Genomic DNA, 72089 nt, shown 5'->3' with positions numbered 1-72089 from the left:
ATTGCGAAAGGACATATTTCAGACAGCCAATTTACACTTGCAAAACACTGTTTAGCCTTGTTAATGACTTTTAAAGCTGCCCCCACCCCCATATGCAGCCTGACTCAACAGGATATACTGATGAAAAACTGAGCAGCAAACCACATATAGAAAATGCCTTGCTAGAATTGAACACCCCCCGCAAAGACTTTGCAAGATAATAATAGGCATGAGGAACTATTCACAAAAAAGGTCAGCATGTGGGGAAACGTTATAAAACACATCTTCCTAGCTTAAAAAAACTTGTATCTATATAATTGATGAATAGCTGTCCTGCTCATTAAGGTACAGTATTGGCCCTTCAGCTGGCAAAGCTGACCTTTTCATAAACTATTAAATATTCAGATCCTGCATTGCTCTCAAAACTTGACAGCTTACGACAGCATTGAACACATCAAAACACTACAGCAAGGGCAAGAGTAATGGGAAATTAAGTCATATCTGTTCTACAGATGTCTACATATCTACTATACCTATCCTATAGAACTCCACATGGGGCATCTCCAGCAATCATGCCACAGGAGGCTATGCCTTCATATCTGGTACTCCTGCCTAGACACTGAGAGACCAGTATTTAGCACTTCTTAGCCAGATAAGTAGGTATTTATACATCTAAGTGGCAGCTGCTGAATATCTGGCTATGTTCAGTGGCTACCACGTCACCTGATAAGTATTCTAAGTAGGCAGCTATCTTGGGGGTGGGCTCAGGTGGGGTACTTATCTGGTTACCTTAACCAGATAAATCCCAATATTCATACTTATCTGGATAAGTTAACTGAATAAGTTAAACCAGCTCAATAACATCTAAAATTAGCCATAATATATAAATTATTTGGGTAAGCAGAACTTATCCAGATATATTCAGCAGCATAGCTGTGCTATTGACTATCCCTTCTAAGTTATATCCAGCTAACTTAAATATCCTGATATCTTTGAACATTGGAGTCATAGGGATGTGCATTTGTTTGAAACAAATGGGCAAAACATAACAACACATACTGTGTTTGAGTGTGCGTGTGTGACACAGTTCCCCATACGGTGAGTGGTACTGTGAGTGGGAATTCAGTTACGGTATCAATATATTCATTTGTAATATCCAAACCCTCAGCAGGCAGAACACTACAGCAAATTCTATCATATCAGGAAAAAAAAGAGGCGTGGATTTTGGTAGGACTGGCAAATTTGGTAGGTGCAAAAATAGGAAAGGCTGTCTAGTACCTAAATTAAAAAGAAACATTTTTAGGTCTAGAATGGCAGGAGAGAGAGGCAGCTCAATGTAGAATAAACTGAAATGTGCAGAGCATGTGCCACTGCTGTATGTTCCTCTCCCTCTTGTTTTAGTGCAGAGGGAAAAGATGGGACACTAGTCATCCAAGAGTGGCATTAGCAGGGCAGGGGAAGCAGAAGTGCAATTCCCAAATCCAGCAGTGCACTCCAGTTTGGTTCCTGCTTTTGAGGTAGTGAAGAAAGTATTTGCACTAAATGATTCATAGGAAGAACCTTATTTGAGATTTTTCTGAATCAGGAGATACTGAAGAGCTGGTAGGCACAGAGAAATTGAGAAGTTTAGGCAGTAGGAAAAAAGATTCTGTAATCCAGACAAGCCTATTATACTATAACATAGAAATTGGTTTCTATGTTCCTTTTATGTTTTTAAGTATGCTTTGATTATTATGAACATTGTTATTGCAAACCACATAAAACTTTGGATATGTTGGTATATAAGCATCCCAAATTAATAAATAAACAAATAAATACATATATAAATAAATAAAACTTGCATCTTAGCCTCCAGTTCAGTGACATGGGGAGAGAGATGATACTGATGATGTTGAGATCAACCCCCAGGAAAAGCAGGTGGTGCAGGTAAAGAACATAAGCAATGCCTCTGGAATTCTTCTTCAGGGTCCACCCTCTACCTCAACTCCGGTGCAAGTATCAGCCTCCAAGGATGTAGAGAAGGGATCAGGGATGAAATCCCTGATCTGGAGGCAATTTAAAGTGAGGTAGGAACCACTTTTTCCTCTGTTTATTCCCTGCAGGAATGATATCAGTTGAAGGGAACAAGTGAGGCATCTCATAAATGCTAAAATGCAGCATCACTTGCAGATGTAGCATCCACTAGCACTGGCATCAGGGGAGGATGGCAATACTAGCCTGGGGATTCCTTTGCCACTCCAAATAAAAGCCAGAGGAAAGGGGTTGAAAAAGGGAAGACCTTTCCCCAGGCTGATTCCATGTTCCTTTTCAGCAGTTAGGTAGCAGGCCAGCAGTCCCCATCCATGTATCTGAAGTGGCAACCCACCTTAGTGAATATGGGGTGGTGTTGCATAGCAATGTCCTGGGCCAAAAGGCAGACAGCAACTAAAAATAGCAATGAAGAGCATCAAGGAAATGATTAAACTTGAAGACCAGTCCCTGTAGGTAGTGGAGAACATAGATTTTAAACATCATCTGTATGTCTTAGCTTCCAATTACATAGTGCTCTCCAGGACTTCATTTAGTAGGCAGGTAATCCCAATCCTGTACAAGCAGTGCAATAGTCGCATGCAGGTGCAGCGAACTAAGGCAGAGGGGAGTACTGTGCTTTTCATCAGTGATATCTGGACCAGCATGAATGCTGTGCATTCTTATCTCTCCCTGATGGCAGACTAGCGGGACCTGACTGAGGTAGGGGCTAGCAGTAGCTCTAGTGGGGATGGAACATCAGTGTGCAGGTGGTCTTTGCTGCACACCCAGTTAATGCATAGCCCCCATACCTCATGCAATATTCTATTAGTACTAAAAAAGATACTAGTGGATTGGCAGGTAAGCCTGGAGAGGCTGGAGTTTTCGGACAAGTTACTTTGTGATAGACTATGATGCAAATATTGTAAAGTTAATAGAAGATGGGGGCTTTCAGGGTTCTATTTCTTAGCACACTTGCTGCTCCTGGCATTGGGGGCTCCAACGATGACAGGAACCATTTCCTGAAGAACCTGATAAAACATGCTGGAAAATAGCAGGGCATTTCCATAGACATGTGAAGGCTGGGCAGCTTCACCTTGAGAAGCAGGAATAATTCAGGATGCCTCAGAAGCATCTGATTCAAGGTATTGGCGCCTCTTGAATTCTACCTAAATGATGCTGCGAGGATAGTGGAACAGCAGGCACCCCATTTATGATCAGTCTCTGAAACAGAGATAGGTGGGCACTGCCCATTGTGGCATCATAATTGGGTAGTGATGATGCATCTGGTAATAATCCTGAAGCCCTTCAAGGATGCCACAGAGGATTTGAGTTCCAGAGGTGCCAACATGGATAGGGTCATCAATACAGTAAATATTCTCTAGGAAACGTTAGAGGGTTTCCTTGAGCAATAGAGAACGAAAGCAGTGTGTTGCAGTTTTTGGACTCCTTGCAGGAGCAGGTGCAAGAGAGACTGAAACTTCTCACACAAAACAAAACATACATGCTTGCCACATTTTGTAATCTTCAGATGAAAAGTGTTACGAGCGCGGAGGCGCGGTCGCTTCTGATGGGAGATGTGAGCCCTTGGAAGAAGACCAGCAACGCAATGTTGGTCAATGAACAGTCCTCCGACTGTTCCAAGCCCTTTCGGATCTGCCACTGGGTAACGGCAATAGGTGGCATGCCGAACAGAGGAAGAGGGCAGACGGAGGCCTTGGAACATAGAAGACTCTTGGACGAAGACATAGGTGAAGACTCAGGCAAAAAAGTTTGGATGAAGGTTCTGGAGCAAGGTACTGCAGACAAAAGTATACAGGAGCAAAATCAAGTACTGGGTTGAGACTGCGACGCAGCGCACCTTACATAGCCCACCCACGGGGCTGGTCACAGACCACACTGGGCTCAAAGCAGGCTCTAGATGAGGTGTGGAGTAGCTGAGACTGGAACATGGCAAAGATCCTGAAGAGGCCTGCACTGGGGCGTGACCTACACAGCCGCCTGAGGCTGGTCGCAGACCACACTGAAGCGGAGCTGGTTCAAACAGGGTCTTAGACATGGACGGCCACAAATACAAGGGACTGTGAAGACAGGAACAGGATACAAGCTCAGGATTCAAGATACAGGATACTCAACCAACTCGGGGTTCAAGACTTAGGATACAAGCAGAAGTCTTCAGGAGGCTTGCACTGTGGAGGAGAAGATGGCCTTGTACCTTGAGGTGCCCTACTCCAGCCCATGGGCTGGTCATGGATCATGACAATGGCACGCCAAGAAAGTGGACATCAAGGGACCAAGGACCTGGAGGCAGAGGTGAAGACAAAGGCATCAGGAAGGAACATCGAATATCAGGAACATGAAGACAACTGGAGGTATGGACGAAGGACATCAGGAACACAGAGACGGAACCGTCAAAGCAAGAGAAGACCAAGGAGGACCTGAACCGAAAAGAAGGACACAGACAACTGTGGAACCCGATCCGAAAGCACTGAATGAAGGCAGGCAGGGCCCTTTTATAGGGCTGAAGCAGAACAGACAGATGACATCACTTCCATGGGCCGCGGGACTTTTACCGCCGCTGGCCCTTTAAATATTGATGAGGGGCGCGCACCCACGCCTATGGTGAAGCAGGAGAGAAGACAGCGGCTGAAGCAGAGAGGCTGTTGACATCCCTGCCACATGGAGGGCCCAAGATGGAGCTGCTCCCAACCGCAAAGATATAGGAAGAAGTTGACAACGGTAAAGACAGCTCCCTTGCCATCTAAGGACCCCGGCAGCATCTGGAGCTGAACAGGAGCGGCAGGAACAGCTAGGACCACGGGGGGGGCCAGGAGCAACGTGGCTAGGCCTGCTGTGGGAGAACAATGGCAGCAGAGTGGCTTGCTGCGTTCCAGAGAGGCAGAAGGTAAGAAGACTGCTCGCATGCCGTGGGCAGACTCACAACAAAAAGGAGTCTTGTCCTCTAGTCCCAGCATCTCACATTCATGAAGGACATGCTAGTAACTATGTTGTGTTACAGGAGTATTTACAAAGAAAACCACATCATTTGTAATCATTGTCCCACAATATTTTATAAAACATATAACATAAAATGATAAAATATTAAATATTGTGGGACTATGATTACAAATGAAGTGGGTTTCTCTGTAAACACTCAGGGGCGGATTTTAAAAGAACCGCGTGCGTAAATCCGGAAGGATTTACGCGCGCAGGGTCCTCGCGCGCCGGCGCGCCTATTTTGCATAGGCCGCCGGCGCGAGTAAAGCCCCGGGACGCGCGTAAGTCCCGGGGCTTTCGAAAAGAGGCGGGAGGGGCGTTTCGGGGGCGTTTCGGGGGCGTGGTGCCGGCCCAGGGGCGTGGTCGAGGCCTCCGGACCAGCCCCCGGGACTGGAGGACAGAGCGGGGCTGCCGGCGACGCGCGCAAAGTTACGCCTGCTTTCAGCAGGCGTAACTTTGCCAACAATGGTAAGGGGGGTTTAGATAGGGCCAGGGGGGTGGGTTAGGTAGGGGAAGGGAGGGGAAGGTGGGGGGAGGGCGAAGAAAAGTTCCCTCCGAGGCCGCTCCGAAATTGGAGCGGCCTCGGAGGGAACAGGCAGCGCGCGCTGGGCTCGGCGCACGCAGGTTGCACAAATGTGCACCCCCTTGCGCGCGCCAACCCCGGATTTTATAAGATACGCACGGCTACGCGCTTATCTCATAAAATCCAGCACAATTTTGTTTGCGCCTGCTGCACGAACAAAAGTACGCACTCGCGTATTTTTTAAAAATCTGCCCCTCAGAGTTTTTCCATGTAAGATGTCCCTTCATGTACACATTAATATAAACAATTAATTACACAATTAAAAATTGTTGCCCATCAAGTCTTTTGGTACTAGTTCTTTATCATTTTTAATATATTATTACTAGCTGGTTGGATTTTGTTTTTTGTTGAGGAATGCAAAGGCTGAGGCACAGTAGGGATGTAGTACAGGAAAGAGTGGCCACCTCATAGATTAGTGCAAGCAGGAATAGTACCTTGTTAGCTACCACTTTCTTCCCTACCTGATATTCCAAAGCCACATTGCTTGAAAAAAGCCATCTCATGTGACACAGACCCTAGCTAAAACAGCTAGCAAGAGAGATCCCCGGCCCACCCCAGGAAAGGAGACCCCAGAACATTTTGTTTGACACACTATATTACATAGCCCAAAGAGGACATGAACACAGATGTGCTGGCATACTGGGAACACAAGCTGGAAGTCTGGCCAGACTTAACCAAGGTGGCTTAGCGCTATATTTTCTCTCCACCAACTAGCATGCCCAGTGAATGCATCTTCTCACTCACAGGGAACATTGTGACCTCTCATCGCTGAATGCTGGCACCAGAGTTGATGGAAAAGCTAGTCTTTTTGAAAATAAATCTCTCTTTGCTTGCATTTCCAGAATTTTCATGAAAGATGACTGAAGCACCTTGAAGACCTTGCTGCCACTCTAACTACCTGCCATGCCCCAGATATACCACTTTAGGGTTCTTTCTGCTGTACTCTGTCTATATGACATGCTGTAGATGTACAAATTTACAAGTCTTGCTGCCACTTACATACCAGCCATGCTGTTTTTATACAAACTCTCCACATAAGAACATAAGAAATTGCTATGCTGGGTCAGACCAAGGGTCCATCAAGCCCAGCATCCTGTTTCCAACAGAGGCCAAACAAGGCCACAAGAACCTGGCAATTACCCAAACACTAAGAAGATCCCATGCTACTGATGCAATTAAATAGCAGTGGCTAACTATTCCCCAACTAAACTTGATTAATAGCCGTTAATGGACTTCTCCTCCAAGAACTTATCCAAACCTTTTTTGAACCCAGCTACACTAACTGCGCTAACCACATCCTCTGGCAAAAAATTCCAGAGCTTTATTGTGCGTTGAGTGAAAAAGAATTTTCTCCGATTAGTCTTAAATGTGCTACTTGCTAACTTCATGGAATGCCCCCTAGTCCTTCTATGATTCTAAAGTGTAAATAACCGATTCACATCTACTCGTTCAAGACCTCTCATGATCTTAAAGACCTCTATCATATCTCCCCTCAGCTGTCTCTTCTCCAAGCTGAACAGCCCTAACCTCTTCAGCCTTTCCTCATAGGGGAGCTGTTCCACCCTCTTTATCATTTTGGTTGCCCTTCTCTGTTCCTTCTCCATCGCAACTATATCTTTTTTGAGATGCGGCGACCAGAATTGTACACAGTAATCCAGGTGCGGTCTCATCATGGAGCGATATAGAGGCATTATCACATTTTCCGTTTTATTAACCATTCCCTTCCTAATATTCCTAACATTCTGTTTGCTTTTTTGACTGCTGCAGCACACTGAGCCGACGATTTTAAAGTATTATCCACTATGATGCCTAGATCTTTTTCCTAGTTGGTAGCTCCTAATATGGAACCTAACATGGTGTAACTACAGCAAGGGTTATTTTTCCCTTTATGCAACAACTTGCACTTGTCCACATTAAATTTCATCTGCCATTTGGATGCCCAATCTTCCAGTCTTGCAAGGTCCTCCTATAATGTATCACAATCAGCTTGTGATTTAACTACTCTGAATAATTTTGTATCATCTGCAAATTTGATAACCTCACTCGTTGTATTCCTTTCCAGATCATTTATATATATATTGAAAAGCACCGGTCCAAGTACAGATCCCTGAGGCACTCCACTGTTTACCCTTTTCCACTGAGAAAATTGACCATTTAATCCTACTCTCTGTTTCCTGACTTTTAACCAGTTTGTAATCCACGAAAGGACATCACCTCCTATCCCATGACTTTTTAGTTTTCTTAGAAGCCTTTCATGCGGGACTTTGTCAAACACCTTCTGAAAATCCAAATACACTACATCTACCAGTTCACCTTTATCCACATGTTTATTAACCTCTTAAAAAAAAATGAAGCAGATTTGTTAGGCAAGACTTCCCTTGGGTAAATCCATGTTGACTGTGTTCCATTAAACCATGTCTTTTTATATGATCTATGATTTTGATCTTGAGAATAGTTTCCACTATTTTTCCCAGCACTGAAGTCAGGCTCCAAAACTCCTCTTTCATCTTCCTTCTTGAGTCAGCACACTATTGCACATTTCTTACTGGGAATCCCTGCTCACCCCCACCTGAGACTCCACCCCTAAGGCCCTCATCTTTTCAGTTATCAACACCATCCTCTATATGTATTAAGCATTCTGGTAATTATAGTTCTTTTTGGCGGTATTTTTTCCTCCCTTGAGTATCACCTTCTCCATCACATATGGCCTTCCTTTTTCCCAGTGTTGCTAGGCATTCTCTATGCTCCTCCCCCCATTTCCATGATAGGAAGTCTGTATTCTAGTGTCTTTTCCCTGCCCTATGGAGGACTAAAATTTTGCAATTGTAGCATCAAATACCATCCGCCAAGGCTTTTGTTAGATTTCTTCATTGAATGCAGCCATTTCAATGTAACATGGTCTGTTATTAGTATAAATTATTTTCCTATCAGGTAATACATTAAGGTTTCTACCATCCATTCAATTGCCAGACACTTCTTTTTGGTGACCAATTAGTTTTTTCTCTCTAGAAAACAATGTTCTACTCATATTCAGTACCAGAAGTTCCTCCCCTTGTACCCCCTGTAATACCACTGCTCCTAACTCCAGTTCTGAAAAATCAGCTTGAATAATGAATTTTTTACCTAAGTCCAACTGCTGCAGCAACGATTCCTTGCCCAATGCTTCCTTCAGGTTCTTAAAGTCCCTTTTGCAGGCTTCCAACCACTGTACTGGATTTGGGGAGGCTTTCCTAGTTAGTTCATTCAGAGCAGGGTTGCCAACCGGCTCCAGATTTTCAGGACAGAATGATCGAGTCCTGGTTTTATTCCCCTGCATGCAGGTACTTAACAGTCTTGATTTTCTGAGGAAATGCAATAGGTAAATCAGAATAAGTCCCAGCATGCAATGGGGTAAAACAGGGTCTGGATCAACATGTCCTGGAAATCCGGTTGCCAACCTTAAGTCAGAGGCACTGCTACTTCAGTGAACCAGGGTATAAACTTCCAGTAGTACCCTGGAAGTCCCAAAAAGATGTATACCTGTTTCTTTTTGTTCAGCTTAGGAAGCCTTTTAATAGCTTCCGCCTTTGATACTAGGGGAAACACTTTTCCTTCCCCCACCTTGTAGCCTAAATATTGAGTCTTCCTCGTTACTGGTTCGGCTGGATCAATATCTGATGCAGGGTCTGTTTTATGCTTTCCTGCAGTTTCTAGCAGTGGTCTGTGGTCTATTTCAGAATCACCTCCTAGGCCATAGAGATTCCTGGAAAGAAAAACACAAACACAATGCTGATTGCTAGGCAAGAGGACCTCCTTTAGTAATGTCAGATATTCCCTTCTCCTGCCTTTTTTAGGATCTATGTCCTGCTCAGTTATTATTATATACCAACATTTGATCTCAATTGAGATATCACACCTGTTTACATTCAGGTACTGTAGGTATTTCCCTATCCCCAGAGAGCTTACAATCTAAGTCTTTGTACCTGAGGCAATGGAGGGTAAAGTGACTTGCCCAAGGTCACAAGGAGTGACAGCAGGACTTGAATACTGGTCTCCTGGTTCATAGTCCACTGCTCTAACCACTAGGCTATTCCTCCTCCCTCAAGTTATCCTTACTAGCTGTTAGTTTTTCCAAACCTTAACTCCCTGCAGTGGATGGCAGCTCTAGCTGCTGAATTTTCCTCCATTATCCATTCCTTCAGGCCTCCGTATCCTTTACATTAGGCAAACATAAAACTCACGTTGCCACGAGTCAGCTCTTTCACCACCATCTGCACTCTGGATCCATGTGTAGTCCTTCAAGATTCATTCTCCCATCATCCTCATTGACCTGTCTCTTTCTAATAAAGAGGCTGTGCTTTCTCTGCTATGTTTTCTCAGTCAGTATCAGTGATGTCTCGTCATCTACACTGGCCCGTCTGTTTTTTCTCCCTTCACCATGTTTTCTCTCTCTCATCAGAATCAGTAGAAAATAGGACAGGTAATGAGTAATCGGTTCATTGGGCCCTGCCCCCCATGGTTTTCAACTCACAGCAAAAGTAAACAATGTATCCCCTCCCCCTCCCCTAAAAGTACAGTTTATTCTGGACCTCTCTTTTTCTGTCGCTCCAGCTGCAATAAAAAAAGACAGCTGCCAACAGATCCTCTAGCAGCCAGAAGAATAGGACGTACCCATTGCCACCAGATTCAAAGTTCTCTCCATATCCAAAGAGACAAATGGCACTGCTCCCCAAGGTTGTTTCTCTAGGAGTCTGCGATGCTACTGAGGTCACATGGGTAACAAACCGATTCATCTGCCTGGCTGTGGAAAGGTTCCCCAGACAGAGGGCAAAACACAGGCCCATATCCTTCTCTTTACAATCCGGAAAATGAGCAAGGACAGGAAAAGAAGAAAATATTCCAGACCAACAAGCAGCCCACACATCAAACAACAGCTTGGAGTGCGTGCCGCCTGTCTGTCAGCTTGGATCCCCCTCAGTAACTTTTTTTTTTTTTTTTGCAGAGAATATGATTATTTTCATCTATCAAAGTCATACAATATTTTTCTGCTACCAATTTTTCCCAAGTCCCAGATTTCAGTAAATTGAGCTGAAAGTGTTTTGCTCCACCTGAAACATTTACAAACCTGTTCTATTTGTTCAAAAGGAGAGCCTGGACAAATAATACTAACTAAACCAGCCCTTCCTTAAATATAGATTTTATGTCATGCCTCGCAGTGTACATCAACCATGAGACCTGAACTGATTCTTAATTGATTGGATGCCTCTGCTTAACTGATTTAAGTTGAAATAACTGTTTCTGCCTCCAGTGCACATTGTTATACATCATATTTCGCTCCATACAACCTTAGAAAATGGTTATGGATATATGCCAGTTAGTAAATGAATTTATCATGAGTAGGCATTAGAGAGGGAAAATATGGGTCTCTGGCTTCTGATATAAATGCTATATTGCTATGGAGAGAGAACAAATCTATCAGGTTTATCTTGCTAACGTTCTACTGCACTTGCTCAGAAGTCTTCACAATTTGCAGAGCACATTCAACTTTGCCACAAATTAGTCTTGGAGGCAGTAACAAAGGGAATTGGAAAGTCACAAATTTGCGATTTGAGCTCTTGCTGCTCTGAATTTTATTGCTTTTATTTTCCCATGCAGATGTTCGGAGAATCAGAAACCTATAAGAAAGGTGGCTGCATGAAAACAAAGAATTTTTTTTCTTCCTTTATAGTTAGTATTCTTCAACAGAAAAAGGCTGGTCGCTGGGCGATCATTTGCTTTAAGGCTTAGGAAAAACTACAGCGAATAACAATTACTAGCAAGGGCATTAAAAACCAGCATCTATAGTACAGTTTGACAAAGAAATCATCTGCCACAAACATCATTAGAGACTATTAAAAACTTTATCAACTTTAACGTCTTCTTCTACTGCTAATATCATATCATGGTATATGCTATATGAATGCCATATTAAACACTGGGACATGTAAAGTTTGAATGCCACCAGTTTATTATTATTATTATTATTATTATTATTATTATCATTCATCAAGTCAGTGAGCAGAAAACTTAACCAATAAATGAATCAAAAAATTAAATTGGACATAGGCACATAGGTCTGCCACTGAATATTTCCAGACATAATTAAGTGCATGATTTTATCCGGCTAACTTTAGGACAACTATTTTTTCCAACCAAACTGATGCACAACAACCAGAGCTGAATATTAGCGCTATGGACATAACTGTGCCCTGGGAATGGTTCTAGCCCTGCTGTTTTTTCCTGCGGGAAACATTTTGGACAGATGAACAGGGGAAAAATGTATTTATTTATTTTTCACATTATTTTTTATTTGATTACATATATATTCTACTTTTCAGTCACTTCAAAGCAAATCATATGAGAAGTTGCTGTACTGGGTCAGACCAAGGGTCCATCAAGCCCAGCATCCTGTTTCCAACAGTGGCCAATCCAGGTTACAAATACCTGGCAAGTACCCAAATATTAAGTAGATCCCATGCTATTAATACCAGTAATAGCAGTGGCTATTTTCTAAGTCAACTTGATTAATAGCAGTTAATGGACTTCTACTCCAGGAACTTATCCAAACCTTTTTTAAACCCAGCTACACTAAGAGCCTCATTTTCTAAAGTATCGCAGGCCTGTGATACTTTAGAAGATGAGGGGCGGAAGGCCGAAACGGGGGGAGGGCCTGCGCTAGCCAGCAGCGATCGCTGCCGGTTTCGCACACAATAGCGCCACCATAGGAGGTGTAGCTATTGGGAGCGAAAGCTGCCGCGAAAAGGCACTTACCTTTTCACTGTCCGCGGCGTCGGCACAGAGTTGGCCCCGGTGACGCCCCGACTTCTCCTCTTTCGGGGCCGACTCCATCCCGACTTTGCCCCCATCCTGGTATCGCACGTGATAAGGGACTTTTCGCGTGTGAAAGGTCCCTTATCGATTGCGAGCGGCGTGGAAAATGAGGCCCTAACTGTCCAAACTACATCCTCTGTTAACAAATGCCAGAGCTTAATTATGCATTGAGTGAAACAAGAATATTCTCTGATTTGTTTTAAATGTGCTGCTTGCTAACTTTATGGCATGCCCACTAGTCCTAATATCTGAAAGAGTAAATAAATGATTCACATTTACCCATTCTAGACCTCTCATTATTTTATAATCCTCTATCATATCCCCCCTCAACCATCTCTTCTCCTAGCTGAACAGCCCTAACCTCTTTAACCTTCCTCATAGGGGAGCTGTTCCATCCCCTTTATTATTTTGGTCACCCTTCTCTGTACCTTCTCCAGTGCAACTATATTGTTTTTGAGATGCAGCGACCAGAATTGCACACAGTACTCAAAGTGCAGTTTCACCATAGAGCGATACAGAGGCATTATGGCATTTTCCATTTTATACACCTTTCCCTTCCTAATAATTGCTAATATTCTGTTTTCTTTTTTGACTGCCAAAGCAAACTAAGCTGATGATTCCAATGTATTATCCACTATAATGCCTAAATCATTTTCCTGAGTGGTAACCATTGCGAATCTGAAGGTGGACCCTTTGTCCGAAGTAGAGTTGGCACTACCTGAGAGAGTAATCCCTCTTAGGACCCTACCAATGGAAGGTGAGGCCAGATAAAGCAGGAGCCAACAGGTACTTCACCCCTGGAAGCCCGCGATCCCCCCTGGTGGAGCCCATAGGGACCCGGGCCGCTTGGACTTAGGTGGGCCCCTGAGGTCAGGAGAAAAGTCTGGACGCAGGCGCCTCCTGCAGGTCGTGGAATCCAGAAATCTGGAGCTTCCAGCAGGTCATAAGCCAGTCCACAGGTCGAGGCCAGAAGAAGGGTTGGAAGCTGGTCCAGGGGTTGAAGCCAGAAGAATGGTCAGAAGCCAGTCCAGGGATCAAAGCCAGAAGAATTGTTGGAAGCCGGTCCAGGGGTCAAAGCCAGAAGAATGGTCAGAAGCTGGTCCAGGGGATGAAGCCAGAAGAATCTGTACCACGAGGAAAGACGCAGAAGCTGGGATCGGAAGAAAAGACAGCGGAACACAGGAACAGGAACTTCAGAGCACAGGAACTACTCAGGACCAGGAGCCAAGAAACCAAGGCAAGGTCTGAGGAGCAAACCTTGCCTTAAATAGTATACCGGCTGGGGAAGTTCCCCGGAAGGAGCTGCTGCAATATCCTGTCGTGGCCCCTTTAAGAAGAATGCTTAGCCGTGCATGCGGCTCTAGGCAGGCCCAGTGGGGGAGGAGTCAGCGTGGTGGAGGAAGTCGGCAGAAGACTCGGCTAAGCTTAGCAGCGGCCACGGCGGCGAAGAGAGCATTGGAGTCAGCTGTCTGGTCCTACGGGTGCCTCAGGAGTGTCCCAATGCCGCAGGTGAGTGGCTGGCCCCGGTTGTGGACCGCCGCAGCTGGCAGCCATAACAGTACCCCATCCTTTAGGCCTCCCCCTAGAAGGCTTGGGTTTCCCTGGGTGATCAGTGTGAAAGTTTTTGATAAGATCCTTGTCCAGAATGGTCTTAGCAGGCTTCCAAGAATTCTCCTCAGGACCAAATCCCTCCCAGGCTAGGAGGTATTCCCATTTGCTGCCTCATTTTCGGACATTGAGAACATCACAAACTTGGTATATGGTTTCTTCCTCTGCCCTGGGCTGCAGAACTTTAGGAACCCTCCGAGTAGGTCAGGTGAGGACCAAGGGCTTTAAAAGGGATATGTAATAAATAAATAAATAAAAATAAATAAATATGTGGAAGGAATTATGAATTCTTAATGTGGCAGGCAGACGAAGTTGATAGGTCACAGGACCTAGTTGCCACAGCATCGTGAAGGACCCAATGAAGCAGGGGGCCAGTCGCATAGATGGGACTCTCAAATGGATGTGCCTGGTGCTAAGCCACACCTTATCCCCTGGATGGAACCAGGGAACTAGTCTTCGATGCTTATCGGCAAATTTCTTCACGATGCGAGCTGCCTTAATTAGCATCTGCTGGGTATGAACCCAGAGTCTTTTCAACTATGCTGCAGTTAGCTGGGCTGCCGGTGAGGGAACAGGCAGAGGCAGAGGTAAGGGCGGCCTGGGTTGTCGCCCAAAAACAATTTGAAATGGTGAGGCTCCGATTGAGGTACAAGTATGTAAGTTGTGGGAGAACTCGGCCCAGGGGAGAAGTGCTGACCAGTCGTCCTGACGGGTGTTGACGTATAAACGTAGAAATTGTTTTAAGGTACAATTAGTCCGTTCTGCTTGACCGTTGGCTTGAGGGTGAAATGCAGTGGTAAAGTCCAGGGAAATACAAAATTTCTTACAGAGATTGAGCCAATATCAGGCCGTGAATTGAGGTCCGCGATCCGATGCAATGTGCTGTGGTATTCCATGGAGACAGAAGATATGTAACATGAACAGTTGGGCCAGATGAGGAGCAGATGGGAGGGAGGGTAGCGTGGTGAATTGTGCCATTTTAGAGAACCGATCCACTACTACCCATATCACTGTTTGCCCTCAGAGGGTGGAAGATCCACGATGAAGTCTGTGGAAATGTGTGTCCATGGCGTTGTGGGAGTGGGAAGCGGTTGTAATAGGCCCCAAGTTTTTCCTGCTGGAATCTTGTGCTGAGCACAGATTGGGCATGAATCGACAAATGCTCATATATCCTTGCGCATCTCAGGCCACCAATAATATTGCTGGAGAAGGTTTAGAGTCCGGTCTCATCCCGGATGTCTAGCCAACTGGGAGTCAAAAGCCCAGGCTAGCACCTCGCTATGAAGCCTCTTCGGCACTACCATTTTACCAAGTGGTACAGTAAGTGTAGTAGAGAAAATGAAATGAGCTGGGACTATGATATGCTGAATGGGCTCATCCGAGTCTTCAGCAGAGAAGGAGCGGGACAAGGCATCTGCCTTAATGTTCTTACTAGCTGGTTGATAGCGGAGTTCAAAGTTGAAGTGTGTGAAGAAGAGCACCCAGCAAGCTTGGCGTGGGTTCAGATGCTGGGCTTCTTGGAGATACACCAAATTTTTATGGTCAGTGTAGATGGGTATACGATGATGAGCTCCCTCCAGCCATTGTCGCCACTCTTTGAACGCAAGCTTAATGGCTAGGAGCTCCTTGTCACCGATTAAATAGTTACAGTCTGCCGGAGAAAATTTCCTTGAGAAGAAAGAGCAGGGATGAGAGGTTCCAGATGTGTTGTTTTGGCTAAGGACAGCTCCTACTCCTTCAGCGGAGGTATCTACCTACACCGTAAACGGGCATCTAGGATCCGGATGCCGAAGGCAAGGTTTCTGTAGGAAGGACTTCTTAAGAACCCAGAAGGCTTCTTCTGCCTCCAAAGACAAGGCCTTGATATTCGTCCCCTTATGAGTTAGAGCAGTGAGAGGTGCAGCCAGTTTAGAAAAGTTCTGGATAAAACTATGATAGTAGTTAGCAAAACCAAGGAAGCACTGGAGCGCACATAGCCCACTAGGCTGAGGCCATTCTTGGATTAATTTCAACTTGGATGGATCCATTTGAAAGCCCATATTGGAGATAATGTACCCCAGAAAGGGTAGATTCTTTTTCAAAGATGCACTTTTCAATCTTGGCATAGAGTCAATTCACTCTTAAGAGTTGCAGAACCTGGATAACATGTTGTTGCTGCATCTGTAGTCCCGGGAAAAAATCAGGATGTCGTCTAAGTAGACTACTACGCAGACATAGAGCAAGTCTCAAAATATTTCGTTAATGAAGTGCTGGAAGATGGCAGGAGCGTTGGTTAATCTGAAAGGCATAACGAGATATTCATAATGTCCGTCCCTGGTGTTAAAAGCCATCTTCCACTCTTCACCCCCTCGAATCCCTGATCAAATTATAGGCTTCTCACAAGTCCAATTTCGAGAACACCCTGGCTCCCTGTAAATGGTCAAACAGTTCAGCTATTAGCGGCAACGGGTATTGGTCCTTGATGGTAATAACATTAAGCCCATGGAAATTGATACAGGGACGCAGAGTCCCATCCTTTTTTCCGACAAAGAAGAAGCCGGCCCTGGCTGGGGACGTGGACCGTCGGAAAAAACCCCTTCTGATGATTGTCCTGAATATATTCAGCTATGGCATGAGTCTCTGGGGCGGACAACGGATAGACTTTTCCATGAGGCGGAGTGGCTCCAGGGACCAGATTAATAGTACAATCAAATTCTCGATACGGGGGTAATGTGTCTGCGATTTCTTGGAGAATATGTCAGCAAACTGATTGTTCTGAGCAGGCAAGCCCTCTAGGAGAGAGGTACAGAGGTAGCTACAGGAGGGGGTTGCTCCATTAAGGCAGGCTTAGTGACATGCTGGACCCCAATGAGTTAATTTTAAAGATGTCCAGTCGAACTGTGGATTGCGACGTTGTAGCCAAGGGATACCAAGAACAACCAGACGTATGGCTTTCTGGATGACATAGAGAGTGATCTGTTCCATGTGGTTCGGAGCGATGTGGCAATCCAGAGAAACTGTGTGGTGCGTAATTCTCCCTGGCAGGGGGTCTCCGTGGATGGAGGAGATAATCAATGGCCTTGGGCATGGATGAGTGGGAATATGCAGTTGCTCCACAACATCTTGCAGGATAAAGTTTCCTCCGGCCCCAGAATCTACCAGAGCCAGCATGGAGAACTTGTGACCTCCGAGAAACAGAGTGACAGGCAAGGTGAGTGGGGGAGCCAGTGAAGTGATGCCTAGGGTTACTCCCCCAGTGGAGCCTAGGCTTTGAAGTTTCCCGGACATGTTGGGCAACAATATGATGGCCTGACCCCCACAATATAGGCAGAGACCTGCCTTTTGGTGCCTTTGTCGTTCTTCTGGAGAGAGAGGACCTCGTCCTAACTGCATCAGTTCCTCGATGGTCCCCTCGGTGGCGGACAAAGTTTGGGAGGTGGAAGAAGATGGATGTGGAGGAAAAGGAACATGCATTTCCTTGAGCCCAGACTTTCATGAGCCCTTTCCTGCAGATGTCAGTCAATCCTGGTTGCCAGTTCAATGAAGGAATTCAGTGAAGATGGGAGTTCCCGAGCTGCCAGCTCATTCTTGATCCTAGCTGACAGCCCCTCCAGAAACATGGTCCGGAAAACGCTGTCCTCCCAATTGAGTTCTGTTGCTAGGGTTCTGAATTCTATCATATAGCCTGTGAGCAAACATTCTCCTTGATGGAGATGCAGAAGGTTGGAACCAGCTGCTGCTTGTTTTCCCGGTTCTTCAAACACAGTTTGAAACAGTTTCAAGAAGCGAAGGAAATCTTGTAAGATGGAGTCAGAACATTGTCATAAAGGGGAGGCCCAGGCCAGGGCCTTGCCCTCTAACAAGGATAGAATATAAGTCGACTTTGTTAAGTCATCCGGAAAGAGGGTAGCTTGAAGATGGAAATGCATGCCACACTGGTCGAGGAACCCCAGGCATAGATGAGGTTCACCGGAGTAGCGTGGAGGAGCTGGCAGTAGAATTATTGGGCGAGGGTAACCTTGTATTACCGACGCCATCAGCACTGGTGGAGGAATCGCCAGTGGAGAAATAGCATGAGCCGCTACCACTGCATCTAGGCTGGCATTGAGTCGATCCATAGAAGACACCAAGGACCCCAATATCCTCTGTTGCTCCAGGATCTTCTGGGCCAAGCCTAGAATGGCTTGCAGGGCAGAAGCCTCTGCCGGATCCATGGCCTTGGTTTACTGTTGCAGATCTGAAGGTGGACCCTTTGTCCGAGGTAGAGTTGGCACTACCTGAGAGAGTAATCCCTCTTAGGTCCCTACCATCGGAAGGTGAGGCCAGATAAAGCAGGAGTAAACAGGCACTTCACCACTGGAAGCTCGCGATCCCCCGGGTGGAGCCCGTAGGGACCCGTGCAGCTTGGACTTAGGTGGGCCCCTGAGGACAGGAGAAAAGTCTGGATGCAGGTGCCACCTGCAGGTCATTGAATCCAGACAGTTGGGGCCTCCAGCAGGTCGTAAGCCAGTCTAGGGATCGAGGCCAGAAGAAGGGTTGGAAGCTGGTCCAGGGGTAGAAGCCAGAACAATGGTCGGAAGCCGGTCCAGGGGTCGAAGCCAGAAGAATGGTCGGAAGCCAGTCCAGGGGTTGAAGCCAGAAGAATCCGTACCACGAGGAAAGAAGCAGAAGCTGGGACTGGAAGAACAGACAGAGGAACACAGGAATAGGAACTTCAGAGCACAGGAACTACTCAGGACCAAGAGCCAAGAAACCAAGGCAAAGTCTGAGGAGCAGACCTTGCCTTAAATAGTATACTGGCAGGGGAAGTTCCCTGGAAGGAGCTGCTGAAATATCCTGTCGTGGCTCCTTTAAGAAGAATGCCTAGCTGCGCGCATGGCTCTAGGCAGGCCCGGCAGGGGAGGAGTCGGTTCCCCGGAACAGGGCCTAATGGCCGCTGTCTCAGTCTGCCCCCACCCCTCCCCTCCTTGCCCAGATTCTGCCCCCTGGCCTGCCCCTTTTTGCTGGCTCAGCACTTCTGTGCAAACCAGGAGATTTGCGTGTGGCTGGGCCATTTCTAAAATGTGCTTGGTACGCACACAACCTGGCTTTGCACGTATCCCCCAGATTTTATGCACGAAGGCCATCAATCTTATGTCTCTTTTATGATCTTTATCCTGCTGGATTCTATGCCCTCCTGGACATAAAGCACCATACCCCCATCAAGTTGATTATCCCTATCATTGCAATATATTTTGTACTTTGATATACAGTTCCATTGGTTATCCTCCTTCCACCAGGTCTCTGAGATGCTAATTATGTCTTTCTCATTATTCACTGCTATAAGCTCTAATTCTCCCATCTTACTTCTTAGACTTCTGGCACTACATTGGCTGCCGATTGATGCAAGAGTCAAATATAAAAAACTGTTTCATTCATAAAGCAATTTATGCTGAACAAATTGACTGGCTGAATGCAATGTTGTGGATACCCACCCCCCCCCGCCAACGTAATTTACATTCCGCTAATAAAGGATTTCTTGTTGTTCCTTCCGTGGCAAGTACCAAACTAACTACTGTCAGAGAAAGAGCTGTCTCGTTGGCGGGCCCAAAACTGTGGAACTCCATGCCACCTGAATTGAGGCTACAAAGAGATATGAAACTGTTTAGAAAGGCACTAAAAACGTGGCTTTTTAATCAAGCATTTGATCTAGAACTGAGCAAATGATTTTATCTTTATTTTAATTATTTTAAATTTCATTTTAATCCATTTATTGTAAGTGTTTTTATTTATGAACTAATTAATGTTTATTTCAGTTTTATTTTAAGACCAAATTGTATTTTAATTTGTGTAATTTGATTTAAGTATCATGTCTGTTCTTTTTTAAATTTTTACAGTGTAAACCGTTGTGAAGGTTGAAAAACTATACATCCGTATATAAAACCAAATAAATAAAATAAATAAATAAATTGGCATACAGACATTTCAAATTGTGTTTTTTATTTGCATTAACAACCTACTTTTCAGTTGATAGGGTACTGTTGCTATTTCAACCTCAAAGACAACTCTTTTGAATATCGATTTCATTTCTTCTACTCAGGGGCAGATTGCTCTATCGGGGGATTGGGCATTCCCCGGTGGGCCGGTCGCTCTAGTCACATGGTCTGCCAAGCGTGGCTGTGACAGAGCCGCGCTCGGCAGACCACGTGGTATCTCCTGGGCCGGCCTGGGCGGCGAATCCCCGGGTTTGTCATCAGCGGGAATCCGCCCCTGCTTCTATTGTTTATTTTTTATTATTTAATTTAATTTCTGTAGTTGACTTTGAATACGCTGCTATCCAAATAAGAAATAGTAATACAGGGATGAATTTTCTAGGTGGCATATAATTTAAGGAGTTATGCAAGTAGATTGGCTTTATCTACAGATGAGGATATTCAACCATCTGAAAGTATATGCATTAAGTTTAAGTTTAATTCATTTTGATAATACAGCCTTTAATAAAATCAAGGTAGTTTTACACTTTCACAATGCACATACGTCTGACCACAATAAAAGAGGTACTCAGGGAATTTGTTCTGGGGGCCATTTCAGAGATGTATTTATAAAATACGCACACAGATATCAGTTAAAAAAATATGGGCGTGTTCTTTATTTTGAGGTCCATATTCAAAGCCATTTAACCAGATAACTCACAAGTTATCTGGCAAATGGCCTTATTTTCCAAACGTATCGCACGCGGTAAGGGATGTTTTGCACGCGAAATGTCCCTTTCGCGTGTGATACCAAAATGGGGGCGGAGTCGGTGCCTTTTCGCTGCCTATTTCACTCCCAATAGCTACACCTCCTATGGTGGCGCTATTGGGTGCGAAACCGGCAGCAATCGCACCGCGACGGTGCGATCGCTGCCGGCTAGCGCAGGCCGACCCCCCATTTCAGCCCCCCGCCCCTCATCTTCTAAAATATTGCAGGCCTGCGATACTTTAGAAAATGAGGCCCTAAATGGCAACTGTTTGAATTTTGGCCCATTTATCTGGCTAAATTATAGAGGATAAGTCATTATTATCCTGCTGTAATTTATTCAGATAAAAAAGAGGCATTCTGGGGTGGGAAAATGTTATCTGGCTAACTTAGCCAATTTTTGGTTGCAGCTGACCTAAGTTAACCAGATAATTGTATATCTTCTCTAGAGCAAGCCTATAGTTATCCCATCTTATGTGGCCAGATAATCTGCCACTTAACCAAATATTTTCAAAGTGACACTGTTAGAAACATTTTTTTAAATGCCCCTAGTGGACCTGTGGCCCAATTCCCACCCCCTCCCCAATATATCATAACTGATCCTGACGGGCTGAGCAGCCCCCCTTCCAAGCCCCCACAGAAGACTTTAAAAACAATATTGTTGGGTTGCAGATCGCCTGCCACCCCCTCCTTCCCCATTTTTATTTTTAAAGGCACCATCCCATCCCCCTCCCCACCCTCTAGCCACCCACAACTTCAAGAGCTTGAACCCATCCCCTCCCACCCTGAAAACCCTGCCGGGAGTAAGCTATTTCGTACCTGCTCCCAGCGGGCGTTTCCAAAGCTGCTCTGACAGAAGAAGCACTGAAAGCCTAAACTATCCACAGCTTGCACTTCCAGAGCTGCTCGAAAAGTGCCAGAAATGGGTAAGAAGTATTTTATTCTCGGCAGGGGTTAACAAGTTCCAAGGGGTAGGGATTCACGTCCCTGAGGTTGCGGGTGGGTATTAGGTGGTGAGGGGGTGGGGGGGGGGGGAGTCTCTAAAAGCTATAGAAACAGAGGGGAGTGAGGACCAATCTGCAGTCACGGAATTTACTTTCAAAATCTTTGGTGGGGGGTTTTGAGGATGAAGGCTGCTCGGCCTGTCAGGGCCAATTATGACTTATTGGGAAGAGGGGTGGTAATTGGGCATCAGACCCAATTATTTGTGTATTGATTTATTTATTTGACAGTTTCCATTTAACTGGATTTCTTTGGAACATATTAACTTTAATCAAGGATATTCATCAGTTCATTTATTCCACTGAATATTCAAGACAAGTCAGAGAACTTTACCCTGGTGTAGCAGGAAATGATCCTGTAGCAAGGGCCTGTTCTCCAAGTGATGCATTATCCTCTTGTACTTAGGATGAGTCTCCAAGAGCTAGTGCCTAGGAGGGAAGGGTTAGGTTGACCATCATAACTGAAGATTTGATAATTAGGAATGTAGATAGCTTGGTGGCTGGTGGACATGAGGATCACTTAGTAACTTGCCTGCCTGGTGCAAAGCTGATGAATCTCACTCATCAACTTGATAACTTTTTAAATAGTGCTAGGCAGGAGCCAGCTATTGAGGTGCTTGTGGCCATCAGCAAAAGAAGCTATGGGAGAGAGGTTCTGGAAGCCAAATTTAGGCTCCTAAATAGAAAGTTTAAATCTAGAACCTCCAGGATAGCATTCTCTGAAAGTCTTTCCGTTCCATGCACAGGACTCCAGAGGCAGGAAGAGCTCTGGAGTCTCAGTCCATGGATGAGATGGTGCAGAGAAGAGGGCTTTTAGTTTTATTAGGAATTGGGCATCATTCTGGGGAAGGGGGAACCTATTCCAAAGGGATGGATTCCATCTTAACCAGAATGGATCCAAGCTCTTGGAACTAATCTTCAAAAAGGAGAAAGAGCAGGTTTTAAACTAGAACATGGGGAAAAGCCAACAGTTGCTCAACAGTGCATGGTTCAGAATGAGGTATCTTCAAAGGACATTAAAATAGTAGAGGAGTTAGGGTATCCTGATAAAAAGGTTCCAATAAAAGCAATCGCAGCCCACATGCCTATAAGATAAGAACTAACTGAGTTAAAATATTCCAAAATACCCCTCTCAAGTGATAAGCAAATTGTTAATACAAACAAAAAAACATACTTTGAAATGTCTGCATGCTAATACCAGAAGTATAGAATGTAGGATGGAAGAGTTAGAATGTATATCACTGAATGAAGGAGGTAGACATAAATGACATCTCATAGACCTGGTGGAAGGAGGATAATCAATGTGACACTGCTATAACAGGGTACAAATTATATTGCAATGATAGGGAAGATCAATCTGGTGGGGGGAGGGTTACTTTTAGTTAGGGATGGCATAGAGTCCAACAGGATAAAGATCCTATAGGAGATTAAATGCACACTAGAATCTTTATGGGGAAGATTCCATGTTTGATGAGGAAGAGGGTAATGGTGGAGGTATTCTACCATCCACCTGGCCAAAATGTACAGACAAATGATTAAATACTAACAGACAGGGGAGGCTCAAGGCAATCTGCTGCCTGAGGTGAGGGATGAGATGGTGCCCTATCCCTATCCCCACCCCCTGCCCCACCCCCTGCTCTCTCTCATCCCCGCCCACCCCTCCCCCCTCTCACCCCACCACTCCCTGCCCCCTCACACATACACTGTCACATACTCTGTCACATACACACACATACCTTTATTTATTTATTTATTTATTTATTTTTATTTCTATACCGGTATTTGGTGGAACCGTCATATTGGTTTACATAGTTACATACACTTATACACAGCAACAACCTCTCTCAAATACACTGATACTCTCTGAGGCTCTATGACCCCTTCTCTCCCCCACCCCCATACACAAGCTCTTATTCCCCAGATTGTCTCATACATACACACGCTCTTACTCTCACTGGCTCTCTCACTGGCTCTCTCACATACACACACACACACACACACCCCCCCAGGCAAACTCCCATTCATTTTCACACTGCTCCCCCCATCCTCTAGTCATGCACACATTCATTCATTCATTCACACACACACACACACATTCTCACACAGACACCCATTCTCACACAGACAGACCCTAGGAAGGTATCCATTCACTCACCCACCCTCACCCAAGCAGTTACACATACACACCCACACACTGGCACTCACCCCCCACCACCACCACAATCAGATTCTCACCCTCCCACTGACACACACACACATTCAAGGTCTCCCACACCCACACAGCCTCTCACCTACACACAGAGGCTCTCACACCCCTCCAACACACACACAAGCAGTGACACATCTACCCAGGAAGACAGTCACCCACCCGCATACACACACAGGCATACATATATGCACACACACAGACTGTCACCAAAACCTAGACTGTTTTTTCAGCCACTGTGTCCTCCTCCTTTCTTAAGTTACCAGGCTTGCGGCAACAGAGATGACAGTCGCATTTCTCCAGACATCATCTCCTGCTGCAAGCCCAGCCCAGATGTATTCCATGCATTAAAAAAAAGTGGAAGGAAGGCCAAACACCTGCTGGTGTGGTTAAAAGGTGAGATGAAAGAGGCTATTTTAGTCAAAAGAACTTCTTTCAAAAATTGGAAAATGGATTCATCTAAGGAAAATAGGAAAAAGCATAAGCAACTTAGATGTAAAACATTGATAAGGCAGGCTAAAAGAATTTGAAAAGAAGTTGACCTTAGAAGAAAAAACTCATAATAAAAATGTTTAAAAATATATCCACAGCAGGAATCCTGTGAGGGATTCTGTTGGACCATTAGATGATTGAGAGATAAACTGGGCACTTAGGAAATTTAAGGCACTCATGGAAAGCCTAAGGGACTGATGCAATAAGACACCCGCTGATATTTTGATGTACTAACTGCTTTATATTAATGTATTTTACTGATGTATTAGATTTTTGATATGTTGATATATGTTTATGGTGCTAATTATTCTTTATAAACCACTTTGGGATGTACTGTGCTACATCTCTCCCCTATATGTGTAAAAGTCCACTCACAGAGTGTTCATATGCATAATTTTAGATGCAAATCAATCTCACAATTTTTTTTAAATGGGCCATTTCTGCAGGCATGGCACTATTTTTCCTACAGAAGTCCCTCGGAAAACATGCCTCTTAAATGTGAGAGTTAGGATCTGCACATGAAATGATCATTATTATGAAGAACTAAGAAGAGCAAATGCATGGGTATACCTGCAAAGTAAAAAAAAAAGCAAGCAAGTAGCAGAGAGTTAGAAAACCCAAAGAAGGCAAAGAGAGGAATTTATGTAGATGAGGAGGTGAGTCTTGTAATACTCTCATCTCTATGTGTAAACTTAATGTATAAATAACTTAGGGTGTTTCAAAAGTTTAACTGTATATGCCGTAGATTTCTGTTGACTCATTTGTTTCCTCATGTTCTGTATGTACAAATTATGTATTTATTTATTTATTTATTTCAGAGCTTTTATATACCGAGGTTTAGCAAATAGCCTTCACCCCGGTTTACAATAGAACAATCTGTTACATAGAACAGTACATGGAACATAGAATGGTATAGGTTACATCAAACTTTTAGGAGATTGACTTAGAACTAATCTTAAACGCTTGAACAAGGTCGCGTCAAATTTAATTTAAAAACTTTAACAGCAATAAGGAACTGAGAAACGAGTTAGTAAGAACAAGACAATATGGCAATGAGATATGCAAGAGGTTAGGGTGGGAGGACGGAGGGGGAAAGAAAGGGGGTGGGATAGGGAGGGGAGGGGAAAAAAGAAAGGACGGTGGGAGCGGTAAGAGGTGAGGGGTGTAGGGGAGGGGGAGAGCATTAGGAACTCTTAGTGCGCTCGTCTTGCATGGGTGATGTTGATGATGGGGTTATGAAGTTTAGTTTAGAAATTAGTGTGCAGTGTCTATATTACTATAATAATTTTTTAATATTGATTTTCTGTCTTCTACCTGTCTTTGCAAAGGCTGACACAAAAAGCAATATGCAGGTGATTTTACCTTAGCTCACTCTCCAGCAATCTTAGGAACAGATTTATGTACAACTAAGCGACAAAAATATGTGCCCCTTTTGTAAACTAATTCCTTGCCTCTTTTTTGTATTTGCTGAAGACTCTGAGGTCCATATTCAATAGACTAGTGAGCAGCAAGTTTATCTGGGAAAAATTAAATTTTAATTGAACGTGGGGAGGAGTCAAGATGGCGATGGGCGTTTAGCGGCAGAACAGAGCTGACCGTTTTCTATCTCTGTGCTTTGGATTCCTAAAATTAGATAGAATGCCTCCAAAAAGAAAAGGCAGAGTCAGGGTATATCCCTCGATGCCCTCGATATTGCCTGGTCAGAAAATGATCCCCGAACTGACTGCAATTTACCCCATTGGCGGAATGAGCTCCGTTGATGAAACGCCGGTGGGAGCAGCAATTGTATCTGGGGATACTTCTCTTAGCCCACCAGTTCTGAGGACTCCGGTAGCACCAGGACTACACCATCTCCCTGAGCTGATGTCGAGTGAAGCGGAACCAAAGAGTAACAGTGGTAGCGAGAGTGTCGACTGATCCCAGGAGTGGTAGTGAGCCAATCCCAATCGGGGAAGTGGCGAGTGGGATATTGTCGGAAGATCACATTGAGCTACAGATGCCCCTGGAGATGGAAGACTTCGCCAAACCGGCATCGGTAACTCTAGACTCCTTGTGGGAGTTGCATGCTTCATATGGCCCTATGTTTAAGGGCTATTCTAAACAATTGACTTTGTTATCAGGAAAAATGGACAGGCTGTCGCAGGAACAAGATAACCATTTTCAACAGTATACAGACAAGATCTCTTGTTAGGACTGTGGACCATTGGGCTGTCTGAGACGGGCAGTGTTGCACTGTGGGGAACCCACAGTGGATGTCGCAGCCGGGAGGCAGCGATGGGGAGGTATTCCAGAGAGGACTTCACCACTGAAACCCGAGACCCCCCAAGGAGGAGCCCGTAAGGATCCAGGCCTTTGAACTTAGGCGGATCCTCTGTGACTGAGAATCAGAAGAGACTTCGCCCTTGGAAGCTTGCGGTCCCCCTGGGAGGAGCCCATGAGGACCCGAGCCGCTGGGACTTAGGAGAAAGTTCCAGGCGAGTGAAGTGCAGGATACTTGAAGAGGAAGAAAGGACTGAAGCCGGAGTCCAGGGACGACCCAAGGTCGGAAGCCAGAAGTCAGATGCCGAAGTCAAAGCCAGGAGCGGAAGCTGAAGCCGGAGTCAGTGGACAAAGCAGGGTCGGAAGCCAGAAGTCAGAAGACAGTCAGGAACCAGGGACAGCAACTAGAGACTCTTACCAAGAGTGAACCTTGTTGCAAGGCGAGGTTTAGGCCAAGCTGCAGGGTTTAAATACCCTGCAGCATCTGACATCATCCGGGGGCTGTCCTTCCCTTTCCCCACGCTGCCCCCTTTAAAGTTCAAGTTCCTGCGTGCGCACGCCTAGGGGGCGGGGCCAAGTTTGTCGGGTCGGCGGCAGCTCCCTTGCAAAGGGAGAGCCGCGGCAGGAGTCTGGTCGGGCCTAGACGGCCGAAGAGGAGTTTGTGCAGGCCGGGCCGGCCCCGAGATAGATGGAGGGACCGGGGAACGTCCCGGGACCATAACATCTCTGCACTAGAAGAAACAGCAAAGTCAACACAGAATGTTTGTGCAAAGCTAATTCAGGACAAACTGTGAATAGGAAATTATAAATTATGGAGAATAAATTGAGAAGATTAAACCTAAGAATTTTGAACTTCCCAAGAGTTATTGGGGAACTACCTTGTGTAAGATTTAAAAAGTATCTACTAGAGATATTAAAAATACCTAGTGAGAGTTTACCATTGTTTAACAACGTATATTTTTTACCATATAAGAGAGGGGGGGGTGGGGAGTTATTCAGCCACAACTAGAGATTCGTAACTTGACAGAGTTCTTAGAGTCCTCATTTGAAATAACTGAAAGAGCGACTTCACTTGTATCCTTGATTATTGAAAGTGATGGAAGTCTGATTATGAGATATTATTTTCAACATTTGGGTAAAAGTTTTCTGGGACAACGTGTCCAAATATTTCATGATTTAGCAAAGATAACACAGGAGAGGAGAAAAGCCTTTTTATTGATGAGACAGGAGTTCTTATACAATCGGGGCTAAGTTTCTTTTTAAGATACCCGTGTAAATGCGTGGTAACATATAATAAAGATGTTTTCATTTTTTTTGCCGCAGAGCAATTGAGAATGTTCCTGGATTCAAGAAAAAGAGGCATGTTAACATCTTCTCTAGAGAAAGCCCTTTGAATGCCTCAGACAATAGTAAAGAAGGGTAAATAATTGTTACGCCCGTCAAAACTAATCACTGTTATTTGATAGTTTTCTTTTTTTTCTCCCTTAAAATTCTTATCCTCCCTCTCAAACAACAGATTGTGATTACATTTTATTTACATTTGTGTTTACTTCTTTGAAGTAAGATGTAATAATGGCAAGATTGCTGAGTTTCTGTGCAAAGGTTTTCTGCTTTGTAATTTGTTAAAAAATTAATAAAGAGATAAAAAAAAAACCCAAAACTTTAGTTGAATGTTCAGTGGAAGAGAACTACCATTGAATGTTCTCATACAAGATCCAAAACAAAACAGCACAGCCATCACATAATTTCAATGGTCAAAATGAAGAGCCCCTACAAGACTCTTCTACATATCTGAGCTGCCTCTAAGGAAACAAGATAAGGAATTAAACTTACTGTAAAACCTTCTTATACTTCACCATTCATTTCATCATGTTTGGGTATAGCACCCTCAATGTAAATAATGATGTTTACAGTATCATCAGTGCAGAAAAGAAAAACACCCTGCATCAAGGCTTTTCTTTATTATGACAGTTGAAATTATGTGATGGCTGAGCTGTTTGTTTTTGTTTTGGATCCTGTGTAGCGACAAGAACGCTCTTAGCTTCACTGAGCATTGTCAAGCACATGCTACCAGGTTGCATTAAATATCTGTGAAATAAGAAATAATCAAACTGCCCATATTTCAGCAAACCTCATGGGTAGCTCTTACCTGTAGGGGATTGTCGAAATAATCAACATAATTTTGCTCTTATCATTAAGAACATAAGAACATGCCATACTGGGTCAGACCAAGGGTCCATCAAGCCCAGCATCCTGTTTCCAACAGTGGCCAATCCAGGCCATAAGAACCTGGCAACTTGGCAAGTACCCAAAAACTAAGTCTATTCCATGTTACTGTTGCTAGTAATAGCAGTGGCTATTTTCTAAGTCAACTTAATTAATAGCTGCCATACGTGGTCATTTTTACTTATGCATAGCATGGAAAATAATCATTAAGAAGACCCATTTATGAGAATAACAGAGCACTTTATCTGTGGAAATGGCTTTAACTATTGCCCTCTAAAGGGGACATTTTACAATTGTTTGGGGGAAGGGTAATGCCTGCAGGTGCTTTTGACCGACACATTTTATGTTGCGATCCTACTAGCGGCAGGATTGCGAGCAGGCTCTCACCCTTCTTCAGGCCAGTCGGCCCGACCTCCGACGTCATTCTACCGGCATGGCAGGAGCTGCACCGGGGCTCTCTCCTGCGGCTAGGAGGCTGCCGACGTGTCTTACTCATGGCAGAAGCTGTGCTACTTCCTCCTGAGCGGCCCAGAGGCCGCCACCCCACTCCTCACATGGCTGGAGCCGCGTCGCCACTGACAGCATTCCCATGTGGACCTGAGGCCACTGACCTTACCTGAGCCCCTGTGGGAGAGGGTCTGCATCCCTGACCTTTCCTGGGGCAAGGAGCCACCCTCAGTTCTTCCTGTGCAGCAGGGAAGCCGCCTCCCATGTCAGGGCCTGCACGGCCCAGCTTCAGCTCCTCCTCAGTGTCAGCGTCTGCAGGGCCGCTGTACAGGGTCCTGCAGACTTTCTCTTCCTGCCTTTCCTTAGGCGCGGGGCTACCTCTCTCTGCCCTTCTTGTAGCACCAGTGAGGGAGTGGGCCCTGGACGATGTCACTTCCTGGTTCCGCCTCTTCAGTCTACAAAAGGATCTTCAGGACATTCCTTCATCGCCTTCGCAAGTAGTAAATCCTCCTTGGGACTCCACGTCTGCTTCTCATCCTAGGCACTCTGTTCCATGTGGGATCCTGTGTCTTCATCATTGTTCCATGTTCTGGTCTCTGTTCCTGATGTCCAGATGTCCGTCTGTTCCTGATGTTCTGATGCCCGCCTGTTCTTGATGTCTTCAGCTCCGCTGATCCATCCCTTGTGGCCCGTGACCAGCTCGGCTGGGTTGAGTAGGGCACGTAGTGGCCCAGTGGTCCGTGACCAGTCTGGCTGGACTGTGTAGGGCACTGGTGGGTTATTCCATCCGACGGTGCCATGGAGTCATCTCACCTTTTGTCTGGACTGCCTTGTTCCTGAGTCTGCCTTGATGTTCTTGCCTGATGTCTTCCTTCCCTGGACAGGTCCTGTCCTTCAGTGTGGTCCACGACCAGTCCGGCTGGACTGTGTAGGGCACCTGAGAGATCTGGTTGCCTGCCCGTTCCTGTCCTTGGATTTCCGTGGCTCTGATGCCTTCTTGTGCGGTCTGCGACTCAGCCCGGCTGGGCTGAGTAGGGTGCCAGTATGGACATTGATTGCCTGGAGGTTCCGGACTTTTAACCATTGGTTTTAGTCTTGCCTTGTTATGCCTTGCCATGCCTTGCTTTGCCTGTCCATACCTTGCCTAGCCTTGAGCCTTTGTCTGTCCTGAAACACATTGAGATGGAGAAGGTACAGAGAAGGGCAACCAAAATGATAAAGGGGATGGAACAGCTCCCCTATGAGGAAAGGCTGAAGAGGTTGGGGCTGTTCAGCTTGGTGAAGAGACGGCTGAGGGGGGATATGATAGAGGGCTTTAAGATCATGAGAGGTCTTGAACGAGTAGATGTGACTCAGTTATTTACACTTTTGAATAATAGAAGGACTAGGGGGCATTCCATGAAGTTAGCTGTAGCACATTTAAGACTAATTGGAGAAAATTCTTTTTCACTCAATGCACAATAAAGCTCTCGAATTTGTTGCCAGAGGATGTGGTTAGTGCAATTAGTGTAGCTGGGTTCAAAAAAGGTTTGGATAAGTTCTTGGAGGAGAAGTCCATTAATTGCTATTAATCAAGTTGACTTAGGGAATAGCCATTGCTATTAATTGCATCAGTAGCCAATGGATCTTCTTCGTGTTTGGGTAATTGCCAGGTTCTTGTAGCCTGGTTTGGCCTCTGTTGGAAACAGGATGCTGGGCTTGATGGACCCTTGGTCTGACCCAGCATGGCATGTTCTTATATTCTTATGAGTCTTTGTCTGTCCTGCAATGCCTTGAGACTTCATCTGCGCTGCCATACCTTGAGTCTTCTTCTGTCCTGCAACACCTTGAGTCTTCATCTGTCCTGCCACGCCTGATGTCTTGTCTGCCTTGCCACATCTTGTTTCTCATCTCTGTCCAGCCATGACCCCTGTCCAGCCTGCCGCTTCAAGCCGCTACCCAGTGGCTAGTCCGTAAGGGCTTGGAATGGTTGGAGGACCATTCAGAGACTACCATTGCATTGGTGGCCTCACAGAAGCGTGCAGGTATGGTAGAGGGTCAGGATCTCCAGTCTTCCCAGCAGGGATGTCTCACCGTGAGGGTGCACATTCCTTGTCCCGCGCTGGGGAGCGCTCCCGAGCGCTCCCTTCCATCCACAGCACAACATTTTATAGCAATAAATAAATGTATGTGCAGGCTCGTTGGCCAGTTTTCAAAGGCGTTGCTTTACCAGCATACATGCCTTTGAAAATTGCTCATTATCATTCCGTCTCAGAAGGAATCAATTTATATAAACTTTCTCGCCTATCCTTAATTTGTAAATTGAAAGAGTAAGAAATGGACTCATAAATGGCATAAACCACTTTTTCTATAATTAGGAGTATATATGTCTTCATGGAGTAGATGTTAGGCTTTTTCACAGCAAAAACATTTGTTCCAGCAAAAACATTTGTCCCAACCCTTTAAATTTAATGAACTACAACTCCTCACCCTCCTGAGCCCCAAGACTTGCCAAAAGTCCCTGGTGGTCCAGCGGGGGTCCCGGCATGATCTCCTGCACTCAGGCTGTCGGCTGCCGGTATTCAAAATGGCGCCGATAGCCTTTGCCCTCACTATGTCACAGGGGCTACCAGTGCCATTGGTCGGCCCCTGTCACATGGTAGGAGCACAAGATGGGATGGGGGTTTTTTTGGGAAACGAATAAATACGTAACTAATGAACGGATCAGGGTCCCCTGAGAACGGATGCAACAGATTTGGCTCCCCATGAATACAAATACCGAATGGGATGAATCCGTCCCTGCTGCACATCCCTAATATTTTCTAAGTCAACTTGATTAATAGCAGGTAATAGACTTCTCCTCCAAGAACTTATCCAAACCTTTTTAAACACAGCTACACTAACTGCACTAACCACATCCCCTGGCATCAAATTCCAGAGTTTAATTGTGCATTGAGTGAAAAAGAACTTTCTCCGATTAGTTTTAAATGTGCCACATGCTAACTTCATGGAGTGCCCCCTAGTCCATCTATTATCTGAAAGAGTAAATAACTGATTCACATTTACCCATTCTAGACCTCTCACGATTTTAAACACCTCTATCATATCCCCCCTCAGCCGTCTCTTCTCCAAGCTGAAAAGTCGTAACCTCTTCAGCCTTTCCTCATAGGGGAACTGTTCCATCCCCTTTATCATTTTGTTTGCCCTTCTCTGTACCTTCTCCATCACAGCTATATCTTTTTTGAGATGTGGCGACCAGTTCTGGTTTTACTTCCCTGCATGCAGATATTTATAGTCTTGATTTCTTAGGGAATGCAATAGATAAATCTGAATAAGTCCCAATATGCAATGGGGTAAAACCAGGACTGGATCAACCTGTCCTGAAAAACTGGAGGCAGTAGGCAACCCTACCTCCAACTTATCCAGGTAAATTCTAGCCAGTTTACTAGATACCCGACTAGAATTTAGCAGAATACATGCACACTGAAATGAATTAACAACATGGGAAAACTTACCTTTAAGATACTGTATTTGAGGTGTGTGTCTGTGGGCCTTATTTATTTATTTATTTATTTAACTGCTTTTATATACCGGCATTCGTCAGAAACATCATGCCAGTTCACATTTTAACAAAAGGTGTGGAAAATACAGTATAACAAGGGATAGGGGAAAACAGGATGACAATAACCAAAGACAGGCTATGAAGATACAGATCTAAAAACTGAGTTAAAGTAGCAAAATTCAACCATAGATTAAATGACAAGATTAAATGACACAATTACATTAATCAAGAAAGCTTACGACAGCTGTACATATAATCAAATTTGCAAGAAGCAACAGTATATAAAGCAACATTACATGGAGCGGGATAAACAGGAAGCAACATTACATGAGGCAACATTACATAATGCGGCATTACATAAGGCGACATTACATAAGGCGACATTACATAAAATAACAAAAAGATGACAGGTAGCGTTAAATGACGAAGTTACATAGCTCAAATATTGGAAGTTCCAATTGACTTGAAGGATTACGCTGAAAGGATTCAGTATGGATACAACGAGGGACCTGCCTCATAGAGGTGTGTTGAACAGAGAAAATCAAAGGGGGGAAAGGAGCTAGGAGAACAAGACCAAGAGGGTAGGGAAGAGGATGAAGAATAAGCTAATCTGGGTAGGCCTGGTGAAACAGCCAGGTTTTTAATTGCTTTCTAAATTTGTTTGGGCAAGATTCAATGCGGAGCTTCATGGGCATGGAATTCCAGCAAGTAGGGCCAGCAATGGACAGTGCTCGTTCCCTGGTAGCAGAAAGATGAGCAATTATTCAGGACTATTGGCCCAGGGGTTGCACATAAAATATTAGCATTCATTTCTGAGCAGCCATTTACAAGCATAAATGCTGTACTGTGTATACATTTGAAAGATAGTATCTTAGTGACTACAGTAAAAGATGAATTTTAAAAGCCCGGTGGGTGCTGAAATTAGGGGAAAGTGAATATGTCAGGCAGGCGTTTGCCGAGCGGATTATAAAAGCCGCCTGGCTATGCGCATACCTCCCGCTGTACATACAAAAATATTTTTCCAAAAAAGAGGCAAGCTTGGGCATGTCTTGGTGGGACACGGGCATTCCTGGATTTTTTCCTAGAAATTAGTGCATAATTACGCGCGATGGCACATGCTGAGGTCCCCTGCCGCGTAACATTACTTCTGCTATGGATGGCGTATAACTCATAAAACAAAAAAACCTACAATGGTCATCAGAATTTTAAGGGTCAGGTCTAAAAGGAGGAAGAATTCATATTAAACTAGGGGTTTTGGAATTCCTATCCTTTAAGTGGGCGAACTGGGAATTAACTGGGAAAACGGGCAATGATGTCGGCATGCATGTCTATTAAAATCGCCCCACTTACGCTGTTTAAGCGGCATTTGTGTGCATAAGCGTGCACCCACCTAAAATTGGGTACACATGTGCATGCGGTCAGCCAATTTTTTTAACATGCGCATGTATATTATAAAATAGCAACATGTCTGGGTGCGAGTCGGAAAATGCATGCACTTGTGCTCGCGCACCTGTTTAAAAGTTACCATCCCTCTGTTAATTGAGTGGTAAAAATCATCAGTACCACATGCTAGTTTGACCTTGCATGTTCTACAAATTGTTGTGGTAAACCCTACCCCTTCAGAAAAGTATAAATTGTGTACATAGGGTACTTAAAGAAAAAATGTTTAATCTGATTCACTGGGCTTCATGGCTAGAAAAAGGCTGGTACAGGAAAACAGAGCTGAGCTGCTGAGGCTGGGGAACTCCTCTGAATCCAACCCTTTCATTTGGTATGAGGCATTGCTAAACAGGAAAAAAACAAGCCAACCAAAGAGCATTTCAAATCATGACCTTTCAGCAAGCGCCATCTTGTCTCCCCCAGTGATTAGACAGTCCAATGGTGAAGAGGAATGGAGGCTGACAGCAGGAGTGGTGGGGAAGAAAGGGCTGCTATTGAGAAGAAAGCAGAATCACAGGCTGCAAGAAAAGGACCCAGCCGTGAAGAAGAAGAGGCTGCAATGAGTGCGGCCATGATACTGTAGGGCATCTCACTGCTGCAGCAGTCTTTTTCTCCTCCAATGTCAGCTGAGTGACATCAGGAGTGAGGCCACAATGGTGCTGGGAGACACAAGTAGAGAAAGAGGCTCAGAGCACTGAGATTCAGCCAAGCAGGGGGAGACAGCTGACTGGCATCAGTCAGCTGTGTTTGAGATTGCTGCTGCTGCCAGTGCCTTACTCCTCCTGCACCTGGACCATGATCAGGTAAGTGCCCTGAAGTGCACCTTCAAAAAATTTTAAAAAATTAAGTAATTAAAGAAAATTTAAACAACATGAAGTTAGTGGTCAGGTAAAAGAACCTTGGCCACCTGACTGACACCAAATCCCCTGCCTTCAACAATCATTTTAACAGTGGATTTTGCCCCAATGGAAGCCCTGCAAATGTTGGTGTTAAAACTCCTCTAAAACATGGTAAAATCAGGAACAAAATGTGGTAACTATGAGAGGACCTAAGGATCCAGCGTCATACATTAGAAAAATCTTCAGAGAAATAGTTTTTGAAAAGAAAATGTGAATAACAACAAAAAGATTTTTGTACCCTTTCATGGATCTTAATGACGTAAAGAGAAATGAGTGAATAATTTTGCCGGGGGGAATAATGCTTTTTGAGTTCAGAATAAGGTGAAAATTAAAGTTTTAAACATACTAGTAGTGCCCATCCATCCCTAAACTCAGTAGCCCATTGCAATGCATCACTAGAAAATGAGGACTACCATGGCAACCAGATCCGAGTCTGAAGCTGTAACTGTGGCTGCATGAGAACGGATTCCTTAGCGACTGGTAAAGAGGCAGGCACAACATTATTACCATAGGTTAAAGCACATAATCCAAGCATAAAAATAAAGATATTAAAAGAAATATTTAAGACATCAACAATGTTCTAATTTCACTATTAGGAATGAGACTTAGAAAGGAAAACATTGAGCAATTATCACATCTTTTGCTTAGCCTTTAGCACTATATCGTGCTATGATGTCACTGCAAGCAGTAATCCCAGAGCCATGAAAAAGCTTGACAGTTTAGAATTAGAAAGAGTGAGGGTCTAAATACTAAGAAGGCAAAAGCACTGTCCTGCTGCTTGACCCTAAGGCCCTGAGGTCCATATTCAAAAGCCATTTGGATGGATAACTTAATGGTTATACATCTAAATGGCTTACCTGGCTATATTCAGCCCTTATCTGACTAAGTTCCAGCTGTCATAACAGGGAGGAGTTGACTCTGCCTCCAAAGTTAGCCGGATAGGTTTATCTGGCTAATTCTGCTAAATGGACTGTATCTGAATCTAGACCTCCCTAACACTGAGAATAAATAGCAGAACTCTGCAAAAGGGGGCGGATTTTAAATGCCCTGCGCACGTAAATCCGGACAGATTTACGTGCGCAGGGCCCTCGTGCGCCGGGGCCTATTTTGCATAGGCCCCGGCGCGCACAGAGCCCCGGGACGCGCGTAAGTCCCGGGGTTTTTTAAAAGGGGTGTGTCGGGGGCGTCGCCGAATGACGCTGCGTTTCGGGGGCGTGATGCGGGCGTGGTTTCGGCCCAGGGGCGTTCCGGGGGCATGGCCGCGGCCTCCGGACCAGCCCCCGGGACCGGAACACGGAGCGGGGCAGCCGGCCGACGCGCGCAGATTTACGTCTGCTTTTCGCAGGCGTAAATCGTGGAATAAAGGTAAGGAGGGGGGGTTTAGATAGGGCCGGGGGGGTGGGTTAGGTAGGGGAAGTGAGGGGAAGGTGGGGGGAGGGTGAAGGAAAGTTCCCTCCGAGGCCGCTCCGAAATCGGAGCAGCCTCGGAGGGAACAGGCAGCGTGCGCTGGGCTCGGCGCGCGCAGGTTGCACAAATGTGCACTCCCTTGCGCGCGCCGACCCCAGATTTTATAAGATAGGCGCGGCTACGCACGAATCTTATAAAATCCAGCGTACTTTTGTTTGCGCAAACAAAAGTACGCGATCGCGCAATTTTTTAAATTCTACCCAAGGTGTACATGGAATATGTGATTGTGTATATTCAAAGCCTTGATTTGAGATAAGAGAGTTAATGATTAAGAAAAGGCTGCTGCACCCATGGTGATTTTGGCAGCTTAGTCAAGTAGATGAAAGGCTGAGAAATCATGTGCCTGGAAGAAGCCTCATTCATAGTGAGTGAAACAGGAGTAAGTGGAGAAAACCCCTACTATCACTGCCCTAAATACCTCAGTCAACCTTATCTAAAAGGTTGAACTGGGTGCTAGCTTATAGACCAAAGCTAACAGAATCAGTGACAGAAACCACCAACCCTTCGAGCACAGTCCCAGTTGTTGTCAAGCTAAGTTGCTAAATTAGAATTAAAAGCAACACAGACACTTATGTCTGTTTACACAGTAGCCTTGTAACAACTGAAGTGGAAAGAAATTTCGCAGGGTACAAAAGAAACAAATTACAGTGAAGAAATCCTGATTGCACGCATGAGAAAAGCCACTGTTCTTTCTCTAAGAACAGGTAATATTAATTATCATTTTTTTCTTATAGTTAGTTTCACAGTATCATTTAGACATCATAGATATATCCTGCAAGGGTACATGCTGATTAGCTGGCGGAAGATCACCAGTTAAGGGAGTTAGAATCTTTCACTGATTTGTTGAAAATTAATTGGCAAATTTTAAAAATCATGTGCGTGCAAATCCCGGCAGATATGCACATGGCCGGGCCGAGCACACGCTAAGCACATTTTCTAAATGGCCCGACCATACGTGTAACTTCCAATGCATGTGGAAGAGCCAGGGTTAAGAAAGGGGGCAAGCTGGGGGGCAGGGTCTGGGCAGGGCAGGGGGGTGGGCAGGGAGCCAGCTGGACAGTGCCATTTTGCGCTGCCCGGGGAAACAAGCACCAGCAGCCGGCAGCTTCTTAGAGCAGGTAAGTTGTTAAATAAAATAAAATAGGGTTGATAGGGAGGGTTTAGGGGTCAGAGTGGAGAGGGGAAAAGGAAGGAAGGGTAGGTAGGGGGATAGGGAACTGGACAAAGGCCTGATCGTGTCACTGTGCGTACTTTAAAAAATGCCCCTCCATGCTAGCACACGTAGCGACCCATGTGCACATGCCTGCGCTGTTACAAAATTGGGCGCGCTTGTGTATGCAGGTATCAAATTTTATAACATGCACATAGCGACGCACACAGGTTATAAAACTGGTGCAACTATGTGTGCACGCCGGGAACCGCGTGCACATGGACGCCCGCATGTTATTTTTAAAATCTACCTCTAAGGTAGTAGGAAGAATAAGGAAGATGACATCCAAAAGACAACATAGATGCAAGGAATGCAGCCAGAGCTCCCTATCATTGTACAGAGACAGCATCAGCGAGTTCATGAGAAACAAAAAACCAAAAAGGGTAGATTTTAAAACATGCTACCCGGCGCGCGTACATGGATGCGCCTATTTTATAGCATGCGCCCACCGACGCACCCATGTTATAAAATATGTGGGCCGTGCGCACATACGCGCTGGATTTTATAATCCGTGCGTGTATATGAGGGTAGCACAGGTAAAATTATGCACTTTTGCGCGGCGAGGAGATCAGGGCGCCCCCAGTTCCCTCCCAGTCCGCTCCAATTTAGAGGCAGACTGTGAGGGAACTATCCTTCCCCCTAGCCTAACCTCCCTCCCCCTTCCCCTCTCCTCCCCACCCTCTAAACCCCTTTTTGTTTTTTGTTTACCTGTTTTCCGTCGAGTTACGTCAGGGCCTGACCTGAAGTAACTTGCGCGCACCGGCAGGCCTTTTGCTCTGCACCTCCCGGCCCCCGGACCACCCCTCCCCGCCCCCGGGACTGCCTCTTGATAGAGGTCTGGCTCTTGTGCATATAACGGGGATTACACGCACGGCTGGGCCTCGTTTAAAATGTGTGCAGTGTGTGCAAGGCCCGGCCACGCGCGTAACCCCTATTTTTTAAGAGCGGGGAGAGATTTAAAATTGGCCCTTAAGTGTGTGCACACCAACAACATTACAAAATAAACAAGAGGGAAAGAGAGAGACAAAGACAGAAACAAATGGAGAAAGATACCAGAGAGTAAAGGTAATGAAGGAACAAGGAATAGAATAGAGGAATAGAAAAGGAATAGAAAGACACGTAACAGAGACAGACGCATGAGCAAAGATCAGAATAACAATTCTTAACAGTGTTTGTAATGGAATAACAGTCACAATATTTATATTCAGATTTATAGAAGCTGAGAAACATTAAGATACACACAAAGACTCAATTCTTGAAGTAAAGTATTAGGTAGAAAAAGCTGAGTTAACTTAACAGTGAAAAGAATATACTAATACTTATCTGAACAGCTTTAAAAATAGATCATGAGGGGAAACCAAGAATTGCTGAGGAACACTTGGTTCAGAGTGAGCTATCTTCTGAGAATACTGCCAAAACAGGAAAGATAGACTGAAGTAGTAGCCCAGGTAGATTGAAATAAAGACCAGGCAATTATTTAAGATTCCAAACTACCTGTTTCACCTATTAATAAACAGGTTGGCTTGGGAATACAAATACAAATAAAAAGCATACTTTAAATTGTTTGCATACAAATGCCAGAAGTCTAACAAATAAGACTGGAGAGTTGAAATGTTTGGCACTGAATAAAGATATAGATATAATAGATATCAGAGAGACCTGATGGGAAATTGTGATATAAGAGTACAAATTATATAGATATGGCAAGGCAGAAAAAAAATTGTGGAGGGGTGGCTCCTTATGTTTAGGATGGCATAGAGTCAAGCAGATAAAAATTATGCAGAAAAGAAGCTACACTGCAGGATTTGTATAAATAGAAAGTCCATGTGTGATGGGGAAGAATATAGCAGTGGATGTATACTACTATCTGCCTGGCCAGGACAAATAAACTTTAATAACTAATCACCAACATGCTGGATAGCTATGCTGCATATGTCAGGAAGGCACAGATCATAACTGACTACCTTTAGGTAGTTTGTATTGTTGAGAATAAATGTAATTGTTGGTGATTTTAAAGGTTTAATTATTTTATATATATATATATTTTTTTTTTTTTTTTTTTTTTTGTGTACCACTTTGTGCATTATTGTAGATTATGGTATATACACATTTTTAAATAGACAGGGCTGGTAAAAAGGCCTGTAATGCCCTAGGCAGACAAAAGTAACAATGCCCCCCCCCCCCCCAAAAAAAAAATAAAATAAAATAAAATAAAATAAATAAATAAAAACACCTTGAGGTGAATGTGTCCATCTGACAGTGGCAGATATATAGAGTTACGATCTCCCTCATACAGTTAGCTCTCTCTCTCTTTCTCTTTCACTCAAACCTAGCCATAACTGCTGTCACCCCTTCTTTCATATTTTAAAAGTGGCACCCCTGACGACATCCTGTCCGCAGAACTAGGCAACTGTCTAGTCCCGCCAAATGGATGCACCGGCCCTGTAAATAAATAAACAGACAGTGCAATGTTATACTGAGCTTTCACATTTAGACTTTTAAGTAAGAAATTGGTCACTTGGAAGAGAGAAGAGACAGGAGAGATATGATAGAGACTTTCAAATACCTGAAAGCAATTAATGATGCACAAAAATCAAATCTTTTCTGATGGAAAGAAAGCTGTAAAACCAGGGCTCATGATATGAAACTCCAGTAACTCGGGAATAATGTTAGGAAATATTTCTTCATGGAAAGGGCGGTAGATGCATGGAATGTTCTCCCAAAAGAGGTGGTGAAGTCAAGAACGGTAATGAAATTCAAAAGAGTGTAGGAAAAACACAAAGGATCCCTGCTGGCTAGAGAATGGAAATGAAGAAATGAGGTAACTTTTATTAAACCTTGGGGTTAGCCTGCACGGAGGAGCATTTGCTATTCCCCCCCCCCCCCCCCCCTTCACCAAAAAAAATAAACAAACACTTGCTGGGCAGACTGGATGGACCATATTGGTCTTTATCTGCCATCTTTTACTATGTTACTATGTTAACTGAACTTAAAAAGGAAAATTGGCAAAACATCAATAACATGAGATTTCAATTGCCCCAGTATTGATTGCGAAAATGTCTCATTAGGACATGCTAGAGAGATAAAGTTTCTAGATACCATAAACGACTGCTTCATGGAGCAGCTGGTCTTGGATCTGTTGAGAGAGGGAGCCATTTTAGATCTAGTCCTCAGGGAAACTCAAGACCTGGTACAAGGAGTAATGATGATAGGACCAGTTAGTAAAAGTGATCATAATGCAATCAAATTTAACATAGTCACTGGAGGGAGTACATCAAGTAAAATTACTTACATAGCATTTAATTTTTAAAAGGGAAACTATGATGAAATGAGAGCCTTAACTAGCAGAATAAAAGAAGTGATAATGTCTCTTTCGGGTCACTGTTGAGGCCCCACCTAGAGTACTGTGTTCAGTTCTGCAGGCCCTATCTCAGAAAGGATTTAGAGAGGCTAGGGATGGTCCAGAGAAAGGCAATAAAAATTGTGTGGGGCATGTATCAAAATCCCCATGAGATGAGAATGAAGGACCTTATATGGCATACCCTAGAAAAGAGGCAAGTCGGGGGGGTAGGATACATCTAAATACTTGAAAGTAATTAACGCACAAGAAGCAAAACTTTTCTAAAAGGAAAGGACGCTGGAGATCAAGGAATCACAATTCGATTCTCTAAGGGAGTAGATTCAAGAACAACGTCAGGGCATATTTTTTCACAGAGAGGGTTGTGGATGCCTGGAATGCCTTCCCGGAGGAGGTGGGCAAGAGAAAACAAATAAGCATGTATTTTTGGTTTCACATAGAATTTTACTGGGGAAAAAGGGGCGTCTAAGGGCATTTCGGGACAGGGTTCAAAAGTATGCATGGTAGCTGCTATTTTGTAAGAGAGATATGCATGTATATTACCAAACTTATTTGTACAATTTTATACCGGGGAAAAAAGGGATATTCCAGGACAGGGTTCAGAAGTATGTACGGTAATTGCTGTTTTGTAAGAAATTTACAGGTGTACATTATCTAATTTCATTGTACACTTTTATACCTGCTAATTCATTCTCACTGAATCAGACTTGTCTGTTTGCAGTTTTTAGATGGGAGGTCTCAGTGATCTGATGGGAGGGGGGGGGGGGACGCTCAGGCTCCAGTGCTAGGGGTCTGGGTGAACTGGTGAGGTATCGATGAACTGGTGAGTCCAAATCCTTGTACATACTATATAAAATACCTGCCTCCATATTTAATTTTAGGTGTTTATTTGTGCAGTGTCCTAATCATTTTGGGGCCAATGAAATCATTTTCGTGGAAAGCAGGTGCTGACTTTTCAGCGCCCGCTTTCTTAACGCATGCATGGCACCCGCACGTTTTTTCTGCTTTTCTGTACTTCTTTTACATGAACTCAGCTCCAGGTAGGCGTTAATGGCTGAGCGATAAATGTGTGCACATTTATCTTTTTTTTAATGCGGAGTGAATGAGTAATAGCCTCATTCATATGCATTTGCATGTGATGAGCGCTATCTCATTCACTCCGTGTTGGACCAGGGTTAAATAGGTGCTAATCCCCCTATTGCATTAGGGGGTGGATTAGTGCCTATTTAACCCACGTCCAACAGCGGGTTAAACAGTGCGCCTATGTGAGCGCACTGTATTGCATCGGCCCTGTTGTACTTACAATATACATTCATATGTTTATAAAATTGGTAGGGAAAGTATGTGTTTTCTTGCATTGGAAATAAATGCACAAACTGAAACATACTTGCAAACTTTTGAGCAGAAATATGTGGTATTTTACAAACTGTGAGTCCTGCTGCACAGTTTATAAAACAGTAGTAGTGTACAAGCCTCGTTTAATTTGTTTATAAGTTCTTTTGCATATTTAACCCTAACTTGAATGCAAAAGTTGTAATTCTGCTGTTGACTCTCTTCCTTTGTATTTTGCATATTACCCAGTTAGCCCCTCCCTTGTTCATTGTAATTTCCTTTCTTAGTTACTTATAAACCGACATGATGTGTCCTACGAATGCCGGTATAAAAAAAGTGTTAAATAAATAAATAAATAAATAAATAGTATAAATCTCTATCCACCCAGTTTCTAATGCAAATGTTGTACTATGGACAGGTTTGAAAGTTGAGCTCTTAGAGTTTACTTTGTATTTTTTAGCAAGTAACCAAAATTTCCAAATAAATAAACAAATAAACTATGCATGGTCTGCATTTTTTTTTCTGATTCAGGATCCCAAAGGAAATTTCAGTGCATCTTATATTTAAACATTTCTATTTATCAACAGTCATGAAACTCTGGTATATTTGGAAGTGATCAGTAGCTATAAATGTACAGACAAATGTATAAAACTGTCAGGTGAATTATAATAATTAAGAAAAAGATAAATGCTATATTTGATTCCCACTCATAGTGGGATTGCTCCTGTGTTGAAATCCTGCTTTCCTTCAATGTTCAGATCTGTATCAAGAAGTAAACTGCTCTAATAACCATTTTTCTGCCTATGGCTTTTCAAATGATATTGTTGACTAAATCTAGATATAATGAATGCAATGCTTCCTGAAGTTGGGAAGAAATTTTATACCTAACATGACTTAAAAATGACCAAGCCTGAAAGGCAAGCCTATCAATCAATGGCAGCTCATCATCCTTTCCAATTTCATGGAAATGATACTAGCTTGATTGAGGCTTTAATGGTTGCAGAACGCTAATGATTTCCTGTGCTTTTAAAATGTTGCCCTGGAACATATCTTGCATGGTGGATTACTGCAAGTCTGTGCTCAATTATCAGCAAGAGTGGATTCTTCCTGCCACCAAAACTCTATAAATACATACAAGACAGTGAAAATGTTTTCATGAGGGAAGGAGGCTGCTTATTACTAATGCAAAGGCACAGTGAGGTATGGTGTGAGAAGTATTTTAGTATCTTCCAGTTTCATAATCAGCCTAAAATGTGGCATTAGATAATGTCAAATCCTAAAATTCCTGCTAGAAATGATTATAATTATAAAATCTTTCTACACTATACACTTGTTAGAGTGGTTTTTCCACTTTGTGCCCCTTCTTTGCATGGGACCACCTTTTCCTTAGGTTTCCCTTTGTGGGTACACAGGTGTTCAAGTTCTCCATTGCTATCACTTATATCAGCAAGCAACCTAAAGATAAATGCCATGCTGCTGCTGCTGCTGCTGCTGAGTCAGGATCCAGATCTGCTGCACTATCATACGAAAAATATCTTCGATCTTATTTATTGCTGTGACAGAGTGACCCTGTTTTCCCCCTTTAAACCTGTGCAGGACCAGGCACCTGTGGGGAACATGGGCTGGTATTGGTGAAGCCCCTGTTTTCTCTTCCTGTCTGGCCTCACCTCCCAATGGTGGGGACTGTGGGGGCCCTCCCTCACAGGTAGTGCTAACCCCATCTCGGGCCAAGCATTCACCTCTGCAACACAAAAGGGTCAGTACCAAGTGGTCTGGGAGAGGCAGTCTCAAGGAGCTTGAGAGAAGCACTGACAAGGGGCCAACTGAAGAGGCACCAGAGGCCATGGACTCCCTAGAGAGAGGGAATCCAGAGAATCCAGATGAAGCTACTTCCATGGAGTGCCCAGAAGGAAGGGCCGTGAACAGGTGTACAAAAAGGAGCATGGAGATCCAAACAAGAGGAGTTGCTGAGGAGCCAATGTGTGGCACTGTGTTGGAGTCAACAGAGAGTGCTGGTCATGACAGTGTAGAGGAGGCCTAAATCAACAAAGAGATGAGTGAAGAGCACTCACTGCATGTCCCACAGCTAGTCCAAGGAGTCCCACTAGAGTGGAAATAAACCCCAAAGCTACAGAGGGTCTCGTATTAAGGACTGTGGGCACACAATGGGCGAGGGCAGCAGGAGGTGGTATAAACAGTGCTGTCTGGGCTAACCCTAACGTGTGAGGGTGAGTCTTACCCTAGAATCCTAACCCAAGCTTAGCTGGTGGGAGGCCAGATGAAGGGGAATGAGGTAGGTGGTATTCCCCTAGATGGGATCAAGTGGGGAGTAGTGATGCTCAGACCAGTGGGTCCAAGATGAAGGGGGGCGGTATGTGACTGAGTGATCCTGTTTTCCCCCTTTAAACAGGCGCAGGACCAGGCATGGGGCCTGGTCCACCTTAAATCCCACAGAGGGACCATGGGACCAGCTGGGAAGCATAAGAGTGTAAGCCCAGCTGGGTTCAGGAAGCCCCTATGTCTCCAGGAGGAGGTAGTCCTTGTAAATCTATGCTGACCAAACTCCAGGGAGAGGGCAATGTACTGCAAAGGTAGGCAGCCATTCTTTTGTGTTGAAGTGCTGTAACTTGAATAAAGTTTTTATCTGCATTAGAAAAGGCTGGAGTCCGTGTGGCTTTGTGCCTCCAGCCTGGGAAACCCTGCTCAGTTTCCCACACACTTCATTTGATGAATGTTTGTCCAAATTTAATGCAAAAATGTAGAGGTTTCAAAACAATTTAAAAACAAGATTATGTTTAACTGTATCAATATTTCTTTTGCTAGAACTCCATGCTGAACCACATTGTGAAATTTTCAAATGATTTGGGATTGGGCTATGGTTGGTAAAATGATAGCTGCTAAAGACAAACTGTGTTATCCTGCTGTTGCATCATGCCATGAATTTTGTTGCCCTTTATATTTTTTATAGAAAATTTGGAATATTTAGAATTTTGACATGCTGTCTCACGGTAGCTGATGTTTTTATTATATATTCTATTTTTGGCACTTCAAGGTGGATTATATTCAGGTGCTGCGGGTATTTCCCAATTCCCAGAGGGCTTACAATCTAAGGGGGGTCATTTATCAAAGGGTTATTGCACGCGATACAGCCGTATCGTGTGCGATAAGCCTCTATCGCATGCGAAAAGGGCCTTTTCGCATGTGATATCATGCAAATTAGGGGGAGGGGTGGGGAGGGACGGAGTCGGCGGTGTCTTCGCTGCCGGCGATAACGTTACTAACATTATCACTGGTTACCAGTCTACTACAGAGTCCTTCACAAATCTCTCACCCTGATACACAAGTCCATCCATAACTATTTTCATCTTGACCTTGAATTTCCCCTCAAACTCCATACATCCAACAGACCGATTAGAGAAATCCACAAAGGAGAGTTACAACCCCCTCCAACCAAAACCATTCGCCTAGTTTCGACCAGGGTCCGAGCCTTTTCTCTAGCAGGTCCAAACATTTGGAATAGCCTTCCTGCAGAACTCAGGTTGGAATCATGCCTACTAACTTTAAAAAAAAAAACTTAAGACTTGGCTGTTCCGACTAGCCTTCTTGGATCCTTCAGACACACAATAATCTACCATCCTACTCACGAGCCATGGAACCATGCCTTCTTTGTGAGATGCCTCTTATCCAATACCTCCGCAATTAAACTATCTTATGACTTTTGATTTTAAGTTATGGCCCTACTCGGGCCTTTTTTACTCTATTTACTTCCAAGCTGTAAAGCCTCCAAGTTTATAGTCCTTGTTCAATGTAACTTTCTTGCTTTCTTTCTGATTATAACTTATTGTTCCGTTTTTTGTTACAAGTTTCTATCCCTCGTTTGATGTAAACCGATCTGATATGGTATTCAACCATGAAGCTCGGTATAGAAAAATGTGAAATAAATAAATAAATAAATTATCGTCGGCAGTAGCAAAAGCCAGCAGCTGGCACACCGCCGTGGTGCGAAGGCTGCGGGCTTTCGCAAGCCTGCCCCCCCCCCCCCCTTCGCCCTCCACCCCCTGTTTTTGCAGGATTCATCATTCTGCGAAGAATGCTGTTGACTCTCTTCCTTTGTATTTTGCATATTACCCAGTTAGCCCCTCCCTTGTTCATTGTAATTTCCCTTCTCAGTTACTTGTAAACCGACATGATGTGTCCTACGAATGCCGGTATAAAAAAAGTGTTAAATAAAAATAAATAAAAATAATAGTCTTGCTGGCCTTTATGGGGTAAATTTTCTAAGCCATTTAGTGCATAAAATGCAGGTTCATGTGCATAAATGGCTGTTATAAAATAGCCTGGAGGCTCTGTTTTCCACAAGTCCCAGCAGGAAGATTCCCTACCTCCTGAGTCAGTTGCTACTGTTACTATCCCAAAGGACTTCCCAAGCCAGGAAGAGCTGGCAAAGATAATTTCAGCTAAGGATATACATTACCAGACCCAGAACCTGCTACAGTCTGGACCTGCCATCTTTGGAAGTCACAATGTGGTTTTTACCTTTCTCCTCAGATAACCATCCGCTCTCATACACACACACACACACCTGCTACCAGACCGTCGGTCTGTCAACTTTCAGCACAGGCTGAATCTTCAGTGCTATTGCCACAGTCACCAAAAGAGCAACACCTAGAGCCAAAGCAGCAGGGGCCTGTGCCTGCAGCCACCCTCGGATGAAAGAGACCGGTCACCTGTGCATTTAATTCTTGGAAGTATTTAAATAGCTTTTATCATATCTCCCATTCCCCTTCTTTCCTCAAGGGCAAATGTGTTTAGCCTAAGCCTTCGCTCTTTTGATGGCTTAGACTGCCTCTTAGCTTTTCTCCTTCTGTGATCTCTTGTAATTTATCAATGTTAACCTTTTTCCTTCATAATATTTTAGCCAATTTTTTAAGAAAATCACAGTGACCTCTTTTTCTTCTTTCCTTTGTTAACTTTCCTAACAAAAAGGGTTTTTCGCCCTTAGAAAATCTAGTTTAATTTTTCTCATTGTTCTACTTCCCTAGCTTATCCCATTTAGTTAATGACTCCTTGAAGTACTTCCCCATCTTAACAAAGTTAATGTTCCTTAAGGCTAGAACTCTTGTGCTCTAATATTGAATTACATTGGGCAGTGATCACTGAATCCCAGGTGATCACTCCCTTTGACAGCAGAAACACACTCCTCATTTATAAGCATCAGGTTCAGTATCGCCCCCTCACATGCAGGTTCTATTACCAGTTGCCTGCCCTTACAAAAAAAAAAAAAAGCCTGATGTAGACTCTTTAGATCATAGGAACTATAGACCTATTTCAATTCTGCCCCTAGGATTTTGGAAAAAGTAGTGCTGGTCCAACTCCAAGATCACATTGACATTAATTGCCTTCTCAACAATGCTCAGTTTCAATTTTGGTCCTTACAGAACAGTGAAACTTCACTTCATCCACACATTATTTATTTATTTATTATTTAAAAATGTTTCTATACTAATATAAAATTCATAATATAATATAAAAACAGAATAAAAGCGAAAAACAAAATAAGTAACAAAACTAAAACAAACAGATAAATTAAACTAAAAATAAGTAATTAATTAAAATTAATATCCAGTTTGAATGAACAAAAGGAGACAAGACAAAAATATTATCAGTTAACATAAATGTGAAATGTGGGAGAGATATTAATCAAGAGAAATTAGGTGTGTTCTGATACGAGAGTGTCAAAAGTCAATTGAAAAAGCTACGTTTTTAGTGATTTCTTAAATTCCTGTGAGTTTGAAATTTGATGAAGAGTGTTTAGTAAGTTATTCCAATCTTCATACTTCAAATTGCAAATTCTAGATTCTCTTAAACCTTTTCTGGACTGTGCTAACTTTCGTACAGTGACCCAAGCTATGATACTTCCATTCATTGACTATTTCAATGTGTTATTATTCTGTCAACCCAATATCACTTAGATTAAACTTGCAGCAGAACTTTGAGTCTCCTCTAGAGATCATATAACTCCATTCTTAGCCAGTCTTCATTGGCATAAAATTGAATGGAGAGTGTGGTTTAAAATTATTTCACTCATTTTTAAGGCTTATCAAATTCTTACTTTTTCTAGTATGTAAGGCTTTTTTCTAAACTATCTCCCTTCTTGGCATGTACACTCTTCAGCAAAATTGTTATTAGAAGTGCCATGTGGTGGCTCAGGGGGGAAAAAAAGCCCTGATCTCTGAGTTATAAAGCTGCAGGTTTGACTCCTGCTTTCATACAGAAGGAAGAAAATCAAAGATTAGGCACTAGTAGACTTTTATCAGTTGTTGTAATGGTCGAGTGTCTAAGGAGCTGAATTTAAGTGTTTCTTGTGTTCTGTGTTCCCAATGAAGTTGGGGGTTCAAATCCCACTTCTGACATGCTCTTTCTTTAATTTGTTTCCTTGATCTTTCAATTCATTTCCAGCACTGCTCTCTACATCAATGGTGGGGGTGGAAGGTAACTAGAACCACAAAGTTACTAATAAGGGCCAAGAATATCAGATAAGTATGAGAAAAAAATAAGTGTGAAAGCTTGCTGGGCAGACTGGATGGGTTGTTTGGTCATCTTCTGCTGTTGTTTCTATGTTTCATATATGTTTCTATGCTAACTGAATCCAGGGACTGGATGTTTAGAAGGTCCCAGACACTGGAATGCCCTTCCAGAAATGATCAGACTAGAAAAGGGCTATGTTCATTTTTAAAAGCTATTGAAAGTAGACATGTGCATTCGTTTACAATGAATTAGGCAATTCGTTGTAGTTCAGGGGGACCTGAACCACGAAACGGATTTTCCCCGAGCTTCGGGGAAAATTCGTTTTTCGGGTTAGTGCGGGGGGAGAGGCACATTTATTAAAAAAAAAAAAAAAAAAACCCACCCCAACCCTTCAATTTTACTTTCTTATACTCCCCTACCATCCCGATCCCTCCCCAAGACTTACTAAAAGTCCCTGGTGGTCCAGCGGGGTCCCGCGAGCGATCTCTCCCTCCATGCCATCGGGCTGTCGGGCCTGCTATGACTCAAAATGGCGCCGATAGCTTTGCCCTTACAATGTCACAGGGGCTACCGGTGCCATTGGTCAACCCCTGTCACATGACCAATGGCACTGGTAGCCCCTGTGACATCATAAGGGCAAGGCTATCAGCGCCATTTTGAGTCATAGCAGGCCCGACAGCCGGACGGCATGGAGGGAGAGAATGCTCGCGGGACCCCGCTGGATCACCAGGGACATTTAGTAAGTCTTGGGGAGGGATCGGGATGGTATGTGTGTATGTGGGGGGTTATACGAAAGTAAATGTGAAGGGTTGTGTGTGTTTTTTTTTTCCGATTCGTGGTTTGTTTGTTTTTTTTATTCGTCTTTCCGGTTTCGGGTTCCAGTTTCATTTTTGGCGAAAAATGATCCGTGGGAAAACGAGTTTTCCCACGAAGTGCCGGAACTGAAACCCGACCCGAGCCAGAAAAACGAAGCTCATCTCTAATTGAAAGCTCCCTTCCTTGGCCTCACTTTCCCTATTTAGTTTTTTTTGGTGCTCCTTCCCCAAATGGTTTTATGCTTGGTTGTTTGCTTCGTTTTGTTTTGTGATTTTTTTTTTTGTCAGGTTATTTTTACTTTGTGTGTGAAATTGTTAATCGTTGAGATTGGTGGATCAGTGGGCTATAAATAATGTAAATAATACCAGCAAAGAATATAGAATCTCCCTGCTTTAAGACAACATCACAGCTGGAATGTTGCAATCAACAGCCATCACATTAAAATTACCAAGCAATAGCAGTTCCCCTTTCATAGAAATTTTGTGAATGTCTTCAATGAAATCTCTTTTTTTTTTCTGCCTATGAAGGAGGTCTGAATTATCACACCAATATAAATGAATGTCCTATACCCTTTCCAGATTAAACCAATATGTCTACTCCTAACCTCATAAACTTTGCAATTCTATTGCTTTAATATTAGCCAATTTCCTCCTCCTTTATTTCATCCTATGCTATCTTTCCTGAATAGAATATAACCTGGCATAACCACATCCTATTCATGGCTCTGTGTGTATCATGTCTCTGTAATTTCCACCATCTCCAAACCTGCCTCTTCTATGACTATCTCCAGATCTGAGACTTTATTTCACATACTTCAGGTATTAAAATAGTTACTTAGCTGAAGGTTTATATTTAACTGACAGCTTTGTTTGCCCACACTCTGTGATCCTAGTTTAAAGCCATCAGAAGCTGAGATAACCTTTCCAAAGCTGGATTTTACTCCGAAGGCTATTCCATAACATAACAGCTATAGAGAGTTATTAGTACTGATGTAAGCAGTAGAGATGTGAATCGTGTCCTCGATCGTCTTAACGATCGATTTCGGCTGGGAGGGGGAGGGAATCGTATTGTTGCCGTTTGGGGGGGTAAAATATCGTGAAAAATCATGAAAAATCGTGAAAAATCGAAAAAACGTAAAATCGCAAAACCGGCACATTAAAACCCCCTAAAACCCACCCCCGACCCTTTAAATTAAATCCCCCCCCAAATGACTTAAATAACCTTCGGGTCCAGTGGCGGTCCGAAACGGCAGCGGTCCGGAACGGGCTCCTGCTACTGAATCTTGTTGTCTTCAGCCGGCGCCATTTTCCAAAATGGCGCCGAAAAATGGCGGCGGCCATAGACGAACACGATTGGACGGCAGGAGGTCCTTCCGGACCCCCGCTGGACTTTTGGCAAGTCTTGTGGGGGTCAGGAGGCCCCCCCCAAGCTGGCCAAAAGTTCCTGGAGGTCCAGCGGGGGTCAGGGAGCGATTTCCCGCCGCGAATCGTTTTCGTACGGAAAATGGCGCCGGCAGGAGATCGACTGCAGAAGGTCGTTCAGCGAGGGTTCCGGCGCCTCGCTGAACGACCTCCTGCAGTGGATCTCCTGCCGGCGCCATTTTCCGTACGAAAACGATTCGCGGCGGGAAATCGCTCCCTGACCCCCGCTGGACCTCCAGGAACTTTTGGCCAGCTTGGGGGGGGCCTCCTGACCCCCACAAGACTTGCCAAAAGTCCAGCGGGGGTCCGGAAGGACCTCCTGCCGTCCAATCGTGTTCGTCTATGGCCGCCGCCATTTTTCGGCGCCATTTTGGAAAATGGCGCCGGCTGAAGACAACAAGATTCAGTAGCAGGAGCCCGTTCCGGACCGCTGCCGTTCCGGACCGCCGCTGGACCCGCAGGTTATTTAAGTCATTTGGGGGGGGGTTCGGGAGGGTGGGGGATTTAATTTAAAGGGTCGGGGGTGGGTTTTAGGGGGTTTTAATGTGCCGGCTCACGATTCTAACGATTTATAACGATAAATCGTTAGAATCTCTATTGTATTGTGTTCCATAACGGTTTAAGACGATATTAAAATTATCGGACGATAATTTTAATCGTCCTAAAACGATTCACATCCCTAGTAAGCAGAGCTTACAAGAATATCAACCCATGACAGTCTTGGTAAGCCCTTCATGCCTCTCAGGGACCAGATCACATTAATTTTCTTTGCAATGCGCTGACAACTACCCAGAACAAGTTTTTGCCATCACTAAACTTCCTCCTTAGTTCTAGTATCCTAATTGTTCTCTTTCCTATTCTGCAGGTGACCCATGATATAGATGCTGAAGAAAGGATGTATGAGGTTCATATGTCCACTTGCTCTGACACACATTTTAAGAGTTAAAAAGTCATTTCAGGTGTTTGGTCAAATCAACTGGTGCCTTATAGTACTCTCCATATAAAATGGTTCAGATTGTTTGTCAGCTGCATCCTTCATAATATAGCTATAGTATTGGATAACGATCAATGTTAATCCATATCTGGAGTAGGATTTCCGATGCCCCCACCTCAGAGTGTCAAGAAAACCATAGTAGGTATGTGACAACTCCACTCCAGTGTGAGCATGGAGTTCTTTGTCTGCATGTGTTGCACATGCATTTGGATGTTTCATTTAGTGTTATAAGAATCTGCACTATTTTCCTCTCAATACTAATTCCTTTACTTGCAAGATGGCTGGGGCCTCCTTTGCCATCTTTGGGTGTCATCGAGTACCTAAGTAGCATGCTGAAGGAAAGGGATGTGTTATTGATTTCTTTCATAGTATAAGTTAAATGCTGCACAATTTTGCCAATCCCATGGGTTGACAGGGTTGATCTATTTCTATCCATCTCTCCTTCTCCACATCCCCTTTGACACAACTTTTTCCAGTCTTCCTTTTTATCCCTTCTCCCTTCATTTGCAGCCAACAGGAGGTGAGAGGAAAAGAGGAAGAAGGGAGAGGTCTTGGGCAGATGAAATAAGGCTGGGAAGTGGGTAATATAGTTTAGGTTGGGGTGTGTCTGTGTGAGAAAGAAATGACCACAAGGTCTGTTTCTGTAGATATGATCGAAGGCACATATGACAGGTTGAGGGGAACCTCCAGAGTGGCATTCTCTGAAATGCTCCCTGTTCCACGTGCAGGTCCCCAGAGGCAGGCAGAGCTCCAGAGTTTCAAAGAATGGATGAGACGATGGTAGATGGAAGAGGGATTCAGTTTTGTAAGGAACTAGGGAAACATTTGGGGAAGGGGGAGACTTTTCCGAAAGGATGGGGCTCCACCTTAACCAAAGTAGAACCAAGCTGCTGGCACTAACTTTCAAAAAGGAGATAGAGCAGCTTTTAAACTAGAACAAGGGGGAAAGCCAACAGCAATGCATGGTTTGGAGAAATGTATCCTTGAAGGATACTAATGAAACAGGAGAGTTAGGGCATCCCAACTGAGAGGTTCCAACAAAAGCAAATGTAGTCCATGTGCCTATATGTAAAAAATCACTGAAGCTAATGATTTCCAAATTATCACTAACAATTGAAATGCAGGTTGTTAATACAAACAAAAAACACACTTTGAAATGTCTGTATGCCAATGCCAGAAGTCTAAGAAGTAAGATGGGAGAGTTAGCGTGTATAGCAGTAAATAATGAGATTGACATAATTGGCATCACAGAGACTTGGTGGAAGGAGAATAACCAATGGGGTAGTGCATTATCAGGGTACAAATTATATCACAATGATAGAGAGGATCAACTTGGTGGAGGGTATGACACTTTATGTCCAGGAGGGTATAGAGTCCAACAGGATAAAGATCATACAAGAGACAAAATGCTCAGTAGAATCTATATGGGTAGAAATCCCATGTGTGTTGGGTAAGATTATAGTGATAGGAGTATACTACCATCCACCTGGACAAAATGTTCAGACAGATGATGAAATGCTAAGAGAAATCAGGGAAACTAACCAATTTGGCAGTGCAATAATAATTAGGGATGTGCAAAAGGAAAACATGTTTTTCGTTTCGTTTTCGTTTCGCTAGGATCCAAATTCATTTCATTAATTTCATAGGGGGGAAACCAATTTCTTGATTAGTTTCATTTGTTGTCCGTTTTCCCATTAAAGTAAATGGGGGATGTAGATTGCAATCTATTTTGGGGTGCAGAATTGGGGTTTTCTTATCAATTCTGATGAAACGTCTGGGGAGCAATGCTGGTCATTGGAGTAAGTGAGAAGGAAGCACTTAAGGGAGTGATTCATTTACTCGACTTGGCCATTGACTTTGGGGTGTTAAGCAGTGGTCAGACTGATGGAGATCCCAAATATTTTAGACAGTGAAAGCCAGTAGCGGGCGACAAACTGAGGTCCTCTGTCTGAAATGATATCTTCAGACAATCCATGGAGGCGGAAGATATGGAGGAAGAACAGACGTGCACGTACAGGCACAGAAAGCAAACTAGGAAGTGGGACAAAATGAGCCATCTTGGAGCACCTGTCCATGACCACCCAGATGACAGTGTTCCCCTTACACATTGGAAGGCCCACTACAAAATTGGTGGACAGGTGAGTCCAGGGTTGTTTGGGGACAGACAAAGGCTGCAGTAGCCCCCAAGGTAGGCCCACGGGTGGCTTTTGCTGGGCACACATAGGGCTGGAATCCACATAGGCATATGTGTCAGAAGACATGGTGGGCCACCAATAGTAGCGCTGTAGGAGGGACATAGTCCGTGCGAATCCAGGATGGCCAGCTACTCTGGAATTGTCTGCCCACTGTAGCACTTTCTCCCAAAGCCTGCGGGGTACCACTATTTTCCCGGCAGGCACTGTCATGGTGGCAGACAATGAGATACAGGCTGGGTCGATGATGTGTCAAGGCTCTTCTGGGGAATCCTCAGGCTCGAATGAACGGGACAAGGTGAAGGCATACAAATTTTTCTCAGCCGGACGATAACGTAGGTCAAAATCAAACCAGGTAAAGAACAACGGGCCTGGCGAGAATTCAGACATTGGTCGGAGATGCTCTAGATTCTTATGGTCTGTAAATATAGTGAACCGATGTTGAGCAACCTCCAGCCAGGGGCGCCATACTTCAAGGGAGAGTTTAATCGCAAGGATTTCTCCATCCCCGATGCTATAATTTCGCTCTGCTATCAGAGCAGGGGCAGTGTTGAGTCAACATTTCCTAAAATAAAAAGGTCCCCAAAAGGGGTTCTTTTTATTTTGGCTCATTAGTCATGATGGGAGATTTTAACTGTGTCCATGAGCCTAGTCTAGACAAATCTTTTCATCCTGTAGTTAAAAGCGACAGAGGAGTAAAGGGATAGAGTACCTTTGTGCAGAGTTACTTCTTCTAGATATTTGGCGGGCCCTACACCCTACATGCTCAGGCATAAGCCTTGACCCAAAGCAGAGACCATGGCCTAGGCCTGAGAGATGCCAGGATCCCAATGGAGGCACGAGCTGACACTAAGACCTCAGTCAAGACCCCTAAAAAATAAAAAAAAATCACAACTTACCTGATTTGTTGGATATCTGTGGAAGGCTGGGTTCTGACGTCGGGAATTCAGCCCAGGACATGGCCCAAGCCCAGGCCCAGGCTTGATGCTGTAAACTGACTCGGAAGCCAGGTCCAGATTCTTGGGTTTAGACCTGGACCCAGGCCCGATGCCGCAAACTGACCTGGAGGACATCCCGCATTTGCAGAGCAATTTTATTTCTCTCACAGAACATATACCTGAATTCCCACTTGGAATAAAAAAGCATGAAGGTTTGCATGCCTTTATGAATTGACTGACTCCATGCTGTTCAATCCCATTTCAAATGATGGTATTTTACCGGTTATCGCTTAACAGTGAAGCGCAAATCACTTCGGTTTCAAAGCACTGAATTCAATTTAAGAATATCTATTGTTACTGCATTTTCCCTTTGAATGAAATTGATAGATTAACCCAAGCAACATTTTATCTTTAATCAAAATTACTACAGTAGGAATAGCAATATTTACTGTCATTGAGTGAAAATTGCGTACCCGAGCTGTGACTCATACCTCATGCCATCAGTCATTCAGCTCCTGCTGCTATCCTGATATGAAAGCATATCCCAGAATGTACAAAGGTTGTCTCATTTTCTATCAGCTCCCAAAAGGCTAGAGTTCCACCTGTTTTCAGTCTTCCAGAACTAGTCCTGACTCTAAAGAAGCATAAGAACATAAGAAAATGCCATACTGGATCAGACCACTACTAGATGGTTCGATTAGTCTTTCGCCCCTATACCCAGGTCGGATGACCGATTTGCACGTCAGGACCACTACGGACCTCCACCAGAGTTTCCTCTGGCTTTGCCCTGCCCAGGCATAGTTCACCATCTTTCGGGTCCTATCGCGCGCGCTCATGCTCCACCTCCCCGACGGGGCGGACGAGATGGGCCGGTGGTGCGCCCGCCACTGGGACGCGGCGGGATTCCACCTCAGCAGGCGCGTGCCGGCCCTCACCTTCATTGCGCCGCAGGGTTTTGATGGGGGCCCTCCAACTAGCGCGCGCGTTAGACTCCTTGGTCCGTGTTTCAAGACGGGTCGGGTGGGTCACCGACATCGCCGCAGACCCCTGGTGCCCGGCGAGGGCCTCCCTGCCCGGCGGGGCAACGCGGTCGGGGCGCACTGAGGACAATCCGCCCCGGTTGACAGCCCCGCCCCCCCTCGCGAGGGGGAGGGGGGATTTGGAGGAGGGCACAGCGGCGGTCATCTCCCTTGGCCCCGGGGGAAATGGCAAAACTGCTGCCGGGGGGGGGGGGGGCTATAACACGCGCCGCCGGAGCAGCGGGTCACCTGCCCCCCCCCCCCCCCCGGGCCTTCCCAGCCGACCCGGAGCCGGTCGTGGTGCACCGCCGTGGAGGAAATGCACCCTGTGGGGGCCGGGGCCATCCGGGAGGTGTTCCCCTCCCCCCCCCACCCCCCGCGAAAGGGGTGGGGGTGGGGGATCCGCCAAAACCCCTGGGCTGAATTCCCGACGTCAGACAAAGACAAAAAAAAGAAATCACTAGCACTGCTACAATCTCCTGCACCAGTCCCACTACAGATCCCTGGATCATTCACTATTCACCTTTCTGAAAACTAATCATTTAATGTTGTTGTTTGTTTTCTATCTTAGGGGATCATTTATCAAAATGCTATAAGGTGTTTTTGCATGCGTTAAGGAGAGAGAGAGAGAGAGAGAGAGAGAGAGAGAGAGAGAGAGAGAGAGAGAGAGAGAGAGAGAGAGAGAGAGAGAGAGAGAGAGAGAAACCCCTAACCCTAGATAGGTATTTATATCTCTATGGGAGGCCCACCTAGTAACTTGAGGTGAGGTTTAGGTATTAGTGTAGGGGGTTAGGGGCCACTTTGACATTCAATGTGAGATGTACGAACAGAACAGTGCTCTCTTGTGAAGATGGGATGATCCTCGGAGTGAGGAAACTCGCCCAAAGATGAGATTTGTGCAATGTTCTTTTAACCTAGCTTGATGGACTCTCTACCTGGGTAACATCAAGCTAGGTTGAGAGAACATTGCACAAGAGAGCACTGTTCTGTTCATATGTCTCACATTGAATGTCAAAGTGGCCCCCTAACTCCCTACACTAATACCTAAACCTCACCTCGTGTTACTAGGTAGGCCTCCTATAAGGAAATAAATATCTATCTAGGGTTAGGGTATTAGAGCTATGCTCTCACTCTCTCTCTCTCTCTCTCTCTCTCTCTCTCTCTTTCTCCCAGGGGTTGTTTTTGGAAATAACACATTCTGGCACATATCTCAAAGTGTAAAAAAGGTATTGTGGTAACTTAGGTATTAGCATAAACTGCCTATTACCATAAAATCACCCCTTTTTCTATCACATGCGGTATTTAGTGCATTTTGATAAATCCAGGCCTTAACTAGTTACCAACCCACTGCAGGACATCACCTCCTTTCCTATGTCTTTTTAAAACTGAGGAGTTTTTCATGAGGGACTTTGTCAAAACCCTTTTCAAGGGTTCTGTAGTGATGGCGCAGATCTATGGAAAACTGATCCCTAGGATAAAAGTTGGCACTGTGGCTTCCTGTCCTTTGTAATTGGTCCACTGCTTGCTAAGAGCCAATATAGCCTCTATATTCATTCAATTCATAATGCCTGGAAGCTGACTGAGATTTCATCTATTGCAAAATACAGGTTATTCTTGAGAAATAGAGGAACCTGCAAACTACTCTATCTCCCAGAAAATGGGGGTTTTGGTTGGCATCAGTTATCCTGTTTGGGACATCAGTTCTGCAGCAGATAAAGATGCGGAGTATAGTCAGGTAGCTCTTTTATTTAGGATCCTATGCAGTAAATATTATGCTAAAATAATTTCAGCATGTGTGTAGATAAAAATTTAACAGTTAGTCCTGTACTACTAATTGGTAACTACTTATTTCTATTTCACTTCTAGATATACACAGTGCTGTACAGATACACTTAAGAGACAGTTCATGCTCCATGGAGCTTAAATAAGATTCAAGACAAATATATGGCAAACAAGGCTAATGGAATTATTTGTTTTAGAGAAATGGTTAAGATTTTTTTTTTAAAGCCTCAAAGTGAGTTTTTAGACTGGTTTTAAATAAGGCCAGGGAGGAAGAATGGTGCACCAAATGAGGCTGTGTATTTCAGGCATACAATGAACCAAGACAGAAAGCACAGACTCAGGATGTGGTGGTGATGGAGGAGGAGAAGTGCACAGTTAAGAATGATTTGTCTGATGAACAGAGTTCACAAGGAAGGATATAGGAGAAGAGAAAATAGGTAATGACTAATGAGTAACTGCAGAGTGAATGTATTTGTAGGTAAGAGATGCTTGAAATGTGTGTGGAAGTAGATGGGGATCCAATTTAGTGACTTGAGAATATGGTAATTAGTGATGTGCAATCGTTTTTTGACGATTAGGAAATTTGTACGATATTTCCTAAATCATCATGGATCGGGAAACCAATAAAACAATTGCACTTTCCCTGAATATTCGTAAAAAATCATTTTTCGGCTTAGTTCGCACTAACAAAAAAAACGTTAGTTTTAGTTACTTTTTGTTACGAAAAAAAATGCCAATCCGCGGGAATACGAGATTTTCCTGTGGCCACACGAACCCGAAAGTGGAAACGATGCACATCTCTAATATCATCACAGAGAGATGGAAATAAATTAGGTTAAAGTCAAAAGGCCATGAGCAGGAAAAATTAAGATTTAAATTTAGAAAGCAGCCTCCAAGAGGTAGGTTTAAAAGGGATTTGAATACGGCAAGAGAAGTAGCATGATCCATCCATTAGAAAGGCTATTCCAGGCTTTTGATACAGAAAAGTGTAAAATGGGGAGTATAGAAGAGAAAGGCACATCCGCTTTTGAAACAATAAATCACTATTATCTTATTTGATGGATATAGATATTTCTAGCTGTGTTCTGAAAATATTTGAATTCTTTCTAACCAACCCATTCTATCAAGTAAAAATCCACAATCACACATCAGATTGGTACCTTGTTACCAGCAGGGTCTCTCAAGGATCTGCAATAATATATCCTCATATTCAATATTTTTCTTTGTCCAATCTGTAGCCTACTGGCCAGTTTGGGAATAGGCTACAGATTGCACTGATGATATACAATTTTTTTGCACCAGTCATGTCAACAAGAGAGTCTGCTCTGTGGGTCATTGGCTGTGTTCCATTCACGAGAGGATGTATGCCAACAAGCTGGATCTTAAAATTGGTAAGATGAATCTAATAACACTTTGCAGATTTCCCTACTTCTTTTAAATTGGAGGAGTGGTCATTAATAATTTCACCTACAGTAAGGAATTTGGGAGTATAACTCAAACCTGATTAATCACCAACGGGCCGATACAGTAAACCACATGGGAGAGCGGGCGAGCACTTGCTCTCCCGGCATGTACACAGGCCACTCTCCAGTGCGCGCGATTCAGTAACTTAATTTATTTAAATTAGGACCCACGGTAAAAAGAGGTGCTAGGGACACTAGCACGTCCTGTATCGGCCTGCAAGAGAGCAGATAAAAATTGTAGTGTCAAGTGCTTTCAATAAGCTATGTGTGCCGTGTGGCCTCAAACCATTTTTGACAACTAGTGACTTTTGTACTATATGCAGTCTTTAGTGATTTCCCGATTAGATTATTGCCATTCACTTTATGTGAGGTTGCTAGCATACAAATAGTTCAAAATGCAGCTGCAAGACTGCAGGAATGAGGTTGTCTTGTCATATCACCCTGGTCTTGAGATCTCTACTGTGGCTCCCTATACAATGGAGGACATGATTTAAGATTATAGCATTAATCTATCATGTACTTACTAAGGATACCCCAGTATTTGTAAGCTTGTAGGGGTGTGCATTCGTTTCCTACGTATTGGTAATCCGCAACTTATAGGGCCATTTTCGTTGTATTCGTGGGGAAGTGAAACGTATCGCGATTCCCCTCGAATACAACGAATCTTCGCCGAATTATTCGGCCGTTTAAAGGAGTGAATTTAAACAAACACCCCACCCTCCTGACCCCCCCAAGACTTACCAAAACTCCCTGGTGGTCCAGTGAGGGGTCTGGGAGCCATCTCCTGCACTCACGCCCTCGGCTGCCGGTATTCAAAATGGTGCTGATAGTCTTTGACCTTACTATGTTACAGGGGCTACCGGTGACATTGGTCGGCCACTGTCACATGGTAGGAGCAATGGATGGTTGGCGCCATCTTGTGCTCCTACCATGTAACAGGGGCTGACCAATGGCACTGGTAGCCCCTGTGACATAGTGAGGGCAAAGGCTATCGGCACCATTTTGATTACTGGCAGTTGACGGCCCAATTATAGTGTATACTAGTCCATGTGAGTGGCTATCTTTGGGGCAGAATTTTCAGTAAAGGTTTAGTGTTATATGCTAATTTTGGGTGGTGTAATATGTTAAATTTTTTGTTTTTAATGTATGTGTTATGTGCGATGGACACCTTGAGCATGGGAAAGCTCAGAGGCCTTCGCAAACTGTTATGTGCACACAGGCTTTGGCTAGATTTATTTATTTATTTATTTAAAGGCTTTTATATACCGGAGTTCATGCACTAGTGCATACCACTTCGGTTTACACAGAACAAGGAACATAAAATTACATCAAACAGATTGAACAATTAAACAAATATACAATTACATCCAACGATTGGGTATAAATAACATGGCTAACTTAGTAGGAACTTAGAGTTTGAGGTAAAGGAGAGAAATAGTACCAAGTGGTAACAGAACAATGTTAATAGCTAAATAATAAATATAAATTATTTATTTATATTTTATCATTTATTTATTATTTATTTATTTATTTATAAATAAAATATTTATTTATAACTTAATATGTATCAAGAGATGCCATGAGCAGCTGCTGCTCAAGAATAGGAGATGTGTGCCCTTGGACCTCTGTGAACCCAAAGAGGAGCTCCGGGGAAACATCGAGGCTGGTGAGACAAATCCATGTCTGGGTCAAGATCAAGCCCAGGCCCCTGCCGACCTGCATACCTCAGTGAGACCAACCACCCTTGGTTGGTCTCTGAGTGGTCTTCCAACTACTCCATACCCTTTCGGACCTGCCACTGGGAACGGCAATGGCAGCAGGCCGGACAGGAGACTAGGATGGATGAAGGCTCTGGAACATGGACTCAGACAGGAGATTTAGGATGTGAAAACTCAGACCGGAAGCTTGAGCACGAAGACTCAGGATCAAGGTTCAGGAACAAAGTCAAGTACTGGGATGAAGCTGCAATGCAGCGTGCCCTACACAGCCCACCAACAAGGGCAGACCCGATGGGCTGGTCACAGAGCACACTTGAGAGCGAAGCAGACTCCAGATGAATTCGTGAAAGTAAAAGCATGGCGAAGATTCCGTAGAAGTCTGTACCAAGGCACACCCTACACAGCCCCCCATGGCTGGTCACGGACCATGCTGGAATGGCACAGGTTCAGTCAGAGTCTTAGGCATGGATGGAGCAGTCGAGGGCTGAGACGATTTCCAGGGTAAGGGCCCAAGACAAGACTTGGCTTCGAGCATAGGGTAGGGGGCCAAGACGAGATTTGGCTTTAGGCATGAAACATGGAACCAAGACAAGACTTGGCTTCAAGTGAAGATGACCCTCCGGCAACTAGTGCTGCGAGTGAGAAGGCAGGCCCATGCCACGAGGTGACAAGACATGATGAGGAACCAAGGGTCCAGGAATCAAAAGCGGAAGCGAGGCATCAGGAAGGAACATCAGGAAGACCACGAGACATCAGGAAGACAAGGGATAATCCAGAAGAGACCAGGAACATGAAGAACAATGAGGTATCCCACAAAGAACAGGAAATACCAGCATGAGCGAAGACGTGTAGTCCTTGAGACATACTAACTTCTTGTGAAGGCAACTAAGAACTGGAAGCTGGGCCCTTATATAGGGCAGAAGATCAGAAGATGCCCTGGGAGGAGTCCAGGTGGGGCCCATGGCATTTCTGGCCATGGCCCTTTAAATCAATGAAGGAGGCATGGCCCACGCCTTAGGAGGAAACAGGAAGAGGAAGTCAGAACCATGGAGAGCGGCCATGCCGCCACTAATGCTGGAGAAGCAGGGCTGGGCCGAGAAGCAGACCCCGACGTCAGAGGCTGTTCTCTGCCACAGGAGGCAGGCTGGGGAGCGGCTCCATGCCGCAAGGGTGCCCGAGGACCGTGGCCTCGAGGCCACAAGGCTGAAAAGGGCGTTGGCGGTACTCCCTGCCGCAAGAGGGTCCCGATAGGTGTGGCTCCATACTGCGCTGAAGATTAAAGTCCATGGCTCCTGCCGTGAAGGTCGGCAGCTCCTGCGCTGTGGAGGTAAGTGCAGAGTCATAACAGGTTCTCTCTGGCCATAATAATGTTTTTACAGTGTCTAGGAAGGATTTTAGGTACCACAGTTTAAAAAGTGGTTTATTGAACATAAGGAACCCGATATTCAAAACAGTATTTAGCTAGAAATATCCTACTTCTCCGGTTAAGTGGCACCACTAAATATCTAGCTAGGGTCAGAGGGTGCCACTTAGCTGTATAAGTCAGTGGCATGGAATATGTGTAATGGGGAAGAGCTGAGTTAGCCAAATAAGTTATCTGGCTAAATCTGATGTTCAGAGTTACATGGCTAACACTGGTCAGGCCACTTTAAGGTAGCCAGGTATATTCAGAGATAAACTGGGTAAGTGGGTAAGTGATTCTGGCTAACTTGCCAAGTTGCATAGAGGCTGAATATGGGCCTCAAGGATTGAGGCCCATTTCACATATTGAAATGTGGAGGAAATTGTCCTGATTAGCAGCTGCGAAATGTTGGCAACGTCGTCATTTCAAGAATTTGTTTCAACAGCCTTGCAATGATCCTGTGAAAAATGGAAAATGAGAAATAAGAACGGGACACATTAAGATAAGTAAAGCTGTGATATTGGATTAAAACATTGAATTCTGTCAACAATACTTCCACTTAAATCATTGTTTGAGGATAAAATGAATATTTGAGAAGAATGTAATTTAAAAATTAAAGAAGGAAAATGGACTTTTAATTTAAATAAAAAGAGGAGAGGTTTTCTGACCGGTGATTGCACCTACTGGATTGGACTCGGTGTTTTACATTTTCAATCAGTGCTGAGGTTTTTCCTCTCAATTATATATATATTTTTTAATTATTACAAAATTTCAAGTTGGGACTGTCAATCAGGAGCAGAAATGATACAAATAAATACACACTAGCCATTTTTTACATCAAATCATGATTTTATCATAGAATTGAGATGTCAGTTGTTTTACCTAATCAAAACTTGGCTGAAAGAGGGGGACTGCTATATTTAATATATGCCTGTCCACCAAACTTTCTATCTCTAAATAGGTAGAGGACCTTTAAGATAGAGTGGCAATGATTTATCATAAAGAATTAAGAGTTGCCCCTTAGGCCATTGCAATTGATCAGAGCTATTTTGTTATGCTGGAAAGGCAAAGACATGTTTTGTATGCTTGTCATATGCAACCCTCTTGAAGTTTCAACTTTACCTGCTGGAACCATAGATTTGATTAGTGTATGTGCAGTGAAATATGACCGGTTTATAGTTGCTAGAGATTTTAATATTCATGCTGATCAGCCTTTAAGATTAGATGATGTTGATTTTCTTTCCATTCTGTTAGATTTAAGTTTCATTCTGCATGTTACTAGACCTATGCATGTGGCTAGCCATTTCAACTTGGTACTCAAGTTTGTTCCCTTCTCATGTTATGATGATAGGTGCTTAACATTTTGTTTTGCACATGAATGTAGAAAGGGTATCCTTTTTGAAATACTCTCAGAGGATGTAGGGTTACTTTGGATATCAATTTGGATAACCTTGAAACAGACTTACATGGTTTCCCAGAGGATTGTACTGTTAAGTTGTTAGACTGTCAAGTAGATCTGTGGAATTCTACTTTAAAAACATCATTCAAAAAAGTGTTCCCATAAAATGACAATCTAATAGGCTGAAGATCAGCCAACAATGAATTGACTCAGATTTAGTGATTTTAAGAAGACAGGTGAGATACTTTGCAAGGATGTGGCAGAAAAACCAGACCGATCTAAATGGAAAGCATTGCCAAATTCAGATGAAGAGATATAAATTAGAGATTAAGTAGGTGGAAAGAGAATAAGTGCTAAGAGTGTGAAAGCAACTAAGAGACATCCTAGACAACATTTTAAAATCATTTATCAATTATCCTCAAAGCAAATGGAGGTCAGGATTGACTTCATTTCTGATACAGCAGAACATTTTGCAATATTCTTTGAGATCAAAACTGAAAAGATTCATAGAGAATTTTCTCCCAAATCTGTACTGCCTATTTGAAATTGAAACATAGGACAGTGTGATATATTTTATAATAAATCTAAGTAAGAATCCATTGCAGAGTGCTCTTCTGACCTACAGATAGCACTGTGAGCTGCTTGACCTACATATCTAGTCCTCCCAGCTCTGTGCTTTTCATTTTCTCCTGGCAGCCATCCTGTTTCCTGTATAGACTTGTAATTATACTGAGGCAGTCTCAGCCTTCAGTTGCCGGAGCTTGTTCCTACCTTCCAATCCTCATACTTAGGTTCTGCTCCTATATCCAGAAGAATTCATTATCTTCAGCTTCTACATTCCTAGGTTCTGTACATAATTTTGTGTCTGGATTTCTGGTTCATTCCTACTCAGTACCCTGTTTCAGGCATTTCATTTCCCATCTGTGTCAGGGGCTTTCCCCAGTTTTTTATGGCTCACTGGCCATTAGCAGCAGAGGACTCAACCTGAAGGGAAGGTGGCTGTCCTAAATGGAAGTTGGTGGCCTCAATTTGACTTTTCTAGGATTAGGCCACTAATTTCTAGGACAACCTACAGACCACAACCATCACAAGGTAAAATTAAATGTTTAGCCTTTAACCCAGTAGTGGGGATAGGATCCAGAAAATGTTGACCTACTGTGAGCACTAGCACATCACCATTAGATACAATGCCCACTAAATTGGTAGACAAGCAGGGGCTGGGCTTAGTCAAATTCAGGACAATTATAATTGATACTAGTCTGCCTAAGGCTACATTCCTCCATCTTTGAAAGACATTAAGGTCCATCCTTTACTGAAAAAAGGATAATTTGGATCCACAAAAATTAAGAATTTTGGCATCCTTTTTCTAATTTGTCATTTCTTACAACGATGATTGAGAAAGCAATAGTGAAGGGGCAGACCCACCCCCATATAGAGGTGGGGAGGCTACAACTGGAGTGGTGCACTGCCTCTGAAGCCCAAGTGCGTTGCTAAAGGACACGGTATAGGGGTTGTGAGTCTGTCAACAACTGCAACATAAATGTGTCAGCCCATCTACTTTATTGAGAAATTAAATCTCTGCCTAAACCATATTGCAGAATGATTGAAGAATTGTTAGTTAAAGTATAAACAGGAGAAATCAGAAGCTATATGGCTGAATAAAAAGGGATAGAATGCTCAAATTCTCTTGCAAGGTGTTAGGAATTAATTTTGATAGCAACATGAGTTTGGCAAGTAAAGTTGCTGTTGTAACGAAATCTTTTTATTTTCTTCAATTTATTAGATGCCTTAAACCATTTCTGGAAAGATCTGACCTACAGATATTAATTCCAGCTCTCGTTTTATCATGCTTGGATTATTAGAGTTCATTATATATGGCTATTATAATTACTTTTATAAAAAGGATGCAACTTCTTCAGAACATGGTGGCTAGGTTAATCTCAGGCATACTTAGATTTGAACATGTCACTTGTTTTGAAGGAACTTCATTGGTTACCAGTGCCAAGCCAATTTAAATTTTAAATTTTGTGCTCAACCTTTAAAATACTCTTCAGAGGTTTACTGCATTATTGATGTGTTAACTGTCCCATATACATCTACACATGTTGTTCACTGAGGCTTCCCTCACCTAATGAGTTAAAGCTTAAAGGGTCTCGTTGTACTTTCTTTACTTACTATGTTCTCTTCCTGAGGAACTCGCTCCTTTTAGTATTTATGCCTGGAACTAACTATGAGATGTTCAGAAAACTAATAAAGACCTGGCTTTTTAATTGTTTTTAGCTAAACGTTGTGTGTGTGTGGGGGGGGGGGGGGGGGGGGGGGAGGGGGGTAGGTTGTAGGGAATCTGATTGTGGGGTTAGGTTGGGGAAGGGATTTTTAAGGGATTCTTATGGAGGGGAATGAAGTTGGATTTTATTTTAGATACCTGTCTTATTTTTATAGGTTGGGGATGTGAGAGGCTAGGAGAGGGCTGGGAATAGTATAACATCCTACCTAATAAACGAAGGATGACCGATGTGCCGCAAATGCGCAGTAGAGACCAGCTCTACCGCGCATGTGTGGACGAGCACGTCGGTCTGAGCCAGAAAAAAAGAAAAAAAATGGCGGCGTCGAGTGGCAGCGGCGGCGTCGGGAGGCAGCGGCGGCGGCGTTGAGTGGCAGCAGCGGCGGCGGCGGCGTCCGGTGGTAGCGGCGGCAGCAGGTGGCAGCGGCGGCGGCGTCGTCGGATGGCAGCGGCGGTGGCAGCGGCGTCAGGTGGCAGTGGCGGCGGCGTCGGGTGGCAGCGGCGGTGGCGGCAGCGAGGGAGGAGAGAGAGAGGGAGGGACTGACAGAGAGAGGGAGGGACTGAGTGAGAGGGGAGGAGAGAGAGGGAGTGGGACTGAGTGAGAGGGAGGGAGGGAGTAGGACTGAGTGAGAGGGGGGACTGAGTGAGGGGGAAAGAGAGGGAGGGGGGGAGAGAGAGGGAGGGAGGGAGTGGGACTGAGAGAGGGAGGGAGTGGGACTGAGAGAGAGAGGGAGGGAGGGAGTGGGACTGAGGGAGTGGGACTGAGGGAGAGGGGGATGGAGTGGGACTGAGGGGGAGGGAGTGGGACTGAGTGTGAGTGAGAGGGAGGGAGAGAGGGGGGGAGGGAGTGAGTGAGACTGAGGGGGAGGGGGAGGGAGTGGGACTGAGGGAGAGTGAGTGGGACTGAGTGTGAGTGAGAGGGAGGGAGAGAGGGGGAGGGAGAGAGGGGGGATGGAGTGAGTGAGACTGAGTGGGAGGGAGGGACTGAGTGAGAGGAGAGGGAGGAGTGGGAGGAGTGGGTGAGAGGGAGGGAGGTAGGGGGTGGTGAAGAGTGAGGGGAGAGAGAATGAGGGGGAGGTGAGAGACAGAGGGATGTAGCCCGTTTTAACGGGCTTAACGGCTTGTTTGTAATATATAATACTGTATCACTTAGATGCAATGGTTGTTTAATGAATTTTGATAAATCACCAAACATCAAACATTAATCATCATAAGCAAGATATGTGCATACATCAGCCAGCTTTATAAAATACCCCTCAGTTTAGTGTGGAGGTAGGTATTTTGTGTACATTAGTTATTTAATGTGTAAAATATGTGCATATTCATTAAATAGGTGCCTAAATTATGAAGAATTCTGCATTAAAAATATGTGCATATACTGAAACATACTTGCATATCACCACCCCAAAAGTATACAACACTTTATAAACAATGTAGCTCCTGCCCCATATTTTTATAAAACACAAGTGTGACTACTTTTGTGTGTATGTGTTGATTATGCACACTGCTGAAAATTATCCTCCCTACCAGAAGAGAATGAGGAGCCAATATAGGGGGTCATTTTCAAAAGTGATTGCACACGAAAAGGGACTTTTTGAGAAGGGGGGCTACATGGTCGTAAGAGCAATGGAGGTAGATAGGTTGCCCAGCTGAATTTTAAACAGACTGCAATAGATAAAGATCATTCAGTGGTAAACTTGTAAGAAGCAGATTGCAGTAATCTAAGTAGAAAATAAGAGAGCTGATAAAGATTCTGGAAGTATGTACAGAAAGGAAGAGACAAATGTTGGAGATGTTATAAGCAAAAGAATAGCTCTGGATGTGCACAGAGGAATCAAAGAGGAAAGCAAAGTCAATAGCTGAGGAAACCCAGAGAATAGTAGTGTTATTCACATTGATCAAAAAATGAGGAATGGGGAAAGATTATTTTTTTTGGAGGGGATTGGGTAAAACTCTTTGACTTATGTTGGGTTTAAGCAACAGTGGGACAAAAAGGTTATTTTCAAATTGATTTTTGATTAAAGTTCTGTTACAGAGAGGTAGATCTAGAATTCATCAACATAAAGATGGCATTGGCATTCAATGGAATAGATCACAATATCAAGGGAAAAGATGAGAGACAAGAGGCCTAGAACAGAATCCAGAGGTACATCAACTGACAACAGAATAATGGTGGATGAGAATCCTTTAGACTAGGATACACTGAGAGTGCCCTGGGATATCTAAGATGAGAACCAGGACAGACTGAATGTCAAAGTCCAAGCAAAGACAAGTGTAAAGGAGCAGGTGGTTAATGGTGTTAAATACAGCAGATAGATCAGAGTACAAGTATATGCTAAAGTCCCTTGGCCTTGGCCATGAGTTGGTCGTTTTCATGTAATGTACAAGGCCAAAACCAGATTAGAATGGATGAAAAATATCTTGAGAAGCAAAAAAAGTCAAGGCAGTTGAGGTAGCTCAATGGGTTCAGATTCAAAAAGGAGGAGGGAGAGAGGATGATAATTAGCACAGTAAGAAAGGTCCAATGAATGACTTTGGAGGAGCAATGTGATTACAGCATATCTGAAAATAATGAGGGAGGTTGCAGTAGATTGTGTCAGACTGAGGATGTGAAATACAGAGGAGATGACTGCACTGAGGAGCTGGGTGGGAATGGGGTCAGAGGCACAAGTGGTGAGTGTGGAAGAGGGTATACATTTCAGAAAAACAAGAGTAGTAGGGCTTAAGGCAAGGGGAAAGGGCTGAAAGGAAGGAGGTAATGGGGGGGGGGGGGGGGGCTACTGGTGGAAAACTGAATAATCTTATGAACCTTGTCATGAAAGAACTCAGCCATGGTCTGTTCACTGAGTAAAGGAGAGGTGCTGAGTGGTAGCTGTTTAAGGAGGAAGTTAAGTGTGGTGTAGGAAGCCAATATATTCAAGGTCCTCGTATGTCATTTATTCCTAGGATATGATTGTTTTTATTCACCAATGTTGACAAATAACTTTCTGACAGAAAATATTTCCAAAGTCCTAAATTTGGGTGATTCAGCCCCTACGTTACATGCAATGATTCTGGATTGTCATCTAGCTAATATTATTTCACACTAATATATGATGCACTGGCAAATATGCTAAACATTTTCTGTGATTACATTTTGTATTCAGTAGTATATTTGATCTCACTGACAGTAGTGGCATCACTGTGCACGATGAAACCAAAACCTTGGTCATAGTTAATATTTTTCTGATTACAGAAATGCAAGCACTATGATAATGGAAAACTATATTTGAATGTAAAGATCCTGAGCTGTTTGAATAACTTATAAAGACACTAGAAAGCAGTCAAATGCTCTTTTATGGGCAGAGATACAGATACACACAAAATGCTGATTCACAAATTCCTCTGGTTTTATATCTAGTCAAGCCAGTTTCGAGGCAAAGACAGATAATCATGTGATTAGTAATGATATGCATTAGATGATAATGGGAAACCATAATATTCCCTTCAGAGTGGAGTCAACTCAGTTAATATTGATTTTTCTTAATGTTAAAAGCTCTACTCCAAAACAGAAAAAGGATATCCTTTGTTCCTTTCCTATCATGAGCTCCATCTCCGTAGTCATTTGATGTAGATCTGTACCTAGATAATGGGGTAATGTATATCTAATCTGTCACCTACTAGACCAGGCTAATGTTTCATCTAAGAACTACTTAGATGACTGCTGCTATGGTTGCAACCAAAAATAAAAAACAGGATGTGAAGAAGCAAATCTGTAAAACATTTCCCATTCCCTCTCTTCCTATTTTTTCCCTTTATGTCTTTTTTCCTCTATTTTCTATGGACTAAACATTTTTTTTTTTTTTAGGAAAATACATATCTTTGCATAGATTGAAAAAGAGGCTGAGTCATTTTACATACAGGTCTCTAAAAATGTGTAGAATTATATATGCAAACTGCAGTTAGGTACCAAGATAAAAATACCATTGCCTCGCTACTTTACAAAAAACAGTATGCTATTAATATGTATTTAATCATGCATTTATTTCTGTATTTGTCTCACATTTAATGCCGGCTATTATTTCCAGATCAAGGCGGCACATGGCACATGTAGTATGTGCATAATATTCTATAATGTAATATAGCGTACAAAAAAAAGGTAGAATATTCAAAAAAACACCTAAAAATCCAAATTGTACCTAAACTTCCTTTCAGTTATTTGAAAATCTTTTAGTTAAAAGTGTTACATATGGTAAGGAAGTTTAAGTAGAATTTTAGATTTAGAGATGTAGCATATTATACTGTGAAGGACAACTTTCGAAGGGATTTACCTAGGTAAATAGAAATTTACCCAGTAGATGGGACTGTTTGAAAACTATAGATCCCAGAGTATCTTCTTGCACAAATGGACTTCCACAGCATCAGCACTTTTAGCCAAATTAGAGAGCTCCCCTGAGGGCAGGAGGAGGAAAACAATGCACTTAGGCCTAGATTTTCAAAAGCATTTACATGCTTAAAACTGGGTTTTACATGTGTAAAAGCACTTAACTCATATAAGTGAGCTTTTGAAAATTGCTATAATATATGCCACTGAATTGGCCATAGATTTTACGCACATTAAGGGCACTGCTTGCTAAAGAAATTATAGGTTCAAATATACACATCCACATTGAATACAGCTGACTAATTCCCATGTGAAAATTAGATAAAGAATATATGCATACAAAAGTGCATACATTCCTTTTAACAATGCTGGCTCTTCAAAGTTGCCCCCATGATGCATATCTAGAGTTAGCCACAAAAATTGGAATGTAGTGGTACAAAAGACTCTCTTCAGTAAATGAAATATGAATATCACCGACCTGACACAGTTTTCTAATTGACTGATATCGCACAGGCGCTCACAAGTTATAATTCAAATCAAAACAATCTAAAATGACCACAGTAGGAATTAATGTACTGTGACATTATTTATTGATTAGATAAAGGTTTTATTCTCATTGTTTATGCATAAGGGTAGGGTTACCACCCAAGGGTGAGTAATTCTTGAAAAAGCTAGCATAGTGCTAATGTTTGCATGCACATTTGTATACCAGATTTCATCAAGTATTTTTCAAAGCAAACTTACGTGAGTAAATTCATGTGGGCAATTGGCTAAGTACAATAAATAGCGCCACCTTCAGGGCCTGCTAGCGCCATTTTAATATAGCATGGCAGGAGTGAATGGGGATCACTCCTACCCCCTTTGGAAGTTTATACCCCATGGATGGAGCAAGATGGGTCTGGGGGATTGGGGTAGTGGGTCTGGGGAACCTTGGGAGACTTCAGTTTTAAAATTTTGGTGGTGCCAGTATAGATGTTTTTTCTTTATGGGGAGGGGGGAAACCTAGACATGTTTGTTTTATTTCCCATAAATGAAAAAAAAAAAAAAAAACAAAACCCACAAACAAAAAAAAAAATAAGTGTACCCTTCTATGGCAAAGATGCTAACAGAGGAAAAAATAGCAAAGGTAGCATGAAAGCAGAACTTTTGTCAGGTATATCAATGAGAGGAAGA

Source organism: Rhinatrema bivittatum, chromosome 1, assembly GCF_901001135.1.
Source record: "Rhinatrema bivittatum chromosome 1, aRhiBiv1.1, whole genome shotgun sequence".
In the NCBI taxonomy this organism is placed as follows: domain Eukaryota; kingdom Metazoa; phylum Chordata; class Amphibia; order Gymnophiona; family Rhinatrematidae; genus Rhinatrema; species Rhinatrema bivittatum.
The sequence above is the reverse complement of the archived record's forward strand: the minus strand, read 5'-3'. Positions refer to the sequence as shown.